This window comes from Solanum lycopersicum, chromosome 2 (genome assembly GCF_036512215.1).
Source record: "Solanum lycopersicum chromosome 2, SLM_r2.1".
Taxonomy (NCBI): Eukaryota; Viridiplantae; Streptophyta; class Magnoliopsida; order Solanales; family Solanaceae; genus Solanum; species Solanum lycopersicum.
The window spans coordinates 47657865-47717681 of NC_090801.1; the positions used below are offsets into that span (position 1 = coordinate 47657865).

Consider the following 59817-nt stretch of genomic DNA (forward strand, 5'->3'; position numbering starts at 1 on the left):
TGAGCTTTCTTTACAACACGTTATCAGCACGAGTCTCTAGCCAATTAAGATTGAGTTTTACTTTTTCTTTAACTCATGTTTTGGTTGATCTCTTTATGAAGATCAAAGTATTATATGCATAAAATCAGGTATGTATTTTCTAGAATATTTTTATGATTTAGAATAAAATAGTATTCAGTCACTAACAATTATCAGGAACCGAAGACATATACTACTATTGGTTGAATATGACATGCTATACAAAATTTCTTAAATAGAAGAAGGTATAAAATTTTAATAGCATGAATTTGAATGTTATTTTGATTGTTTTGAAAGACTCAAAGGATGAGTCATGTTGTACTTCGATTTATTATACCGTTGGTTAAGGGTAAGACGATGAATTCAAGTTTCATCGCACCAAAAGGGTAAGACATCAGGTTAAAGTCTGGATGCACCATAATGAAAAATATTTGAGGATAAGACGATAGATTCAAGTTCTATCGCACCAAAAGGATAAGACAACAATTAGATTTTTGATGCACCGTGATTGGGTTCAAGACCATAGAATTATGGCGTAACACGCCTTATATGGGTAAGACATTGAGTTTGAGCCAATGCACCATAGCGATGATAAAATGATGACTAAGAAAAATAATATATTTTTGACAAAATGTCTTGAAATTGATCATATTGAATTTGCTTCATTCCTTGAAAAGAATGTGGTAGCAACATGTGATAACTCTGAAATCCGCCTGTTAACTTGCTCCATTCAATCATATGAATGTGATAGCAGTGAATGTTAGTCTGAAAGATGACAAATGATTAATGATATGAATAAGGGCGTGGAGGGACATAATTATAATAGTCATCATTGTGGTAATGATAAAAGGAAGAACACTATAAGTTCTTCAAATAGTCCTTCAAAATGTGAAGGCAATTTAAATAAATATGTGAACTTAAAGTTCAAGGGATAATTCAGTTGCATAATGTTGCAAATCAGTTGCCAGAGGAATGCACTGACCCTATGATATAATTCAGCTGCGAATGCTTCAATGTGAAGTCCTTGAAGGACAGAGTCTATGATACGCCGAAAGCGTAATAGACCAATTGATTCCAAATATAAAATTCCTTAAAGAAGGAAGGAGCAAATGATCAATATGGTCATGATAATGAGGCGAGTGCTATAAAAGAGCACATTGACATAACACTTCATAAAATCTTGAAAAAGGTTTAGGTACCTGAAATAATGAAAAATAAAGAGATCTCGATAAGTTATGTCTTGTTGGAATCGATATCAAATAACCGTCGACGGTATCTTTGATATGAGGTGGCGCTTAATGATATAAATTGTGATGAGGATCTTGAATTCAAATCTGTCATATAGTGTGAACAGATAAATGGTTGGCCAAGTAAAATGCACAATTCAAGTATATTTTGTTTCACTTAGAAAAGTGACATTTTGGACTGGTAGTCCATAAATCAAGGTATAATGTCAGTGGGGTACAAATAAATTATTATGCGATAGTATAACCGTAAGATATCAAATACGATTTGTGTCTTGGGGCATAAAGGTTTATCGCAAAAATCCTGACATTAGTGGAGATGTTTTCTCCTTTGGTGGATGAAATGAGGTTTGTTTTGATCTGGCAACATATGAAAACTTGAATGCATGTAAATGAATAATTGTAATGTCTAGCTAGACAATGAAGGTTATATGAAAATCCTTGAAACAATCGAGGTGTCTGAAGCATATAAGAGTTTGAAAGAAACTTATCCAATAAAGCTTCAAGAATTCTTATATGGATTGAAATAGTCAAGGAAGAAAAAGGGTACAAAAGAATGACCCTAATTGTCCTTGTATTTTTATGAAAAGGTCTTGGTAAGACAAAATTTTGTCTTGACCTACAGATTGTTAATTTGACAAATAAAATATTTGTCTAACGGTGCACATACACTGAAAAATTTTGATGCAATTTTATGTGGATATATCACATTCATTGAGTACCCCAATGATTATGAGATCACTTGACATAAATGATGATTCAGTTTGATCTCAAAAGAAGGATAAGAGTTTCTTGGTGATGAAACTCTATCTTGGTGCAATCAGGGCACTAGTGCATCTTACTAACAATATTTGACTAGATATTTGTTTTGCAGTAAATTTACTGGCAAGATTCAGTTTCTCCCCGATAAAGGACATTGAAATGGTGTTGAACACATGATTGAATATCCTCAAAGGACCATAGTTATGGGCTTATTCTATTCCGAGGAATCCAAAACAAAATTGATTGGTTACGCAGATGCAGAATATTTATCTGATCCGCATAAAGTTCTATCTCAATCACGCTATGTGTTTGCATGTGGAGGCACAATAATATCCTGGGGATCAATGAAGCAAATGTTGCTCTGCAGAAATAAAAGTCCTTTATGAAGCAAGTCAAAAGCGCGTCTGGTTGAGATAAATGACACACCATATTCAAGAAATGTGTGGTTTTTCTTTAAAAAAAAGAATATACCAACCACAATATACAAAGATTGGAGACATCATCACAAGAAATCAAGTGATGTTTTAATCAGGGGGAGTACAATACGCGTTGCACTCTTTTTCCCTTGATCGAGGTTTTTTCCCACTGGGTTTTCCTGACAAGGTTTTTAATGAGGCAACAAATGGTGCGTATCAAAAGATATGTGTACTCTTTTTCCTTCACTAGAATTTTTTCCCACGTGGTTTTTCCTAGTAAGGTTTTAACGAGGCACATTATCTATGGACATCCAAGGGGGAGTGTTATAAATACATTGAATTAAGTGGATAGTCCATAAGGTTGGTACATGAACAACCATTCATATTCACTAGGTGACATGAACTTTTTTGGATAAGAATGTATCTATTTATTATGATACTTAATATGGTAACCTTTGGAGTGATTTCTCACTCTATAAATAGGGTTGTTCATTCACTATTGTAATATATACATATGAGATTTATATACACTTGAATAAGAAGAAAATTTTCCTTCTTCTATATATCTCTCTTGTCTTCTTCTCTTTATGATTATATTCTTATGAGCTTGATTTTATAACAATTAAAAAATTAATAATATTTTTTTGAAAAGCTAATTTTCCTCACTAGCTACATCAACTCCTTTCCCATCTTTCATTCTCATCCGTAAACCTTAGCCGCCCCCCAAATCCAAACCCTCCTCACACTCCCTTCCTTTTCCATCCGTCTTTAAGCACAAAATATACACCTGCTGTCATACCTATAGCTTGAAAATTGGGTGTTCTCGTTGAGCAAGTTTCTTAAAAAAATTCTCTTTTTGACCCATTGCTTATAAAGCTTTAAATGAATTTTGCTTTCCCAAAACAATTTGAGATTCAAGAATTCTTAGAAAATCGTTGTGAATTGATAAATCTCCAATGACCAAAACAGTTGCTTGGAGCAACCGTGGAGATTTGAGTAGTGACGATACCTCAAACAAAAAATTTCTTCTTTCTTATTTCGAATTTGTATGTTTGTTGTGGGATGTTTGAAGGATGAGTATTTTCTTCTTTCGAATTTGTATTTTAGCAGTAACAAATAAATCAACCCAAAAAAATCATTGCAAACAAAAAATTTCATCTTTCTTCTTTCCAATTTGTATGTTTGTGGTGATATGTTTGACGAATGAGTGAGATTACAAAAACAATTAATGGTGAAAAATATGTGCAGGACCTAATTCTTTCTCTGCAGAAAATGCGAGAAGAAGAAGGGATAATTTTTTGGTTTCCTATTTTTGAATTTTTTTCTGATTAAAATTGTCTTTTTAATGAAAAGCACTAATTTCACGCTCCTAACTCGTGTGTGGTCACATATTTTTTCAACTCAGCAATTATACTGTCACATAAGTTTGGTCAATGGTCAAAGGTGTTTAAAATGATGTGATTCATTGAGTGTAAGGGTTTACTTGACAAAGTCATAAATAGAAGGGTCCACTTTATAAATCGATACAAGTATAAGTATCTATCAGACTATTCTGTCCAAAATAAACAATGGATCAACTATTGAACTTGTCAATTTTATTATACTAATCTCTTGACACGTGCATTGCATGTTTATTCCATACTGATTTTGAAAATGTCCATTGCACGTTTGTCCCCTATTACTAAATAAAACTTTAGCCAATATAAAATCCTCACTTGTAAATTAAAAGTTAACTATTCATCTACATGTACATAATTTTTTCTGACTACATATGTCTCAAAAACTTGAATTTGTAAACAAAGGATTTTTTTTTTGACGACATATGTCTCAAATTCTTGAATTTGTAAATAAAGGATTCATTACTATTATTGGAAAGCTAGATTATCTAGCTACACAAGAAATAAAAAATTTAAGATTGTCAAGAAAAAAGTTAATAGAAAAAGGTAAAAATTTACGTCAACTTCTAATCTCATTGTATGTGTATAAATAAAAAAAGTGTATTTCATTTAAGAAAGCACACTATTTTTCTTTGATCTGGAGAGGAAAGCAGAGCATCCACTAATATCACCATTCAATCACTATATATTTTCTTGAAAAATTTCAATAGAAGTGAAGACAATGAACCAATTTCCATTTCCTTGCTCATGCTCTTTCGGAGTTTTATTCTTATAAATATTTTTCATCTACTCTACCCAAATTTTCATTATTAAGTTTATGTAATTACCATTAGTCGACTCTCCAAGCTAAAGCCATTGGATTGACAAAAGGAGGCAGCCTGCGTGAAGAAATAAATATCATAACCAAAATTTCCAACACATTATAAAACATGGAGGATTGGGAACGGTGACATCCATATGCAATAAGACATTGAGAAATCATTTCACCATTTTCTAGATCCAAGAATAGCAATACCGACTTGATGCCCCCTTAGTTTGGACAAAAATAATCTGAATAACAGGAAATCAAAAATAAAAAAGCAATAACAATTGATTTTGGTAAAGAAATCTTAATATGGATGTCCTCGAATATACTCTATGATGTATAGTTAATCCTTCACTACATACATCATAATGTTATCTCATATTATTCCTCTTGTCTTATATTTTTCTTGTCTTCATCTTTATATTGTTTTTTGTTCTAAAGTTTTACAACTTCTTATCAGCACGAATGTCAACCATTGCAAGATTGAAGCAAAGTAAAGAAAAGACAATAAAATAATTGTGCTTATTTTTCTCTCGGGAACAAAGTAAATTATTATGGAATCTATTTTATATTTTACTTGTGAACAAGGTAAATGATTAATATTATTGTTACTGTGCATTTTTTCACCTATGACTAAATATATTTTCATTTTTACGTGAAACTTATTTTATACTTTATTAATGATTCTGCTCACTATTTTGGTTATTACATAAATTTTTAATTTATTTTGTTTTTTTGTGTAAAATATTTTGGTTTCACATGAAAATTGAAAAAGGGATGGTGGTAGTGAGCAGTATTATTTTAGTATAATTAGAATTATTAACCCATCGATTTCAAATTGACATCAATTTTCACTGAGACATCTTAACTAAGTTTTGTTCATTTTATGCACCTCATGTCATATTGCATTCTGTCATTTTAGAATTTCTTCACCCACATCGTCGTCTCCACCCGTCTCCCACCCCACCCATAGTGTTTTTGAAAAAATTTCGTTGTCCTTCTTATTTGAAACAACATGAATCGTAGACCTTCTATTGCGATGAATTTATTTTTATGTGAAATCACTTCGTGTTGAAATTCATTTTATTTGTCTGTAGCATCATCAAAACTATTTCTCTATGAAAGGAGTTCAAATTTTAAGAGATGGTGGCTGAAAAATGATGAAGAAAATGAAAAAAAGTAAAAGAACAATGATTAAATGAGTCTTTCACGCGCTAGTATTGAGTGTATTAACTCAATATGCCTGTCAGTAAAAAGTGTCAAAATGACACAATAGGGCATGACATGAGGTGTCTAAAATGAACAAAGCTTAGTAAGTTGTCTAAGTGAAAATTGATGTCAACTTTAGGAGGCCAACGATGGATTATGCTTTATTATTTTAGTGTGCACATGATTCTTTGATTTATAATTGTAATTCACTACTTTAATAATTATGCACCAAACATTATATATTATAATGTTATATGTAACTCTCTGTTTTAACAAGTTTAAGATATTAGGACATACTTTGTTGAGAATATTTTTATTAATTTTTTGTTCTATATTTTATTATGCATGTTAATCACAAAGTGACAATTTTGTTCTATATTTATTTGTACATGTTAATCACAAAGTGACAATATTTTTTTAAAGGCTAAATGTGAATCCTATTATATTTGACATTTATGTCATTGATTGAGGGTAAAACGAAGGATTCAAGTCATATGGCACCAAGAGGGTAATCACGTGAGAGTCCTGATGCATCATGATATTAAAATGTTGGGTTGGGTCACAACAAATAATGAGTTAAAATGAACTTTTATAGGTAAGACGTTGGATTCAAGTACCAACATAATGTAATGATGATGTAATGATGACTGAGCAAATTGATGAGCTCTTGATGAAAGTCATGAAATCCACCCAATTGATTTGCTCCATTCTCTTATCTGAATGTGGTAGCAGTGCATAATGCGTCTGAAAAATGACTAGTGGTTGAATGTATGAATATGAGTGTGATAAAATGTTAATGGTCATCATTGTGGTAATTAAAAGGAATAATATTATGTGTTCTTAAGATTTTCGTTTAAATGTAAGGCGAAACGGTCTAACGGACCCTCGTACCTGTATGCGTTTGTATTATAGATCCTTCTACTTATTCCTTTATCAATTAAACCTTTGACTGAATCCAAATAAAAATTTTAAACCCCTCTTATCATGTGTGTAGTTCACTCTCTCTTATATTAATGTCATGTCAATTTCATATCACCTATATCAATGTCATGTCAATTCCATATTACCTATGTCAATGCCATGTCATTTTTTATTTTTATTTTTTCATCTCAAAATTCTTATGTTCAAATACTTTCATATAAAATGCAAGAAAGTATTTCTTTTTGGCACAATAATGATTATTTGCCTGTCCTCCGACTTTGTCAAACACAATCCCTTATGACATAAATTTCAAGTGGATTTCATAATTCATTCAATGAATTTCCTTCAAAGCTACAGGAAATATATAAAAGAAAGCCAGCAATGACGAATTAGCAAAATGATTATTGAAATATCGATAACTAGTACTTCTGTCTCTTGTCTCAAATAAACTTCATTAGTGAAAATTTATTCATCAACAGGCCGTTTTAACCCCATAATCCACCGTCCGTGCGCTGAGCAAAGCGCCTGCGATGACAAAGGTAACATAGACAGGGGTACGACGCATAACCAACCTGTAAAATCCTTCAAGAACACCACTACCACTTCTTCTAGCAGCTGATTCCATTTCTTGAGCTTAAAATCTCTTCTGGATTTTGCTTAGATCTGCTAATTTGGACACATTGTTTTTTAAGATGGTCTTTCAAATGGGAAGGTAATTGTTAAAGGTAATTATTATCCATCAAAGTGGTATGAGAAGTTATTGGACACATTGTTGTTATTGCAACCCAATTTGAAAATTTTTGTATATCCTCCATCAAAATAAAGGATTACAAAGTGGTAGTACAATTGGTACATTTGAACTCTTATAGTATTGTTGAGGTAAGTTACATAAATAACATGACATGAGTTTCTAATAAAAACTTATAGAGAATAGAAATAGTTATAGTCGATTTCTTGAAGAAAATGTGACTTGTGTTTGTATTGATAAGAATATGTTCGTGTATTATTGGTATGAATGTCACATTTTACCTCTAAAGGAGGTTTGAGAGATTGAAAGAAAATATTTTAACATAAATGGTCATTTTTGGTCATATACTTTGAGTACTACATAAATGTTATGGTATGTTTTATTATGAACTATTGAAGGATAAAAGAAAGAGATAATTTTTTCTATAAAGGTTGTGGACATGGTCAAAATAAACGTTGTTGTGTGGCAACACAAATTTGTCATTGTTTATATAGGAATAAGTCTTGCATGTAATAATTTTAACCATGACAATACTAATAAGTTTCTCCTTGAAGGAGATGGTCACCATAAAAATGGTGTTGTGAAATTTATGGTAGTACAAAAAATTAATTAAGAGTTCTGAAAGAGTTGATTTGTACTACCCGAAATGAAATTGGTCAAAACATTGGGATTGTAATAAGCCTCAAAGAAACTTTTTACGTTTCAGAAAATTGAAAATTATTATATTGAGACTGTAAATTATTGAAATATTAAATATCCTCACATTATTACGATCATAGAGGATTATGAATATTCGTAAAAGATTACCCGCATTTCTTTTGTTTATTGAATAAAAAATGAGCATGATGAAGAAATCACATGCAAAAGTAAACTAAAAGTTTACTAGAATAAATATCAGTTGACACAATTGATTGGCGGTTCTGGTTCAAAGTGTTGCAGAAGAAGTTGAGAAATCATAGCTATATGTTTGAAGAAATAAAAGTTTTTTCAATATTCTCTTTTATTTATTGTTCTCATAACAAAATGATAACCGTATCAATTAAGGTTGGGATTGTATCCCCTTAAATTATTTGGAACATATAGAAAGTGAATATGGGTTCGTTCACCTGTCATGTAGACCGTTCACTATTATGATTTAATAGATGAATCTATGGCCTGGTCATATGTGCATTTGTGTCAACTTACAAATTGGTTTTTGTAAGATTGTTTGCTCGAATTGTTAAATTAAGAGTATAGTTCCAAACTATAAATTTATGTTGATAATGTTGGTTGGTTTAACAGAAATTATATGCCTTCAATTATAGCTAGACAAATGATTATGAGAACAAATCTCTTAAATAAAATTTGGTATGAGATGAGTTTATTTAACATGTATATATCAAGCAAACAAGATTCTTCCATCACAATTGGTTCAGGGTCAGGAACCAAATAATTTTCATCTAAAAATTTGATGTGTGCACATATGATTTTACTACTCCACCACGCACAAAGACGGATCCCCAATGAGGTTGGAGGTGAATGTTTGATTTCCTAAAATTAGGAGGAGATATGTTTAGCAATTGAAATTATGTGTGGGGTGCATTATCTACATCCTATTTAAGAAAAATGTGAACTTAAAATTCAAGAGATAATTCATTTGCAAAATGTTGCAAATAATTTGCCAAATGTATTTGCTGACCCAATATTTTAATTAAGTTGTAAATGCTCCAATAAATAGTCCTTGAAGACAGAGTTTTGGTACACCAGAAGCGTGATAATTAGACCAATCAAATTCAAAAGTAAAATTACTTGAGGAAGGAGAGGAGAAAATTATCAAAATGGTCATGATAATGAGGTAAGTGATTTGAAAGAGCACTATGACATAAAACTTTATAAAACCTTGGCAAAGGTTCTCGGACATGAAAATGATGAAAAATAAAGAGATTTCGATGAGTTATGTCGTAGTGGAATCAAGTAAAATGATCGTCGATTGTATCTTTGATATGAAGTAGCACTCAATGTTAGTAACGGTTACGAGGATCTGAAATTTGAATATATCATATAATATGGACAGATAAATGATTTATCAAATAAAATGCACTATTCAAGTGTATTTTGTTTCACTTAGAAATGTGATATTTTACAACTTGTAGTTCAAAAATAGAAATATATGTAAGTGGGGTACAAATAAATCATTGTGCAAAAGTATAGCGATAATATATAAAGTATTGTTTGTGCTTTGGGGCATAAAGGATTTTCGCAGAAGTCTTGACATTAATAAGTGGAGATATGTTCTCCACTAATTGATACAACGAAACTTAGTTCAGTCTCGCAATATATGAAATACTTGAGTATGTATATAATGACTTATTATCATGTTTAACTAGACGATGAAGGTTATATAAAAATTCTTGAAGGATTTAAAAGGTCTTTAAAAAATTTCATGTAGATTGCTTAACACATAGAAACAATCTTTCAACCTCATGAAAATGATTAAAATTGTCATGTATTAGTGCAATTAGTGCACTTACATATTGTTAATTATGAAAATGTTAGAAGATTATTTAATATATATCTAAAGTTATTCGAGGGGATTGTCATATTATTATTCAAGTTATGCCAAGAAATTAAGAAAGCAATGATCACTCAACGCATAGAAGATGTGTGATTTTCTTTGAGAAGAAACGATGAGCAACGCATAAAACTGTGATCAATCTCAGAGTTAGAAATGATTTGATTATGTAAATGCAAAATATTAATTTATTCTACATAAAGCTTGATCACAAATGAGCTAGCACAACACTATGTTGGCATTCAAAGAATCAAACATTGGTAATCACTTTTTCAAATCATACGAAAATAATATTGATACTCCATCTATTTCAAAAAGAATGGTCTAGTTTGACTTGGAACGGGGTTTAAGAAAAGAAAGAAGACTTTTTAATCTTGTGGTTCAAAATTAAAGTTATGTCAAATATATCAAAATACCCTTTAATCTTGTGGCTTGAAATGTCACGTGGTAAGTTAAAGTTAAAGTGTTGCTAAAAAGGAAATGGATCATTCTTTTTGAAACAAACTAAAAAGGAAATATGGTCATTCTTTTTTAAACGGAGGGAGTATATAAAGTAAGTCGGTGGTGTGTATGATTAGAATTATGATCTATCATATTCAGAAAATATGTGATTTTCCTTTGGCAAAGAATATTCTAACCATCATATACATTAATAATATATAGTTCAATTGAAAGGAGGTTACAATCATGAGGTCGTACAAAACATATTTTACCAAAAGTATTTTTCACACATGATTTACAACAAAATGGTGACATAGATGTTCAAAAACTCATTCAAGTTATAATCTTGTAAACTTATTTACTAAGAATTGCAAACATCAATATTTGAGAAGTTGTGATATAAGATTGAAATGCATCGTCTATGATATATCAAGTAAAATTTTTATCAGGGGGAGAAAAATATGTGTTGTATTCTTTTTCTTAACCATGGTTTTATCTCAATTGGGTTTTCTAGATAAGATTTTTAATGAGGCAGCATTCAAAGCGTATTAAAAATATGTGTACTCTTTTTTCTTCACTAGGATTTTTTCCTATTAAGGCTTTAACGAGGATATTATCTATGGACATTTAGGGGGTGTTATAAAATAATATATTATGGATGTCCACTATATCAAGAAGTTACTCCATTACTTTCCTCCATTATAAAATAACCATAACTTCCATAACCACCCCATTACATTCATGTTTATGACTAACATTTTGTATGCCTCTATGTTGCAATATAATTAGAGACATAAGGGTTCATATTTTATACACTTTAAGATTTGGTGAACACTTGAAAGACAAAAAGTTATCTCGTTCCTCTTGTCTTGTACTTTTCTTGTTTTCATCCTTATATTGGTCTTTGTTCTTAAGTTTTACAACATTTAATAATTAATTAATTAATGTTTTCATTTTTTATTTAGTTGGAGGGTGAAATGGTAACTCAACTTTTGACTTAGATTCTTCACACTTGTAATAATACTAATTTCTGAACACGTGTATTCCATGCTTCGACACACATTTTTAATGTAATATAAGTAACAGTAATATTGATAAATAATAAGTTACACAAAATTCCATGTGAAACATACAAGCTCAGAGTAAGAAAAAACTTTATACTCATCAAAATAATATGTTTTCCAAAATTTTACAAAAATAGTATAAATGTATTTTATAGTAACATTTTAGGATATATTTTATTTTTTAAAAGTTGATGACGTTAGGTTGATATACGTTACTAATAGTATCATTCTACTCCTAAAACATTACTAGTAAAACATTACTTATAATGACTTATATCAACCTAGCGCTGTTAGTTTTATAAAAATGAAATATAGCCTAAAACGCTACTGTGAAATACATTTATACTAGTTTTGTAAAAAAATTAAAAAATGTATTATTTTGATAAATTATTTTATATAAGGGCAACTTTCACATATAGCAAATAAAAAAATCATATTTTTATGTTATAGCAAAGTTTGCATAATTGCGCTCCGTAGCAAACATAGAAACTGTATAATTCGCTATACATATACAGTTGAAGCAAATTGTATAAAACGAAGTGTATAAAACAAGAAAGAGAAAGACACTTGGGAGAGAACTGTATAAAAACGAAGTGTATAAAACGAATTGTATTATTATAAGTGTATAGAACGATTTTATACAATTTGAATTTGTATAAAATGAGAAAGAGAGAAAGACAAAAGAGACTTGACAAGGAATATACAATTGAATCGAATTGTATAAAACGAGAAAGAGAGAAATTAGATACAATTTGAAAATTGTATAAAACGAGAAAGAGAGAAAGGCAGATGAAACTGGACAAGAGAGTACTTTTATTGTATAATTACAAGTGTATAGGACAAAAATATATGTACTTGCATGTGTATATACAATTTTCTCACGCTTTTTACAAACAGAAACACAATTTATACATTTCGCTTCTGTTTGTATAAGTGAGAAAGGCGAGGGTGGCGAGCGAGATTTGGGAGAGTGGCGAGCGAGATGTGAAAGAGGAGAGAGAGGAGAAAAAAATATATGTATTTATACAATTTTCTCTGCTTATACAATTAGAAACAATTTTTATACACTTGTGTTTGTATAAAAAATGAGGAAACGAGCGAGAGAATGGAGGAGAGTGGCGAGCGAGATATTTGGGAGAGAGACGCCTGGCAATTTTTTGCAAACGTTTGCTACGGAGTACAATTAAATCAAACCCTAGCTACTCCATTTATTTTAGGTTATTAGTTTGCTATTATATACAATTTTCCCTTTATATAATGACATAATTTGATAAAAAAAAATCTATTCTTATTAAAATGATACAATTTAATATTTAAATAAAAGTAATTAAATGCTTTTATAACATTTTAATTTAAAGTAGGGATAAAATCGTAATTCAACTTTTAAATTTTTTGTCCCTCTTATAATAATAATAATAATAATATATATATATATATATATATATTATTATTATTATTATTATTATTATTATTATTGTTATTATTATTGTTATTCTTTGCTTCAATAATATTGATGAAGTAAAATATGCATGACCGAGGAATGAAAAATAAAATATATTTATGGTAAACAAGCTCATAATTTGGGTCGAGTCCAACTTATTACCTTCTACTACTTGGATTTAGAGTCCAACTTACCTCTTTCAATTTTTGTTGGAATTTTTACATTATAAAATTGTATAATCTTGGAGGAGTTCTCTCAATTTTGGAAGAGAACATGTTCCTTTTTAGCAGTGACAACATAAGATATAAAGGGGGTTGTGTAGATTTAGTAGAATGTAGATGGGGGTAATTAAATTTCAACCTGATATTATCTCCCTTATTTAGAAGAGGGAGCTGAAAGGACTAACACAGCTTTAAAAAGTTGTTTCCAAAGCTACTCAAATTGTACTTTAAATATATATTTAAATTGTACTTTAAATATGACTAACACAGCTTTAAGGACAAAAAATATTGCTTTAAAAAGCTGTTCCCAAAGCTACTCAAATTGTACTTTAAATATATAATATATATTTTATTTTATTTAACAGGGATAATTATGTAATTTTACCATTAAATTAGGAGATTTGTAGTTTGGCTGTACTTTTTACATCTGTACATTTATTGTCTATCTACTTTCCTTCTTTCCCTATTTACTTCTCCTCCACATTGGCTTCTACATTGATTTCTCCTCCACAATTCCTCTCCATTAATCTCCATTTTTCCTCAAATTTCGCTTCAATGTTGCTGTCTAGATAATACAAATTACAGGTTTTATCGCATAGTGGTCAGAAATTACAGAGAAGAAGAGCTGTAGAATACAACTGACGTAACAATCTTTTTGAGCTTAAATTTCATCAAATTATTGTTTTGTTCTTGCATGCAGCATCAGATTTGATTCTTGTAGCCATGAGACTATTTTGGTGTATTTTGTTTCTGCCCTTGAAATTTGAATACTTCAACAAATATTGGTGGGGCGACAAGTAGTTGTGTTTATATATTTAGGATTGAAGATTTGTTGTTTGAGATTTGAGAAAATCGCTTTGGCTTTCACTTCTTCAGCTGTAATTCATGGTTCTCTTTCTTCTTCATCTTCATATGAACAACAACAACCTAGAGGTTACCCATTACTCTTTTTCTCACCATTTTTTCAGTTTTTGTTTTTAATTCTGTAAATGTGCTAGAGATTTTTCTCATCCGGGTTTCATTTTTTTTCTTCTTTGGTTCTCAAATTTTTAATTTTTTCACTTGAAACTGTTAATATGATAAAGATCAGAGAATTTTAACATCTGGGTTTGCTATTTCTTTGTTTGAGTTCCTAAAGTTTCAATTTTTACACTTAAAAGTGTTAATGTGATGAATATCAGACAATTTTATACTCCCTCTTCTAAATAAGGGAGATATTGTGAATTCATAGAACATTTGTCAGTAGTTTTAATCCTTTCCCATGCATCCACATTGTTGTCACCGAAACTCCACCAACTACATCTTCCCTCTCCGTCGGTAACCATGCAAGCTATCCAATCTTCATCTCTCTGGCCATCTCCGGTCGACCCATTTCTCAAAACCATACCCCAATTCACCAATGTAAAGCCATTGATACCCAAAAGAACCCCTTTTATCTCAGCTTCATCCACTACAGTTTCAGCTCCAACAAGGGAAAAAGACCCTGAAAAGCGTGTTGTTATAACTGGGATGGGTCTTCTTTCTGTGTTTGGGAATGATGTTGATGCTTATTATGATAAGTTATTGGCTGGTGAAAGTGGGGTTACTCTAATTCATCGATTTTGTGATTGTACTGGCCATGTGTGTTTTCATTATATTATTTACTTGGTATGACATTGCTATTGACAAAATATATTTATGTGAACAATTTAAAAGTAGCAGTAACTTCATTTTAGAGTTTTTTTTATACATTAAAAATTGATTTATAGTTTCAGATTTTTTTGTATCAACAACCTCTATACATTTTGCACTGAACCCGAGGAGAGGATAAAGTAATGAAGTCGCACTATGTCTTAACAACAAAGCCTGACATACTGTTCAACCGTGAAGTTACTTCCATGATTCATCATCATCATTGCCAAATGACATTGAATGGGAAAATCTTTTTTATTGTCTTACTATTCCCTCGAATGATAGTTACATTTCATTTGAAATAACATTCGAAGCAAGATAAAAACAAAAGACCATATAGGATATTAAAAAGTATAATGTTCATTCCTTTTTGTACAACTAATTAATAGAGTAGTGTTCAACCCCTTTTTAGTATAATTTTTACTGCTTTTTGTACAATGCACATAGTGGTATTCACTCTCTCATTTCTAGAAGAGAGTAATGTATATTGTTATATGTCTTTATATGTTTTTGATGATTGTGTGACATTTACATCTGTTGAACTGTGACCATGAAGAAAAAGAAAGACTAATATAAGCAAACTTATTTAGTTGAAGAAATATTTTATCAGGTGATAGTATAGCAGTGAAGTAAGAAGTATTACTATGAAAGGGAATTTAATTAATAGTGACTCGACTGATCATTATACGAAACTGTTTTTGGGCTTACAACCCAAATGACGTGCTTCATAGCACGCAAGATAGAGTTGCTACATTCTTTATAATAACATAAATTGTAATTTTGAAACTTCACTGATATATTTTACACAAATTGATTATTGGTCAGAGGATTGTAGTTATGAGATAATGGTTTAAAATGACTACAGGGAAGCTTTTTAATGCTGGAGAAATTCTCAAGTTTTTTTGTTATGCTTTTTGGTGATAAAAAAAGTAAATCAGCCTATGCTTTCAACATATAGTGTAATCCCAATGATACTACTTTGTATTAAATTGCTCAGGTTGTAAGCTTGAATAGTAGCTAATGGTTTCTCTTTATCTTAACAGGCTATATATGTGTTTCTCTATAATTTTATCCTTCTTTTAGTAAGATTTGCTATAGCTCACTTGATATATACTTAAACACATAATAGTAACCAACAAACTCTTAACACTTATTGTGTGATATTTACTGATTGATGAAACCTCCTCATAAAAAAATTAATTTGTCTTCTGCGTTATTTCTGTTGGTGTGTTGATTATTGAAATGGTTGTGTTTTAGGTTTATATTACATGAGGTTAATCAAAGGAGTGGTGAGTCTTACGTATGTATGTATAGATTTGGCCTTATCATTTTTAGTTGCTTCGTTTATTTCTTTCGATTAAGTCATGCTTATAACAGCTAAGAAACGTTGACAATTGTGTTTCAAACAAAACCTATAATACATAGTATTACCATAGATGTCTGCAATATGAATTTAGGTCCAGCTAGAAAGAATGATCTATGTAAAAGGAATTATGAGGCTAGAAAAAAATAGAAGAGATTCTACTTATTAAGTTGCTTACAGTCTGTATGGATAGTATGACTTGAAAACTTTAGTCTTGGTATTGAATTTGGTAAGCTTTCTCTTCAGATCATTGGCTCTTTTCCTCCTCTATTTCGTTATTCGTAACAACAGATTTGCTAACCGTGGAAGCAAATTGTAGCGTGATGCAGTAAATTATCAACTCAACTAAGAGCTAACGGAAAGCCACTGGTATGGACAATAAGTAAGTAATTTTGTTCAGCTTTATAAACACTCTTCTACATGACAATTTCAATCCAATATACAGCTCACTTTCCAGTTTCAAAGTACATTTCTCTCGTGCGTTCTCCTGTATTTGCGCTTTGGTTTATCAGATTAAACTGAATAGGTTGTTGTTATTATAAAGAAAATTACATAAGAAATCCTTGCAGTTGGTTTGGGACATTCTTATACAATCTTAGACGTACATTTAATAAATGAGAGTATTAAAATAGAGGGGATTATAAAGATGCCTTATAATTTATTTTCAACTTTTAACACTTGCTGGATTCAAAAATGAGCAATATTTTATTACCAATGAATATCGTGTCTCCTTCATCTGCTCTATAGAACGTATAGAGGCAGTTTTAACATGCTAAGCTACGTCAAACTGTCCATAATATTTTGCTTGAATACCTTATTTCAAGAGATGTTGTTCTTTCACATTCTAATAATGTTTAATCCACTATTCGTTTGAGATGCTCGACATATACATACCACTAAATGAATTCCTGTTTTCACAAGTCTAGAGAAAAGAAAGTAAAAACCATTCACTAGGTGAAGTTTTTATTATTTGTTTTATTGTGCATATCTTTTCCCAAATCATCCACTTCTATGGTTTTGATGTACCTGGGAAGCACACAATCTTTCGAGTGTATGCAGATGAGTCAGCTACAGGGAGTTGTAGCATAAACTAATCTTCAGTTACTGATGGTTGTATGATTGTGTACATGCCTACTTGGGGTCCTTATAGTGTTAAACTGGTCAGAGGTGGAAATAGATCAATGGTTGTTTATCCCCCACACCTGCTTTAAATCATAGTAATCATCAATGTCATTGATAAATTGTAAAATTAATTTAACAAATCATGAACTACTTGAAACGGGAATAGAAGAAAATAGAGATAATGTGTCTGCCCTGTTGTTATCCCTGTCTTTGATGAGAATTATTGTTGCCTTTGATAAGGTTCACTACTATGGTTTGATACCTCATTTTGAGGTTGAATCATTATTGCGTTTTAATCTTTTTCTGCTCTATTTTTTTGATGTATTTTAAACCATGGGTTGCTGATTTTGTATTGTATTGCTGCTGAATTCTTACACTTTTGATCAAATTTCAGTCTACTATTGCTATGTGTCGAGCTAAATTTTGCTACACTTTTGGATATATTTGAGCCAATGGTTTGCCTATATATTTGGCTAAACTTTGCTGCACTTTTAAGTTAGCTAACTGCTACGCTTTTTTCAAAATATTGCTGCTACAAATCTTGCACTTTGGACAGAAGTTGAGGCCTAAGGATTGCTGCATTTTTGCTAAACTATTGCTGCATTTTTTAGCTGATTGGGTTTCATTATTGCTCTGCTTTTTATGTTGCTATTATCGCGTTGGTTGCTAGAGATGCACTGCATGCATTCCTACGTTATTTCTACAATGAAAAAATTGAATACTATATGCATGGTACTCAAAGGACCCATAAGAATGTATCAACAGACCATCTGAAGAAGATAAATTGCACCATATATAAGACAGTTAATGGCTATCATGCATATCGAAATCCAAAATAGCTTGAATAATCAACATCTAAATCGGCTCTATCCTGATATTTTATATAAAATATGAACGTTTATTAACAACAATATTTTTATTTTTACTAGGAATAAAATTGTGTACTACATATTACACTGTTTAAATTTGATTTATGAAATTACATTGGATATATTGTTATTGTTCAAATTTAATTTATGAAATTATATTGAATATGTTATTATTGTCTTTGATAGGACTCTTGTCTAACATCATTAGAATCATCTTTTCATGAGAAAGACTGACAAAACTGTCCTTAACTCTCTTTTCTTCACCAAATTTCATAAATATAAAGTTGCAATTATTACATGGTTATAGATGAACTATATTATTTAAGCACTCATGAAAAGGGAAATTATGGATGTTTCATTTTCTTCTATCAGTTTCAAGAGTTTACTGTAGTGGGGGTCATGTAATAATGAAGAATATGCAGAAAAGATTAAAAAAAAGAGTCAAATAAAATTTTTATGAGCTTTCAGTTTCTAAATTTCGGCATGTTTTCTGAAGTACACCCAGACAAGCAGTTAGAAGTATATGCATTTTGATTATTTTTGTTTTTAAATATGAATTTGGTTAGCATTTAAAAAGTGTAAGAAGGCTTCTTTTGTCCACTTTTACAAAAAAAAAAACTAACTTTTTTTCCTCTCAATTGCTGGACCACTTCTAGTTGTAACAAATCATGAACTAATTGAAACAGGAATGGAAGAAAATAGAGATAATGTGTCTGCCCAAGAAAGAACTTCTGAGAGAAATTTGCGTCGTCGTACCAGATATGCACAGATGTCACCATAGAGAAAGCAATTATTTTTATCCGAGCTAAGAGAAAAAAGGGCTGAGTCAAAAAGACAAAAACACCTTCATCAATCAAATACTACTGCCGCTCTTACAATCAGTTGTTCTTCATTATCGCCTCAGGAAGGTTAGCTGAGCATATTCTTATCTTCCTTCTATCTTCTCAATATCTACAACTATAGTTAGACTCTACTACTCCTACTATAGCTATTTTCCTTATTTTGTAGTTGAAACTTCTGAAGCCACAAACCTACCAGTTACTTTAACTACAGGACATCATCAATCAAATAGTACTGGCGCCCTTACAATCAACACTTCTTCGTTATCTCCTCAACAAGGTTAGCTAACCATATTTTAGGTAAATCTGTTGTAAAAAAACAGCAAAATTCTGTTAGTAGTTTTCACGTATAGGATCAAACATAATGGACGCGTAGTGCACTTACGAGAAATAATAGCTGAAATTTAATTTATGAAATTATATTGAATATGTTATTATTGTCTTTGATAGGACTCCTGTCTAACATCATTAGAATCATCTTCTCAAGAGAAAGACTGACAAAACTGTCCTTAACTCTCTTTTCTTCACCATATTTCATAAATACAAAGTTGCAATTATTACATGGTTATAGATGAACTATATTATTTGAGCACTCATCAAAAGGGAAATTATGGATGTTTCATTGTCTTCTATCATTTTCAAGTGTTTACTGTAGTGGGGTCATGTAATAATGAAGAATATGTAGAAAAGATTAAAAAAAAGAGTCAAATAAAATTTTTATGAGCTTTCAGTTTCTAAATTTCGGCATGTTTTCTGAAGTACACCCAGACAAGCAGTTAGAAGTATATGCATTTTGATTATTTTTGTTTTTAAATATGAATTTGGTTAGCATTTAAAAAGTGTAAGAAGGCTTCTTTTGTCCACTTTTACAAAAAAAAAATCTTAACTTTTTTTTTCCTCTCAATTGCTGGACCACTTCTTGTTGTAACAAATCATGAACTAATTGAAATAGGAATGGAAGAAAATAGAGATAATGTGTCTTCCCAAGAAAGAACTTCTGAGAGAAATTTGCGTCGTCGTACCAGATATGCACAGATGTCACCATAGAGAAAGCAATTATTTTTCTCCGAGCTGAGAGAAAAAAGGGTTGAGTCAAAAAGACAAAAACACATTCATCAATCAAATACTACTGCCGCTCTTACAATCAGTAGTTCTTCATTATTGCCTCAGGAAGGTTAGCTGAGCATATTCTTATCCTCCTTCTATCTTCTTAATATCTACAACTATAGTTAGATGCTACTACTCTTACTATAGCTATTTTCCTTATTTTGTAGTTGAAGCTTCTGAAGCCACAAACCTACCAGTTACTTTAACTACAGGACATCATCAATCAAATAGTACTGGCGCCCTTACAATAAACACTTCTTCGTTATCTCCTCAACAAGGTTAGCTAACCATATTTTAGGTAAATATGTTGTAAAAAAACAGCAAAATTCTGTTAGTAGTTTTCACGTATAGTATCAAACATAATGGACGCGTAGTGCACTTACGAGAAATAATAGCTGAAATTTTCCTATTGGGTTGGGGGTTATCGAATCTTCACAGTTCACATGAGTTGCTTCTCCTTTGCCTTTTTTTGGTTTGATCTGCTAAGAGTTTGGTTTCCATATTGTGCTTTGTTCTATTTTTTATATGATTATATATGAGTTATTTCTGTATATTGCTGCTAATAGAATGGTTTGTCAATTACAAATGAACACTTCTGAGCCGTAGGATGCCCAACATTTTATTTGTGGGAAAAATATCATATCGTTATAACAACATTTGCTTAGAAATAGGTATAAAAAAATTGTTCAGTTCATTACATGTCAAGTATTTATTCCGGAAGTCATTAAATGTTGTGTTATTCTTCTAAGACATAATATGCTCTTTTACAAAGCTTTGATAATTCTATAGTCATATAAATGATTTTATGTTGCTGCCAGAGACATTTTGTTCTTACCACAGTAGTTGTAAAAATGTTGCTGCCTGTTTAGATTTTGCAAAATCAAAACGAATTACCTCTGGTCACAAGCTAATTCTAACAAAAAAAGGACAACTTGTGAAGTGATTATGAGTCGTTGGGATGAATCATTAGCTGCAACTCTATGTTCTCCTCTAATATAATCAATATTTCCTTAAAATATACCATATAAAATATACATGTAGAGGACACTTCATGTTGTATGCACCAAGATTCAACTATGGAGACAAGCAATCATTTATTTGTTGAATGTGAATATGCTACAAAAGTAAGAGATACAATAAATCAATGGATAAAAGTCAGTCTACCTACAAGAGGTTTGAAGGAAACAGTAGAAATAATCAAGATAAAACATTGGAAGAGTTTGAAGAAGCAAGTGATAGCAGCTATGTGGGGAGGAAAGCAAGAAATTGGAAACACTTCAAAGGAGTACATATGCAATATACAGAGATAGTGAACACAATTAATAGAGAAATGGGTGAAACAATATTAATGTTCAATAATACAAAAAATCCAAGTAGATGTAGTCGTTTTTTGGCAAAATTGTGTAATTACATGTCTTTACTTTTCCTCAATATGTTGAGGTTTGGATGATTATAAGTATCTTTTATGGTTTTTATGTTAATAATATTCACATTGGTTGCCAAAATACTTGAAGTTTTCTTTCAACCATCACATCAAATCGTCTTGGTCCCCATTTTGTAGTTCCAGCTTTGAAATGTGTCTTCTGAATATCTATAGATATAGTTTCACCCTTCATCCCACCTACTCTTACTAGAGCTTTTACCCTCATTTTGTAGTTGAAGCTTTCGAAGTTACAAACCTACCAGTTAATTTAACTACAGGAGAACATCAATTAAATAGTACTGGCTCCCTTACAATCAGCATTTCTTTGTGATTTCCTCAACAAGGTTAGCTAACCATAATGTTACCTTCCTCTCCTTCAATCTGTCTTCTCAATATCTACAACTATAGTTAGCTGCTTCAGCTCAACTACTCTTACTAAAGTTATTTTCCTCATTTTGTAGTTGAAGCTTCTGAAGCTATAATCCTACCAGTTACTTCAACTAGAGGAGAAAGTATAGTTAATTGCTTATCTACCTTTGAAGTAGGTTAGTTCAGAAATATTACTTCAACTATTTTCACTATATTGATTTTTAATAATTCGCTAACTGTGTCTAAATATTTTTATTCCTGATACTAGGATCAACGTCGGGTGCATCTTATGCTGCAAGCAGATCAAGTTCAAGACGTACTTCAAATAGAGGTATGTTTCTCTCTACCATAGTAAAAAAAAAACTCTGTATGCCTTTACCATAGTAAAAAAAAATGTATGCCTTTATGTAACAAATAATTGCTTTTTACCATGCACAGGTAGAAATAAGTTAGAAGTAAATCTACAAAATGATAATTTATTGCTAAAAGATTACTTACTTTTAAAGAAAATTCCAAATTGCAAATTTTGTGCAGCAAAAAGATTTCAATATGAATCACCAGGTTTTTGTTGTAATAATGGATCAATTAGGCTAACTTCTCATAACATGCCTATTGAGTTGCGAAATTTATTATTACGTGACTCCAAAGAATCCCAACATTTTCGAACTTACAGTAGAGCCTACAATAATATGTTTGCATTCACTTCACTTGGAGTACATTATGATAGAGAATTAGCAAGGAGAAATCGTGGCATCTATACATTTAAAGTCCAAGGACAAATGTATCACTTCATTGATGATTTGATACCCTCAGGAGGAAAAGGAAAAAATTTACAGTTATATTTCTATGATAATGAAAATGAGCTAACAAACCGAATGACATTATCAGATAATCTTAATGAGATAATTGTTACAAAGCTCATAGATATACTAAAAGTTAATCCTTATTCTACTTTTTTAAGATCGCTAACAGCTCTTCCAAATTTATCTGAATTTTATATTGCTCTAAACTCAAGTTCCAATTTAGACCAAAGAACACATAACTTACCAACTGCATCCGAAGTTGGGGCAATTTGGATTGAAGATCAAATAAATGATAAAATTTCCACACCTCATATTAGAATTTACACTCATAGTAACAGAAGTCAATTGGTAAATTACTATTATGGATGTTATGATCCATTGCAATATCCACTGTTGTTTTCTTATGGTCAAAATGGCTGGCATTGTGGTATTAAAAAAATAAAGAAATACAATTATTCCAACAGACAAATTTCCTGTGAATATGAGCAGCTACCAAGTATAATGAACATCACTTCTATTGATGGAGTCCTTGACATGGAATCTAAAGTTTTATCAAAAGGATTGAGAAAAAGAGAAACTGTTTCCTGTCGTGAATATTATTGTTATAAAATTCAAATAAGAGATGAAGAACCAAATGAAACTTTACATTCTGGAAGGGTATTTCAACAATACATAGTTGACCAATATATAAAACTAGAGACACAAAGATTAGATTTTATCTTATTTAATCAAGATCTATTTAGAGTTGAAGCCTTCCAAGGAATCATTGATTTATAAAGGCAAGGAGAAAGAGATGCTTCCAATATTGGGAGACAAAAATTTCTTCCTGGTAGTTTCATTGGAGGTCCAAGAGATATGCGTCGAAGATATATGGATACCATTGCTTTGGTACAACATTTTGGAAAACCCGACATATTTTTAACGATGACTTGCAATCCTTCTTGGCCTGAAATACAAGAACATTTACAACCAATGGAAGAAGTTCAAAATAGACCTGATTTAGTTAGTAGAGTATTCAGAGCAAAAGTAGAAGAAATTAAAACTGATATTCAAAAAAGAAACATATTTGGAAAGGTTGCAGCTATTATGTATACAGTTGAGTTTCATAAAAGGGGTCTTCCCCATGCCCATTTTCTCATTATTCTTATGGATGGATATAAATTGTTAACACCAGAAGCATATGATAAAATTGTATGTGCTGAACTACCTGATCCCCATATTGATCATGATCTATACAAACTTGTGACCAAACACAAGATTCATGGTCCCTGTGGATATTTAAATCCTTCAAATTCATGCATGCAAAAACAAGGAAAATGTAAATTCAAATATCCAAAAGAACTTACTGAACAAACAACCAAAGGAAAGAATTCATATCCCCTTTACAAAAGACCAAAAATGATCACACCAATCAAAGTTAAAGGACACAACATTGATAATTCTTGGATTGTTCCGTACAATCCGTATTTACTGAAGAAATTTGGTTGTCATATGAATGTTGAAATATGTTCCGACATTAAGGCTGTCAAATACATTTACAAATATATTTGCAAAGGACATGATAAAATTGCATTTTCTGTAAATAATAATGATACTAACATAGAAATAGATGAAATCAAAGAATACCAATCTGCTAGATGGGTTTCTCCATCGGAGGCTGCATGGCGTCTGCTTGCTTTTGCGATAAGTGAAATGACTCCAAGTGTTTGCCAGTTGCAATTTCATCTTGATGGACAACAATTTGTTTCTTTCAAAAATAACCAAACTGTGGATCAAATAATAAACAATCCAATGATTAAAAAACGATGTTAACATAATTCTTTCTTATGAACAAAATCAATAACGATGCTATAAATCTGAATTTACTGTATAAAGAGTTTCCCCAACACTTTGTATGGTCATCATCATACAAAATGTGGTCGCGTCGAAAACAACGACTTACTATCGGGCGTATTGTCACATGTCATCCAACCGAAGGAGAAAGATATTATCTTAGGTTGCTTCTAATGAATGTAAGAGAACCAACATCATACGAAGATCTTCGTACAATGAATGAAAGATGCTACACTACATTTAGGGAAGCTGCAGAAAAAAAGAGGCTTACTACGTTCTGATAACAACTTAATTGATTGTATGTCTGAAGCAGTCAACTATCAAATGCCTTATAGTTTAAGAAGACTATTTGCAACATTATTAGTTTATTGTAATCCTGGTAACCCAATATATCTTTGGAAAAAATACGAAGACTCTATGTCAGAGGATTTTAAAACAATTCCAAATGTTACAAAAAATGATATTCAACTCTTAGTTTTAAATCATATCAATGAAGTTCTACTTTCAATGGGACATGACATAAATGAATTCAAAGATATATTTGGAAATGTTAGCTCTTCTAGAACAACTAATGAGGCAAAAGAAATTTATTTTGAAAGAAATATAATAGTGTCTGAAGAAGATATACTTCTACAAAGCAAATTAAATATTGAACAAAAAAGAACATATAACATAATTCTTGAAAGAGTATATTCTAATAAATCAGGAGCTTTTTTCATTGATGGTCCTGGGGGAACTGTAAAAACATTTTTATATCGAGCTTTGTTGGCTGCTGTAAGAACAAAAGGATTCATAGCTTTGGCAACTGCACGTTTCAAAATTCCTGTTGACATTGATGACAGTTTCACTTGCAATATTAGTAAACAAAGTTTGTTAGCGATTCTAATTCGAGATTCAGAACTAATTGTTTGGGATGAAGTCTCAATGGCGAAAAAAAACATGATTGAAGCTCTTGATACACTTCTAAAAGATCTTATGAATACAAAAGCACTGTTTCGTGGAAAAGTAGTAGTTTTGGGGGGAGACTTTAGACAAACACTTCCTGTTGTTCGTAGTGGAAAAAAAGAGGACTTTATAAATCAAAGTTTATTATACTCCCGTATTGGGAATCATCTTGAAAAATTGTGCTTATCTGAAAACATGCGTGCGAAAAAAGATCCAGCATTTTGTGCATATTTAATGAGAATTGGAAATGGACAAGAAAAAACTAACAATTGCAACAAAATTGAAATTCCCAATAATTTTATCGTTCCCTTTACAGATGAAATAGAATCTTTAAATATTTTATTTAATGTTACTTATCCTAATTTACGTACATTCTATTGTAATCCATCTTTTATGACTCGCCGTATTATTTTGACAACAAAAAATGATTTTGTTGATGAAATAAATGATATGCTTATACATCGATTTCCCGATGATGCTACAGTATATACGGCTATTGACGAAACTATAGAACCAAATGATCAATGCCAATTTGAAGATTTTTTGCATACCTTACATCCTGCTAACTTACCACCTTAGAGATTAACTTTGAAAAAAAATTGTCCTGTTATATTATTAAGAAATTTAAATCCTACTGAAGGTTTATGCAATGGTACACGATTGATATGTCATGATTTTAAGTCAAATGTTATTAGTGCTACTATTTGCAGTGGTGATTTTAAAGATAAACATGTCTTTATTCCAAAGATACCATTATTAGCATCACAAGATGAGAAACTTCCAGTTCCCTTCAAAAGAATACAATTTCCTATAAGATTATGTTTTGCTATGACTATAAACAAAGCTCAAGGTTAAACATTAGATTTTGTTGGAATATATTTGCGTGAACCAGTTTTTTCACATGACAACTTTATGTGTCTTTATCTCGAGCAAAATGTTCAGACAATGTAAAAATATTAATACATCCACCAACTGCACAGGACACGGATGGTCATTCTACATATAATGTAGTTTATGATGAAATCATTCGAAAAGCATTGTCATGATACTTTTAAAAGTAATAAGTGTAACAAGTAAGCATCCTTATGCTAGATGTTGTGAAATTTTGGATTCTTTTATTTCAATTGTTTTTAAAGATAACTAGAAGTTACATTGCAATCATATCACTTCAACATTTGAAGTTTTAAATTTCATCTTTCAATTCAAATTGTTCCTGTCCAATTACTCAAATTTGAAATTGTTGATTTTCACTAACCTAAATGCTAACATTGCAGCAACAACTTTCCCTATAAGGGTAACTATTTTTATAGTTCTAGCTGAAGGAAATGACAGAGAAGAACTACCTCTTAATGATTCAAATTTTCTTATTTCAGATTATACAAGTGGAAATAAGTGATGATGAGGTAATCAAAATTTCCAGTCATTACGTTAAACCAACTAATGCTCTTAACTTTTTTCATTGTTCAGTGAATTTTCTTGCTTATCTTCTCTGTTTGTTTGTTATTTAACTTCTCGCACCTCATTTTGATGTTGAATATCTATTGTATTTTAGCCTTTCGCTGATTCTTTTTTTGTGTTGTATTTTGACCCGCGGTTTGTTCTGTTTTTTTCACCAGATTTCAGTCAATGGTGTCTATATGTTTCTTCTTCAGTGTTCCAACATTTAACATATATGTTTTGCAGAGTTTATTTGGGCTTTTGTTCTTCGCTCTTTTGGATTATTTTTATTTAATGATGTTGTTAGTGTACTACATAAACTTGAAAAATCTGTGTTGTCAGCTTTTCCTTCTTCTCTTGCTTCTGCTATGATTTTTCCTCATTTTAGTATATGTTTGATGCTATTTTTAAAAAAATTTCAAGTGTTTTAACATCTTTTTATGACGCTCAGAAAGGCAAAAGAAGTATTATACGTTATTTCTTCACTTTTGTGTAGGTCGCTGGATCTATTTTCTTACCAATTTGCGGATTAAATTTTATAGTTTACACTTTAGGTTTACGTTTTACTTCAACATACCCCTCATTTTATCTTACATTTTTAGGCTTATGATTTTCATAGTTGATTCCTTTATATAACTTATAACTAAGATTTAAAACTGTTTAAGTGAAATATTTCTGCAGCCAGTTCATTTGACGTTTTCCATAAGATGATTCAAAATTGGATAAAGCTTAAGTTTGATTAGGATTACAATTATTTATTTACAATGAAAATAAGTTGGTGAATGATTTTTTTTACAAAAATTCATTCCTAATTATCATGACATTCTATAGTATAATGCGAAATTATGTACCTTACTATTGTTATTTCCTGCATTGCATCACTCTGTTATATTTTCCATCTTGGTGAAGTATTAGATTGGGTATAATACTACATTAGTACTTAATTATATAGTATATTCGTCGTCTTTTATCATGACATGTTAAGTGCGCTAATATTGAACCTCTCTACCTTGCAGTTAAAATCTGTCATTAGGATTTTTTCCCCGTTTTCCATTTGTAACACTTTCCATGAAGTTACATGATTCAATAACAACTAACTTAGGTACACATTTCAAAAATCTCATTCTTCATATTTAAAGACTGTTTTTTCGTTATTGCCTCTCTATTTCTTAAAACTTAAAAGGAAGATGCCATATAAATGTATGATTGTGAATTCCTGATTCAAGGTCTCTTTTCTTCAACGGCTTAAAAGAATGTTAATGCTTCATTTCAAATGTTACATTCAATGATGAAGAAATGTTGATTTGTTTTTCTTATTCTTTACTCTCTTTTACATTGAGATTTTTCACCTTCTATGTCTTCTTGCTGCACAGTTACCCTAGTGAATTCCACGCCTGAAGCATTAGATGCACTGAACACTTATGGATGATATATAGGTATCGTACTTGCTGAAGCCTCCCTTCTTATTTTCAATGATTTTTAGTTTCACCAAGCTGGACATCAATTTAAAACAGAATGTTTAGTGAGCTCTTTTCCATTTTATTTTTCTAATTGAAGTAGTAGAAATCACGTACAAGACATCCTTTATTGCGTAATGTATGTTTTCTTTTCCTCTCTGATTCTGTTGTGGATGTGAAAATCATCATTGGTTGTCTATAGTCTTAGAATTTCATGTATTTGATAATTTTGGGAAGGTATCGATTGTACTCGATGTCAAAAAAAATACACTTGTTCTGAGGATCAAAAGAGAGACAAATCACGATAAAATGATGGATAAATTAGAATCTAAGATGGCTACTCTGATTTTCCATTTTGAGAAGAAGAAATCTGAATCCTTTTGTGAATCAAGTATCAACTCATGATTTATCTACTTTTATGTTTTGGAAAGTTACAGGAATTATATGTTAGAGGGGAGACCATTCAGCATTGTTCAGTTTCCTTTGTGTTGCTTCTGTAATTTCTTTATTTTCTTTTCCTTGTGCAATGAACTTGTCATCCTCTATGTAAAGAATGTTTCTTCTACTTTTCATACATCAATCACAGTAAAATTATGACTCAAAGCAATAGTACATTGGCTATTGTTCTTTTACAAACTCCATTGACTTATGTAATTAACTAGGTCAATTGCAATGACATCACAATTATCTTTATTATTATTAACTTATAGTTGTATACTTTCCCATGTAAATTATCATGTGTAACTTAGTGTTGCTTCTTACTTTACTGAAAATATGTAGCTGAGAGCCTGTTATATGCCCAATAGCTTCTTGGCAGGAGTAGCGGTTTTCAAGTGGCTGCAACTCATCGGCATGCACAAAAGGTATTTGGCTGTGGAGTTCACCTTTAAGGAGAACAACTCTTGATGGAACAGAATACAACCTGTTACTGCTGGACACAGAAGGAATTGATGCTTATGATCAAACGGTTAGTTTCCACCCTTTTAACATTATTGGTTTTCTGAAGGAGGATACTAACGTAGAACATGCTATATGTCTTTTATATTACATTGTTATACCTTTGTATAGCTAAAATTTTCACAAACTAAAGGAACTAGCTCTATAACTCCACAACATGACTTGTTTTTTCCTCTGTCCTTTCTATCCTTCCTCTCACTGACTTTTGCCTTTTATAACTTTTTGTTTTATTGTTGTTTCAAAAAAAATTCTGTTTTGTTTTGCTTTTTGACAGGGTACATATAGCACACAGATATTCTCCCTGGCAGTCCCTCTTTCTGTAACGACCTGTTTAGTCGTTTTGAGCAGCAAATTTTATTTCTGGAAAAACAGGCTGAGGCGACGGACCCCACGACGGACCGTCATGGGCATGACGGACCGTCGCAGGGTCTCGTTTCAAAACACTTAGAAAAACTGAAAATTGGGTACTGAAATCGACTCTCTGAACTTCGTAACGGAATGGCAGGAGGGACCGTCACAGATTCTTCAGAGAAATTGAGTCTCTGAACTCTGTGACGGGCAGCAGGACGGACCGTCGCAGGTGCGACGGGCCGTCACAGACTGCGAAATCCCAGTCTGGGTCGGATTTCTTGATACGTTTTAAGGGACGTTTTTGACTATTCTTGCCTTAATTATAAAGTTAGTGGGTTAATGTTAATAAGTCTAATTACTTGGGGGTTAAAAGAGGTAACCTTAAGTTAATTAGTGGGGCATTATTGCCATCTTTTATTCTTAATTATATGTTAATTAGGGTAAAAGAAAGAGGGTTTTGAATAAAGAAAATATAAAGAACAAGAGAAAGAGAGAGAGAGTCGAACAAGAAAGAGGAGAAACGAAGAGAAACAAAGCTTGGAGAAAAATTTGCTTGCTTGATCACTAATCTTCAGTGGAGGTAGGTTATGGTTTTCATGCTTTCATAGTAAACTCTTAATAGAGAATGATATATATTGGTAGTATTGTAAAACCCTGCTTAATTGTATGCATGCATGAACGTGATTATATAATTGTGATTATATTAAGCATGATGAAGTTACTGAGTCCCAAATCTTGATAAAAACCTAATCTCTTTTAATGATGATGCCTTGGTAAGGAAGAAGGCTTGATGAGTTGATAGAATGAGGTTAGGGGATCGGGTGTCACGAACCGACACGTAGAATTAGGGGATTGGGTGTCACGAACCGACACATAGAATTAGGGGATCGGGTGTCACGAACCGACACGTAGATTTAGGGGATCGGGTGTCACGAACCGACACGTAGATTTAGGGGATCGGAGTGTCACGTACCGACACAAGAGGATTAATGGATATGAGGGAGCGGAGTGTCACGTACCGACACAAGAGAAATAAAGATAATGAATCTTGAAAGATGTTAATATAGTCAATCTAATGAACATGATTCCCAAATGAGTATGGTGTTGAGGCTTGAGTCCTCATGTGTGAACTTGACGGTAATTGTTAATGATATAGTGCTTGTTGTTGCTACATGTTGAGTATCATAGGTTATTTTATGATATTCCTTGGTATATATTGTTTTCTATTTTGAGTTGGCCGATGATATCTACTCAGTACCCGTGTTTTGTACTGACCCCTACTTTTATGTTTTCTTCTTGTTTATTTGTGGAGTGCAGCAAATGTGCCATCGTCTTCAACTCAACAGTAATTCAAGCCAGTCTTACTACATCGGAAATTCAGGGTGAGCTAATGCTTCTAGCTTGGACTGGATCTTCTTCTTCAAGTCTTGATGCCTTGAACTTCCGGCATGGACTAGCTTCTTATGTATTTTTAGCTTTTAGAATACTCTTAGTTTAGTCATTTGATCGTAGATGTTCTTGTGGTGATGACTTCCAGATTTTGGGGAATAATAGATGTTGAATTTTAGAAGTTAATGAATTGGTCTTTATTTAATGAGTTTAAGTCTTCCGCATTACTTTCTGTTGATATTATATTGAAATGTTAAGGTTAGATTGGTTGGTTCGCTCACATCAGAGGGAAAGTGTGGGTGCCAGTCGCAACCCGGTTTGGGTCGTGACAAACTTGGTATCAGAGCATTAGGTTCGTTGGTCTCATCACACAAGAACGAGTCTAGTAGAGTCTTAAGGAACGGTAGGGGGACGCCTTTACTTTTCTTTAAGAGGCTATAAGACTTTAGGAAAATTCCATTCTTTCGTTCTTTCTTTCGTGCTATTACTTGAGTCCAATTGGTATCTAAGTGATACAAATTGGTATCTGACCATCTTCACTCTATTTCGCAGATGGTTAGAACTAGAGCAACGACTACGCCAGCACCAACATCAGCACCGACGGGACAGGGTGCGTCTGAGCCAGCCACTGGGGCTGTAGCTCGAGGAAGAGCAGCGGCAAGAGGCCGTGGTAGAGGTCATGGGAGGACGTCCTCTAGGGGAAGAGGACGAGCACCTAGCCCGTCTGATACTAGGGCGGTGACTCCTCCACCGACTGAGGAAGTGGTAAGAGAGGGTGAGGAAGGGGAGAGTGAACAAGTACAAAATGAGGAATCGCCACCCCAACCTACCCCAGAGATGATCAATCAGGTTCTCGCTTATCTTAGTGGGTTGTCTGATCAGGGTCAGGCCCCTCCAGTGTTTTCTGCACCAACACCTCCAGTTTCAGGGGTACAACATGCAGCCACTATGGCTCCTCGTATGGATGCCTCATTGGACATAGGCACGTTTCCACGTCTGACTACTGGGCCTATAATGACAAATGATCAGCATGAACTTTTCAGTAAGGTCTTGAAATTGAAACCTCCAGTCTTCAAGGGTGCTGAATCTGAGGATGCTTACGATTTTCTGGTTGACTGTCATGAGCTACTACACAAGATGGGTATAGTAGAACGGTTTGGTGTTGAGTTCGTGAGTTATTAGTTTCAAGGGAACGCCAAAATGTGGTGGCGGTCACATATTGAGTGTCAACCAACAGAGGCACCACCTATGACTTGGGCCTCATTCTCTAGCTTGTTTATGGAGAAGTATATCCCCCGAACTTTGAGGGATAGGAAAAGGGATGAGTTCTTGAGCCTAGAGCAAGGTAGGATGTCGGTCAATGCATATGAGGCTAAGTTTCGTGCATTATCCCGGAACTATGTTTCAGTCCACAAGAGCGGATTCGCCATTTTGTGAAGGGGTTGAGATCAGAGTTGCGGATTTCAGCCTTACAGGTAGTGGCTACGGCAAAATCCTTCCAAGAGGTGGTAGACTTCGTGATAGAGGTGGAAGGAGTGAAGCCAGATGACTTCACCACGACATCGACATCAAAAAGGTTTCGAAAGGGAGGTGAGTTTAATGGTTCTTACTCTAGAGGACAAGGTTCCGGAGGTTACTCAGTTCGACCCATTCAGTCTTCACTACAGACTGTAGTTGGGGGTCGACCTCAGACTGGTCAACACTTCTCTGAGAGACCTATGCTTGACTCCAGAGAGTGTTATGGATGTGGGGAAACTGGACATATTAGGAGGAATTGTCCAAAATAGAGTTATAGACCCCCAATGGCTAGAGGTAGAGGTGGTCATGGTAGAGGCCGTTATTCTGGTGGACGTGGTGGTCGAGGTAATGGTGGTCACCAAAATGGTCGAGGTGATGGGCAAACTGGAGCCACTACATCACAACATGGTAGGGGCAATGGACAGACAAACGATAGAGCCCATTGTTATGCTTTCCCTGGGCGGTCTGAAGCGGAGGCATCTGATGTTGTCATCACAGGTAATCTTCTGGTTTGTGATTGCATGGCTTCTGTATTGTTTGATCCTGGATCCACGTTTTCTTATGTATCTTCCTCATTTGCTAATGGTCTAAATTTATATTGTGAATTACTTGATATGCCTATTCGTGTTTCTACTCCGGTGGGTGAGTCTGTGGTAGTTGAAAAGGTATATAGGTCTTGTTTGGTGAACTTTGTGGGGAGCAACACTTATGTAGATTTGGTTATCTTAGAAATGGATGATTTTGATGTAGTTCTGGGTATGACTTGGCTTTCTCCGCAATTTGCGATCTTGGATTGTAATGCTAAAACGGTGACGTTAGCCAAGCCTGGGACAGATCCGTTAGTGTGGGAGGGTGACTACACTTCCAATCCGGTGCGTATCATCTCCTTTCTTCGTGCTAAGAAAATGATTAGTAAAGGGTGTTTAGCTTTCTTGGCACATCTCAAGGATGACACTACCCAAGTACCTTCGATTGAGGCGGTTTCAGTGGTCCATGAGTTTCTGGATGTGTTCCCTGCAGATCTCCCTGGTATGCCACCGGATAGGGATATTGACTTCTGCATTGATCTTGATCCGGGTACTCGCCCCATTTCTATACCCCCTTATAGAATGGCTCCCGCGGAGTTAAGAGAGTTAAAGGCACAACTTCAAGAGTTATTGAACAAAGGCTTCATTAGACCAAGTGCATCCCCTTGGGGTGCTCCGGTTTTGTTTGTGAAGAAGAAGGATGGGAGTTTTCGGATGTGCATAGACTACCGGCAGTTGAACAAGGTAACCATAAAGAACAAGTATCCTCTTCCTCGCATTGATGACTTGTTCGATCAGTTACAAGGTGTTTGTGTCTTCTCTAAGATTGACTTGAGATCTGGTTATCATCAATTGAAAATACGGGCAACGGATGTGCCAAAGACTGCTTTTAGAACCAGGTATGGGCATTACGAATTTGTAGTGATGTCTTTTGGTCTTATGAATGCCCCTGCTGCTTTCATGAGCTTGATGAACGAGATTTTTAAGCCATATTTGGATCTCTTTGTGATCGTATTTATTGATGACATACTGATATACTCTAAAAGTAGGGAGGAACATGAGGAGCATTTGAGAATGGTATTGGAAATGTTGAGGGAGAAAAATCTTTATGCCAAGTTCTCTAAGTGTGAGTTTTGGCTAGATGCAGTGTCCTTCTTGGGGCACGTGGTTTCCAAGGATGGAGTGATGGTGGATCCTTCTAAGATTGAGACAGTGAAGAATTGGGTAAGACCTACTAATGTGTCAGAAATAAGGAGCTTTGTTGGGTTAGCTAGCTACTACCGCCGATTTGTCAAGGGATTCTCTTCTATTGCTTCCCAACTGACGAACTTGACTAAGCAAAATGTCCCATTCGTATGGTCGGATGAGTGTGAGGAAAGCTTTCAGAAGCTCAAGACTCTGTTGACTACTGCACCAATTCTCACCTTGCCCGTGGATGGTAAGAACTTCATTGTCTATTGTGATGCATCCTATTCGGGTTTGGGTGCAGTGCTAATGCAAGAGAAGAATGTGATTGCTTATGCTTCAAGACAATTAAAAGTGCATGAACGTAACTATCCAACTCATGATTTGGAATTGGCCGCGGTAGTGTTTGCATTAAAGCAATGGAGACACTATTTATATAGGGTTAAGTGTGAGGTCTACACGGATCATCGTAGCCTTCAGTATGTCTTCACTCAGAAAGATTTGAACTTGAGACAGAGGAGATGGATGGAACTACTGAAAGACTACGACATCAGTATTTTGTATCATCCGGGGAAGGCGAATGTTGTAGCGGATGCTTTAAGTAGGAAGGCGGGAAGCATGGGAAGTCTAGCTCACTTGCAAGCTTCTAGACGCCCATTGGCTAGAGAGGTCCAGATTCTAGCTAATGACTTGATGAGATTAGAAGTAAATGAGAAGGGAGGATTGTTGGCTTCTGTGGAGGCAAGATCTTCCTTTCTTGACAAGATTAAGGGAAGACAGTTTGATGATGAGAAACTGCGCAGAATCCAAGATAAGGTATTGCGAGGAGAGGCTAAAGAAGCACAAATCAATGAGGAAGGTGTTTTGAGGATCAAGGGAAGGGTATGCGTACCCCGCATCGATGATTTGATCAACACTATTCTGATAGAGGCTCATAGTTCAAGGTATTCGATACATCCGGGTGCAACCAAGATGTACCGTGACCTAAAGCAACACTTTTGGTGGAGTAGAATGAAGCGTGATATTGTGAACTTTATCGCCAAATGTCCAAACTGTCAACAAGTAAAGTATGAACACCAGAGACCCGGAGGAACACTTCAGAGAATGCCCATTCCTGAATGGAAATGGGAGAGGATTGCATTGGATTTCGTGGTTGGTCTTCCAAAGACATTGGGAAAATTTGATTCTATTTGGGTAATTGTTGATAGGTTAACTAAGTCTGCTCACTTCATTCCGGTCAAGGTGACTTACAATGCAGAGAAGTTAGCCAAACTTTACATCTCGGAAGTGGTGCGATTGCATGGGGTTCCACTCTCCATTATGTCAGATAGAGGTACGCAGTTTACTTCTATGTTTTGGAAAATATTGCATGCGGAATTAGGTACTAGGTTGGACCTTAGTACTGCGTTCCATCCTCAGACCGATGGTCAGTCTGAGCGAACGATTCAAGTGTTGGAGGATATGCTTCGTGCATGTGTGATAGAATTTGGTGGCCATTGGGATAGCTTCTTACCCTTAGCAGAGTTCTCCTACAACAATAGCTATCACTCAAGCATTGATATGGCCCCATTTGAGGCACTATATGGGAGAAGGTGTAGGTCTCCCATTGGGTGGTTTGATGCATTTGAGGTTAGACCTTGGGGTACTGACCTTCTGAGAGAATCATTAGATAAAGTGAAATCTATTCAAGAAAAGTTGTTAGCGGCTCAAAGTAGACAGAAAGAGTATGCAGATCGAAAGGTTAGAGACTTGGAGTTCATGGAGGGTGAACAAGTCTTGTTGAAGGTTTCGCCAATGAAAGGGGTGATGCGATTTGGTAAGCGAGGTAAACTTAGCCCAAGGTATATTGGTCCATTTGAAGTACTTAAGCGAGTAGGGGAGGTGGCTTATGAGTTAGGCTTGCCTCCAGGGCTGTCCGGAGTGCATTCGGTATTCCATGTGTCGATGTTGAAAAGATACCATGGGGATGGAAACTACATTATCCGTTGGGATTCAGTTTTGCTTGATGAGAATTTGTCTTATGAGGAGGAACCTATTGCCATTCTAGATAGGGAAATTTGCAAGTTGAGATCAAGGGAGATTGCATCCATTAAAGTTCAATGGAAGAATCGACCCGTTGAAGAAGCCACTTGGGAGAAGGAGGCAGATATGCGAGAAAGATACCCACATCTGTTTACATATTCAGGTACTCCTTTTCGCCCTTGTTTTCCTTCTTTTGATCGTTCGGGGACGAACGATGGGTAAATTGGTATCTATTGTAACGACCTGTTTAGTCGTTTTGAGCAGCAGATTTTATTTCGAGAAAACAGGCTGAGGCGACGGACCCCACGACGGACCGTCATGGGCACGACGGACCGTCGCAGGGTCTCGTTTCAAAACACTTAGAAAAACTGAAAATTGGGTATTGAAATCGACTCTCTAAACTTCGTAAGGGAATGGCAGGACGAACCGTCACAGGTGTGACGGACCGTCACAGATTCTTCAGAGAAATTGAGTCTCTGAACTCTGTGACGGGCAGCAGGACGGACCGTCGCAGGCGCGACAGGCCGTTACAGACTGCGAAATCCCAGTCTGGGTCGGATTTCTTGATACGTTTTAAGGGACGTTTTTGACTATTCTTGCCTTAATTATAAAGTTAGTGGGTTAATGTTAATAAGTCTAATTACTTGGGGGTTAAAAGAGGTAACCTTAAGTTAATTAGTGGGGCATTATTACCATCTTTTATTCTTAATTATATGTTAATTAGGGTAAAAGAAAGAGGGTTTTGAATAAATAAAATAGAAAGAACACGTAGAATTAGGGGATCGGGTGTCACGAACCGACACGTAGAATTAGGGGATCGGGTGTCACGAACCGACACGTAGATTTAGGGGATCGGGTGTCACGAACCGACATGTAGATTTAGGGGATCGGAGTGTCACGTACCGACACAAGAGGATTAATGGATATGAGGGAGCGGAGTGTCACGTACCGACACAAGAGAAATAAAGATAATGAATCTTGAAAGATGTTAATATACTCAATCTAATGAACATGATTCCCAAATGAGTATGGTGTTGAGGCTTGAGTCCTCATGTGTGAACTTGACGGTAATTGTTAATGATATAGTGCTTGTGGTTGCTACATGTTGAGTATCATAGTTGATTTTATGATATTCCTTGGTATATATTGTTTTCTATTTTGAGTTGGCCGATGATATCTACTCAGTACCCGTGTTTTGTACTGACCCCTACTTTTATGTTTTCTTCTTGTTTATTTGTGGAGTGCAGCAAACATGCCATCGTCTTCAACTCAACAGTAATTCAAGCCAGTCTTACTGCATCAGAATTTCAGGGTGAGCTAATGCTTCTAGCTTGGACGGGATCTTCTTCTTCAAGTCTTGATGCCTTGAACTTCCGGCATGGACTAGCTTCTTATGTTTTTTTAGCTTTTAGAATACTCTTAGTTTAGTCATTTGATCGTAGATGTTCTTGTGGTGATGACTTCCAGATTTTGGGGAATAATAGATGTTGAATTTTAGAAGTTAATGAATTGGTCTTTATTTAATGAGTTTAAGTCTTCCGCATTACTTTCTGTTGATATTATATTGAAATGTTAAGGTTAGATTGGTTGGTTCGCTCACATAGGAGGGAAAGTGTGGGTGCCAGTCGCAACCCGGTTTGGGTCGTGACACTTTCAATTATGTTTGTATATAACCAGGTTAGGAACACTAAACTTGGATTTCGCTTGCTTCTTTTGATAAGAGATTTTCAACCCTTCTCTCTCAGGATTCAGTGAATTTCCTTGTTGCTACAGTCAGTTTGTTTGTTAGTTGTCTTGATAATCTCTTTAATTCTGTAATTTAGATGGGAGGTATTGATGAAGTTCCGCTTGACTACCTCTCTCTTGTCACTGAAATGACTAGGCATATTCATGTTAGAGCCTCTGGAGGAAAGGTCAGTGCTTCTAAGCTTGGCCAGTTCTCCCAGTCTTCATTTGGTTGCCTAGAGTAATTCACAATTTGTTTATTATCACTATAGATTTTCTTCTGTTCTTGTTTGTGAAACTATTAAAATACATTTTTCTTTTCTGCAAAAGGATTTTTATTTGGATTGGGTCGAGGACAACCGCAAAATAACTCCGCGGGACTACCTTCAACTTGCATTGAGGCCAGTTCAAGGTGGTGAGAAAGATGTTGCTGCTAAAAACGAGGTAACCACTTTACATGAATGTTTTGTTTGCTTTACTATGCTGTAATTATTCAATTTCTATTCTAACTTCCTCTATTTTTGGAACTGGTTTCCTGAACTTGCACATGTTTAACTAAAAATAAAAAGAACTTGTACATGTTTTTATGCGATTTCAAAACCATCCTCCTTTTCCTTCTAATGAGTTAGCACTTAATGGTTGATTAACCATCGAGATTTTGACTGCATAATGATTTTACTTGATTTTTGCAGGAATCTGTCTTTTCTCAATATCAATTCCACATGTTACATTATCTGTTTGCCCATACTCAGAACTTCACACTATTTACGCCCAACAACGATGGAACTTAATCTTGAAATAGTAAGTTCCTTCATAGCCACAATAGTGCTCATCATTTGATAATTCATGTTTTACCAAATGAAACATGTCACATTACATTGATTGAGATGTCATTTGCCTCTACAAATGTCTATGTGCCCCAACTCAAACTTCCAACATCTAACTTCTTAAAATGTTGTGATCTTCACTTTGGGATATGGGTCTACAATGAATATATTCGTTCAGGAATTGTATTCATTATTACTGCTCTATGACAGAGAGTAAATTTTATAGCACATTTATTGATATGTATTTTATATGTTTGATTCATGGTATGATCTTATGCGCTTATTATAATAATAAAAAAATCCTTATAAGGCAACTATTGCACATAGACTATAAATTATTAGTAATTCAACATGAATAAATATTTGGTTATATCATGATCATAGATTGAAATATGATCAATATTATTTGATAGAAGAAATAGCTCATCTCTTTCTCACATGTATATGCAACTGCTCTATTCAGATTACAGAATTCACAGTGAGTTAGCTTGTGAGTTAGTTTCCAGGGAATTTGCATGCTATGTACTTAAATGAATATAAAACTATTTTTACTTTTCTCTTGGTTGCCTTTTGCTTCAACACTTAGACCTCATACTGTTGAAGAATTGTCACGACCCAAATCCGGGTCGCGACTGGCACCCACACTTACCCTCCTATGTGAGCGAACCAACCAATCTAAAGCCTTAACATCTCAATATAATATCAACAGAAAATAATGCGGAAGACTTAAACTCATAAGTAAAATCAATCATCAACTTCTATAACTCAAAAACTTATCATTATCCCCAAAATCTGGAAGTCATCACCACAAGAACATCTATGATCAAATGACTAGACTAAGAGTATTCTAAAAGCTAAAAATACATAAGAAGCTAGTCCATGCCGGAAGTTCAAGGCATCAAGACTTGAGGAAGAAGATCCAGTCCAAGCTAGAAGCATTAGCTCACCCTGAAGATCCGGTGTGACGAAGACTGGCTAGAATTACTGTTGAGTTGAAGACGACGGCACGTTTGCTGCACTCCACAAATAAACAAGAAGAAAACATAAAAGTAGGGGTCAGTACAAAACACGGGTACTGAGTAGATATCATCGGCCAACTCAAAATAGAAAACAATATATACCAAGTAATATCATAAAATCAACTATGATACTCAACATATAGCAACAACAAGCACTATATCATTAACAATTTCCGTCAAGTTCACACATGAGGACTCAAGCCTCAATACCATACTCATTTGGGAATCATGTTCATTAGATTGAGTATATTAACATCTTTCAAGATTCATTATCTTTATTTCTCTTGTGTCGGTACGTGACACTCCGCTCCCTCATATCCATTAATCCTCTTGTGTCGGTACGTGACACTCCGATCCCCTAAATCTACGTGTCGGTTCGTGACACCCGATCCCCTAAATCTACGTGTCGGTTCGTGACACCCGATCCCCTAAATCTACGTGTCGGTTCGTGACACCCGATCCCCTAAATCTACGTGTCGGTTCGTGACACTCGATCCCCTAAATCTACGTGTCAGTTCGTGACACCCGATCCCCTAATTCTACGTGTCGGTTTGTGACACCCGATCCCCTAATCTCATTCTATCAACTCATCAAGCCTTCTCCCTTACCAAGGCATCATCAATCTCATTAAAAAGTTCATCAAGCCTTCTCCCTTACCAAGGCATCATCATTAAAAAGAGATTAGGTTTTTATCAAGATTTGGGATTCAATAACTTCATCATGCTTAATATAATCACAATTATATAATCACGTTCATGCATGCATACAATTAAGCACATAGCAGGGTTTACAATACTATCAATACATATCATTCTCTATTAAGAGTTTAATATGAAAGCATGAAAACCATAACCTACCTCCACCGAAGATTAGTGATCAAGCAAGCAAATTTTCTCCAAAGCTTTGTGTTTCCCTTTCTCGATCGTCTCTCTCTCTATCGATTCCCTTCTCTCTTTTTCTGTTCTATTCTTTTTCTTATTCCAACCCTCTTTCTTTTACCTTAATTAGTATATAATTAAGAATAAAAGATGGCAATAATGCCCCACTAATTAACTTAAGGTTACCTCTTTTAACCCCCAAGTAATTAGACTTATTAACATTAACCTACTAACTTTATAATTAAGGCAAGAATAGTCAAAAACGTCCCTTAAAACGTATCAAGAAATCCGACCCAGACTGGGATTTCGCAGTCTGTGACGGCCTGTCGCGCCTGCGACGGTCCGTCCTGCTGCCCGTCACAGAGTTCAGAGACTCAATTTCTCTGAAGAATCTGTGACGGTCCGTCCTGCCATTCCGTTACGAAGTTCAGAGAGTCGATTTCAGTACCCAATTTTCAGTTTTTCTAAGTGTTTTGAAACGAGACCCTGCGACAGTCCGTCGTGCCCATGACGGTCCATCGTGGGGTCCGTCGTTTCCGCCAGTTTTTCAGAAATAAAATCTGTTGCTCAAAACGACTAAACAGGTCGTTACAAAAATGCAGTCACAACTTCAGTAGAACATTGGACAAATTGAAACATGTCAATCACCAAGTATATCTGACCTAGTTCACTACCAAATTGTGTGGTCCTTTCTAATTTAAAGAATAAGTCTTACTAATTTTGTTATGTCCAGGTAAGAAAATATCTATTATTTCAAGTGGTAATTTATTGATTTTTACAGACATGAAAGTTTTATGTATATATACATACCAACTGTAAAATTTAACTTGGACAGGAGTTAAAACTTGCTACACAACCATTTTCTTACCTCAAAAATAATATACTGGTTTTCAGTTTATTTTATTTAGTTATAATAACTGTTAATTCTCAAACAAATTCTCAAAAAATCCTAAAAGGCAACTTCATAGCAATCACTCAAGATAAATACACAATACATATACTTGAACAAAGATAAGTGATTTCTGCCATTTTTATTTTCTACTCCATATTTATCAATTTCCAAATTTATATATCTTATAATAATAAAATAAAATTATGGAGCTGAAAAACAAACTTGGACCAAAGGCTATTCAAATTATGCTTTCAATGTAATAACTTCTTTTTCTGACATATAATATATCATTAAATTTTACTATCAAATGCAATAACTTTTTCTCTTTTTTGGCACAATCTCATTGGCTGCCAAATCTATCAATTTTAAAGAAGACACATGTACTTTTGTATAGTATAACGTGTCTACTTAGTATTGTATATATTTTTATATATAGATAATATATATATATTATATATATATATACACATTATTACTCATTATTCATCATCATCATTACTCATAAAGCACAAATTTGTCATCCTTTCCATTGAAGAAAAAAAATATTTCTCTCTTTCTAAGGTATTTTCCCCTTTTCATGTTTTCCCTCTTCCATTTTCAATTTTTCTTGCAGATTTTAGTTGTCATCAAAGAAGAAAATCAATATGGGACAAAATTAAACTTGTTATTTTCAATTAAAATTTCAATTTTGGACAATATGTTCTTGCATGTTCTTCCTAATTCAATTGTTCATGTTCATGCAACCACATAAAAGAAAGGACTTTCACTTATTGCTCTCTTTCTAAGGTATTTTTCCCCTTTTCATGTTTTCCCTCTTCCCATTTTCAATTTTTCTTGCAGAATTTAGTTGTCATCAAAGAAGAAAATCAATATGGGACAAAATTAAACTTGTTATTTTCAATTAAAATTTCAATTTTGGACAATATGTTCTTGCATGTTCTTCCTAATTCAATTGTTCATGTTCATGCAACCACATAAAAGAAAGGACTTTCACTCAATAGTGATGCTATCTTGCAGATACTACTGCTTGGTTAAATATTTCTAACAAACATGGTACTAAGATTGAACATCGATCTAATAGCATTAACAACACAAGATTGAATTTGCAAAGTGCAAATTGTGGAAATCGGACGCCCGAGAGAAAGCCCTGACAAGAAATGTAGATTCCAAAATTTGATTTTAGAAGATGAACAAGTGAGCTCATTACATTTAATCTCATCAATATTCTCCTTTTTTAATATTTACCTCATATGAAAATTTTTGTTTTATTTTACTCTTAGTAAACAGTTTAACTTATTCTCAGATCTCTACAACTCTCACTTTCAGGAATGCCAAATAAAGGCAGTACTGTATGCAGATGAAATTGAACAGTATGCAGAAATGCTTAAACTCATGAATACTTATCTCATCTCTACCGCAAGAGTCAAAATCTCCCAAACTTCACACGGAAAGCCGATACACAAATTTTACTGGGTTCTTGACAAAGAAACAGTAATTGAACATATCACACCATCTAATGGAGTTGAGAATCCACTTCCACCACCAACCAAGCTGAATCTCACAACCTTTGACCGCATTCCTCACATGATGCTTGATTCTGCTCTTGAAATTGGTATATCCACCCTATTAACTTTTACAACAGTAAAATATATCTGCTTACTGATACACACACTTACAACATTTCATACTTTATTATATACACAGATATACTGGCAATCGTTCTCCGTTGTAGTCCTCAAAAATACGCAGGTCGCACTAATCATAAGGGTCGAGAAATTATCATTTGTGACAATCAGTAAGCCCATTTTGCCTTATATTTTCCCATTTAATGAAAATATTTTGAATAAGTAAACACTTTTATTGTTTACTTAATCGTACCATCACTTATCATCTGGTCGTTATCATGTTACTTCAGCAAAAACCAATTTCTCCTCACTCTATGGGAGGATTTTGGAGAAATTGAAGGAAATGAAATCGAAGCAAAAATGGAAAAAGAAATGGATCTTATTGTAATCCTTGGCAGGAATATAGGAATCTCTACTTTTCAAGGTACATGCATTGAACTTTTTACCAAAAAAATTTATATAATAACAAAACGTTATGCAAGCTTTCTGTCGTACAGGGTTGTCACTGCAGAGTAGGTACAATTCAACAATACGCGTAGCTCCTACTTACCCACAGGCAGTAGAACTCACCAAATGGTACTAACATGTCATCACTATTCTCTAGCTTTAATTTGCATTTAAAGAACGTATTAAACCAACTATTTGTTGTAACAATAGGGCAAAAGAAAACAAATCAATGTTGTTAGGTCGAGCGTCGAACAAAACCTCAATAAGCTCATCTGCCCCTCTCATGGTATTGACTCCTGCAGGCCAACAAGTTGTCTCTATTGAACAAATTTCATCACCAACTTCTATAAGTCATACTTCAAACTGATAATTTAAAAGTTTGCATATTTATTAAATAATAAAACAAATTTTATTTATTCATCAGTAACTCAACATGTATTATGTATATAATATTTCCCAACAGATGGGACTCTTCTATGTTGAAGCAGAAATGGCCATATCAGATGAATTGTAAGAGTTTTGTGTACTTGAATGCTCAGGATGCAAACAAAAGAAGCGCACAAAAGATAGAAAGGATTTTCATTGTCCAAAATGCAATCGGAAAACAACATTACTTCCTCGGTATTTCTCTTTCTCATTCGTCTTTGTTCAATTGATATATCTACTTAAGAATACATATTATGTTCTATTGATAACCCGTATATATGGCAATGTTTACTGATGTGTATCATTTATAACAGAAAATAGTGACAAGTTTATACCAAATTGACTTTACATTAGTTGATTAGTAGTTGTAAATAGTTTTACTTTAAGATATCTTCATTTAGTACAATTATATGTTTGAAAAAATAATATAATACCTATACATATACAGAAGCATTAAGTTATACTTTAACTATGTAAGTGCCAAAATGGAAAACAGTTTTTGGTAGAAGGCTGTCCTTCAACCTCTAAAATTAATAGATCACACACATAACAACAAATATTATTGATACGTATTAAGAAAGAATCATAAATTGTCCCTATAATAATAAAAGAAAAAAGCACATTAAATCAAATCTCAAATAGTCAGAAAAAGGAAAAGTAACAAACACTCATATTTTTAACTTATCATGATTTCAGGTGTATCTTTCAAATTGATCTTACTGACGGTACTGCTACAGTCACAGCATCTATCTCTGTTGAATTGGGAGAAAAACTACTCTCTATGACAGCGGAAGACATATTTGACATAACCTGTGCTAAGGTGATCTCTTATTCCAGCCAACACATCTATTGTCACAAAGAGTTTCTTCTCACTCTTTACATTTACAGAAGCAATCCTTGTATATTAATCATGTCCATGAGATGTTGTCCAACAAACTATTTCAAATTCAGCTAAGGAAGTCATCTTGGGGTACCTCAAACAACACACAAGCAACTTACTCCATTATTTCCTACATGGAAAAGAAACATACTCCACCAACTACTATTGATAGGAATTCCAAAAAGGTAAGACCTTTGGAGATAAGTGAGATGGAGGTGACAGAAACAACTACTGCAGCTGGTTCTTCAAATGCAACTCTGAAATTTGAACCACCCACACCAACAAAAAAACTGTAAAGGTCAGTCTACATCTGATTATCACATTTATTATTCAAAATTTAATTATAAATCACAATGATTAACAGTTCAAAACATTTACAAGTATTTGAAATTTAATAAAATTTAAGACTGTCATTGATAAATTATAAATTAGTTTAACAAATCATGAACTACTTCAAACAGGAATTGAAAAAAATAGAGATAATGTGTCTGCCCTATCTGTCTTTGATGAGAATTAATTGTTGCCTTTGATGAGGTTGACTGCTATGGTTTGATACCTCATTTTGAGGTTGAATCATTGTTGCATTTTAATCTTTTTTGGCTCCATTTTTTGATGTATTTTAGACCATGGGTTGCTGATTTTGTATCGTATTGCTGCTGAATTTTAGACTAAACTATTTGTTACACTTCTGATCAAATTTCTGTCTATTGTTGCTATGTGTTGAGCTAAATCTTGCTACACTTTTGGCTATATTTGAGCCAATGGTTTGCCTATGTATTTGGCTAAACTTTGCTGCACTTTTAAGTTAGCCAACTGCTGCATTTTTTCCAAAAATCAGGTATACCATGCCTCTGTTTGCATCTTTGTTTTTGATATGCCTTCAGAATTCTAATAATTATAGTTTAATCTTATGAAAAACAAACCACCCAACAATGTAAATCAAGTGATGAACTTCTGCAATAGCATAACATATATCTTCCCAACATTTATTGTGTTAAAAAATTGTACCATTTTCCAGTTTGATTTCTGCGAACTTTACATTATAACTTACATGAGCATCTTGGTATACTTTCACTGAACCTGCTTACCTCACTGGAAAATATGAATTTCTCACCCCTAAATACTGAGGATCTGAAGCAATCCTCTGTTTGTACAATGAGTTTTTCTCAAATTCTGCCAATTATCTCATGTATTATTGCCTATTTAAATACAGGACAATGACAACATCCAACTGATATGAATTTAAATATTGTATTTTCACTTTTTAACATACCTTGATTTCTCTAATTACAGGAACTTCCTCACTTGATTTTGTGACTTTTGCTTAATGAAGTTTTTGGATTCTCAGTCGATTCAAGTTTGCTCAATAGGGAGAATGAAATGAATCAGTTAACTTTTTGTCCAGGAAATGAATCAGTTAACTTTTTGTGAAGCCTTCGTTATTTAGCTTCGCTGGTAATATTATATTCCACATTTTTGTCATATATACTTTTTGAATGGTTTCACTTTTGTCATTAACAACTCAACTTTCTAAATTTACTAACACTAACAATTTTCTCAGCAACCCCTAACAACTCCCTATGCTATGGTTTTGGGAATGATGAAGAAGATCAGCAACTGAAAATGAACAGCAGCATCCACATGTTGATCTCATATGTCAAAAAAATATTTTGATTTTATTACCTTTGTTACTATGGATCATCTTGATGTCCAATATCAGTTGTACATATATTTTGAACATCTCTAATACTATATAACATATCACATTATCTTATCTTCTGTGACAACTATCATCAATGATTCTGATATTTTGACTATTGGGCCCGTGCTTGCCACTGGCCTTGCCCATCTAGTAAATTGAGAGATTACAGTTTTCTAAGTGATTTTAATGTGCATAAACTTTTAAAATTTTCAAAATTATGAATGTTACGAGCTAGATTAAATATATATATATATATATATATATATATAGATTATATGATGATAATTAAATTGAATATATATATAAATTATAAATGATAAATATTATTCAATTAGATATTTTAATTAGGAATTAATCAATGGAAGTGCAAAAGTTATTCACATTTTTATTAAAATGATATAATTTAATATTTAAATTAAAATATTTAAATGCTTTTATAACATTTTAATTTAAAGTAGGGATAAAATCGTAATTCAACTTTTAAATTTTTTGTTCCCTCTTATAATAATAATAATAATAATAATTATATATATATATATATATATATATATAATTATTATTATTATTATTATTATTATTGTTATTATTGTTATTATTGTATGTTGTTCTTTGCTTCAATAATATTGATGAAGTAAAATATGCATGACCGAGGAATGAAAAATAAAATATATTTATGGTAAACAAGCTCATAATTTGGGTCGAGTCCAACTTATTACCTTCTACTACTTGGATTTAGAGTCCAACTTACCTCTTTCAATTTTTGTTGGAATTTTTACATTATAAAATTGTATAATCTTGGAGGAATTCTCTCAATTTTGGAAGAGAACATGTTCCTTTTTAGCAGTGACAACATAAGATATAAAGGGGGTTGTATAGATTTAGTAAAATGTAGATGGGTGTAATTAATTTTCAACCTGATATTATAAATTGAGAGATTACAGTTTTCTAAGTGATTTTAATGTGCATAAACTTTTAAAATTTTCAAAATTATGAATGTTACGAGCTAGATTAAATATATATATAGATTATATGATGATAATTAAATTGAATATATATATAGATTATAAATGATAAATATTATTAAATTAGATATTTTAATTAGAAATTAATCAATGGAAGTGCAAAAGTCATTCACATTTTTATTAAAATGATATAATTTAATATTTAAATTAAAATATTTAAATGCTTTTATAACATTTTAATTTAAAGTAGGAATAAAATGTAATTCAACTTTTTAATTTTTTGTTCCCTTTTATAATAATATACTAGTTTCTGAGCACATGCTTCGCACGTGTGTTTCATGTAAATTTTTATAGATAAGTTAGAATGACTAAAATTTTATGAATTATATATATAATTGTAATGAATAATAAAATACAACAATTAAAAAATAAGAATAAAGACTTATGACGATAAAATATTTATAGAAAACTAAATTAAGAAGTCTAATAGAGCTAAAAAAAAGAAATAGATTTAAGAAAAAAATACAATGTAGACATTATTCTTATAAAATTGATGTATATATAGATGAAAAAATAAGTATAAACTTAGTACATAACTCTCTGACTTCTTATCGACTCCTTTCATATCCTATCAAAATTTCAGAGTCATCTTCATCTACTTCAACTATAGAATAAAAATAATAGCCTAATACTCTTAGTAGGGATTTCATGAGATAAAGAAACTGAATATATGTATTCAGGGGTGTCTCAACCATAAGGCCACTAAAGCAATCGCTTTCATGTATTGATAAACTTGAAGAAAAAAAAGTGTATGGAAAATATAATTAAGAAATTAAATTGAATGTAGTTTAGTTGATTGTAGTATCTTTTTTAGATTCTTATGTGGCTAGCTAATTGTAATATACTTTCTAGTTTCGCGTGTGACTATCTATATTATTGTCTAGTTCATTTATTATGATGATTATCATGAACCAACAGTATTATGTTCTCTTACTTCTCTTCATTATCTTTTATTCTTTCATTATTGAATATTATGAAGTCTCTCAAATGTTCAAACATTCTATATTATGTAAAATCTATTGTTGTATGTTTATAAAAAGATCAAATTTGTTTTAGGTGTCTTATTCAAATTTAAAGCACTAAACTAATCACACTATTTAATATTATTTATTAACTTTCCAAATTCATCGCAATAATATTTTATTATCATCGTATTTTTAAAAATCTTGAATCATGTTTTATTATTTTAATTTTATATTACATAATTTTCATTGACAAATTACATTATTTACATTCTTACTTCATAATGTCTATATATATCCTGTTTTTGAAGACCTTGTTTATAAGAATATCATGAATAAAAGATTATCCGGCATACATGATCTTATTACTGAATATCATAATCTGAGGCTTTTGTTCCTCTTGTATTAAGCACCGCAACAAACGACAAAAAATTAAGTCTCGAAAGCAAACAAAATATATACAATAATAAATACATAATAGAATCTATAAGCAAAACATAATATGTGTGCATATTTAAATTTTCTTTCATTCTAACATCTTTTCAATCTTGAAAAAATGGGAACATATATCAAATTAAACAAAAATCGAAACTAATATCGTAAATTAAACAATCAAGATACATTAATGAAATGTCATTAATTTTTTTTAAAAAAAATCTCTTTCATTATCTCTTCCACCTTAATAATGAACCTGATGAAAATTCTTTCATATCATCAGCATTTCCATTATTCATTTATCTCAACAAAACAAGCAAAATAAAAAAAATAACTAAGATTACTTCGTGAAAAAGTTTACATAAAACTACCTTCGCTTGAAGCACACAAGTGTATTTATAGTAGTAAATATATAATGTCATATAGAAACTCAAAAGTCATGCCAAATCAAAAAGTCATACAAATAACTCTTGGGTTCTTCACCATACATGCACTTGCAATTAATCTGTGATTAGATTCTTCACCAAACATGAACTTGCATTTAATTTGTAATTATTTATTTTGGGTAATTCATTATACAGTATAATTAATAATTATTTGATTTTCATTTTGACAAATAACTCATAATCTAAAAAATAATTAAAATATTATTGCTTAATATTTAATTAATTAGGTTTGTAAAATATTTTAATTAACAATAAGGGCAAAACTGTAATTTAACTTTGAAGATAAAACCTATTTTATTATGATAGATATGATTATATGTTGTTCTTTGCTTCAATAATATTGATGAAGTAAAATATGCATGACCGAGGAATGAAAAATAAAATATATTTATGGTAAACAAGCTCATAATTTGGGCAAAGTCCAACTTATTACCTTCTACTACTTGGATTTAGAGTTAGAGTTGAATAAGGCTTACATTGTATTATAAAGCAATCGTAATTAAAAAAAAACTATAAGCAAGATGGACGGACGCGCAAATATTCCTTATTTGCCTAGAGATATTGTCAACTCGATCCTTTTAAAGCTTCCTATGAAATCTCTTTCACGATTCAAAAGTTGCTGTAAATCATGGCATTGTTGTGTTGATGACGCCGACTTCATCAAGTCATATCTACATAACTCATCTATGGATATTAGTCGTAAAAAAATTGTCTTGGTTAGTTTCATTCCAGCTGTACATACAACAAACCCCAAGTATAAAATTGTATCAACGGAAGCATCAATTAATGCTGATTCAAAAGTTGTATATTTGAATATCCCAGAATTCTGTTTTAAATATTTTTTACAAGTGTTTTCATGTAGTGGCTTGGTCCTACTGACGTCATAGGATCCTGGCTATAGCATGACACTATTCAATCCTGCAATTGGAAAATACAAACTCATTCCAAATTCTCTGAATAAAAATCTTTGTTCGATAACATCTCCAATATTTGGTTTTGCCTATGATTTTGTGGCTGAAGATTACAAGGTTATATGTGCACATTACTTGATAAACAAATACTTCAACGTTGTTGAAGTATACTCTATTAAAGATCAACATTGGAGAACAATTCACAGTGCTTTTCCAATTTGCCCGGATGATTCTTCTCACACGTACCTAGACGATAATCAAGTTTCATTAAACGGTGTGATTTACCGGATGTCATATGACAAGGAAATTATATCTTTCCATCTAGTAGATGAAAAATTTATGGTAACACCAGTGCCAAGAACATGTGGGGAAAGGCCGAAATTACATGCATTGGGTGATGGCGTGTGTGTTTTTACAACGATTGGCGAGGAAAATTTGATTTGGTCGCTGGAGAAAGATAGGTGGAACTGTATTCACAAGTTTCCTACTTTTGACTCACTCACTCGAATGTCAGATCTTGAACCACAAGGTATCTTCCTATGTGTTAAGGAGAATGGGAACATACTATGGACAAAGTATAATGGTTCTTTCATTGAGTATAACCTGCGAAAAAATAAATATACTGAATTTAAATTGACACAAAGTCATTATATTATTGGGACAAGTAAGACTTTGTATGTCGAAAGTTTAGTTCCCTTGAAGATTTCATGGGATTGAAATTACCAGAAGCTGAAATATACACCTTTTTTTTTCTTGATTGGAATTTTTGTTTATGTCCTTTAACCAGTTCACACGTACGTAATACATAGTTACACTCAAATAATTGTATATTTTTATTGTTTTAAAGTATGGTAAGTAAAATTTAATTATTTATTTTGATGCTTCAAATAGCAATAGTTTAATAATTTGACTACTTTTACTTGTCATGATGCGTTTTTCAAACGTTTATCTAATTATTTTTAAAATTAAAATTAGATTACATTAAATCAATATTTTAAATTAAAATATTAGATATAAAAATTATACGAAAATTACTTAAATTACAATTTTTTTGCATATCAATCAATATGATGAAAAAATACATAACAAATATTAGTCAATATCCTTATCGTTTGACTCGAAACTATCACAACTAACAAGGGACGGGAGGAGTAATGAACAAATTAGTTCTTCTGATTTTCTATCCTTTCTTCATTATGATTGTGGCTTGGTAAGCTGTTGAAAGTAAAAAATCCCTTTTTCACTTATGAACTGTTGTATCATATTTAGGATCTTTGACAACACAAAGTTCTCAATTGTTGCTAATTACCACCTCATATATTTATGATTTGTTTATTAAAGTGTTGAATGCCTTGAATCGGACCCGCTACAAACAGAAAGGACGGGGGTCTCGCTTGTTGTATTGGGCCCTTAATTTTCTGTTGATTCGGTATATTGGGCCCAAGCCTGTTAGGGCGTAGTTTAGCACTATATATAGATGCTATGGCAAACCCTATTCTGTAATTCTGTTTTTGCCTCTCCATAATAAAACTGCTCCCTCTCTTCCCGTGGACGTAGCCAATTTATTGGTGAACCACGTAAATCTGTTGTCTTGTTTTTCGCGTTTTATATTTTCTCGTATTATCTCAAATTCCGCACAACAAATTGGTATCAGAGCCTCTCGGTTAATCGGTGTTCTTGGAGAATTCGAGATGTCTGCTTTGAACGTGAAAATCGACAAATTCACAGGGAGGAACAGTTTCAGTTTATGGCAGATCAAGATGTGGGCTTTGTTGAAACAGCAAGGTTTCTGGGCGCCGTTGTCGAAAGACAAGAACGCCGTCGTTACTCCTGAGATGGCGATTCTGGAGGAAAAGGCGCACTCGACGATCATGCTGTGTCTCGCGGATGACGTCATCACGGAGGTCTCGGATGAAGAGACTGCTGCTGGTCTGTGGTTGAAGCTGGAGAGTTTGTACATGACAAAATCTCTAACCAACAAGCTGCTTCTGAAACAACGTCTATTCGGTTTACGAATGGCTGAAGGTACACAACTCAGGGAACACTTAGAGCAATTGAATACTTTGCTATTAGAATTGCGTAATATCGATGTGAAGATCGAGGATGAAGATGCTGCCCTGATTCTGTTAGTATCTCTCCCAATGTCGTTTGAGAATTTTGTTCAATTGTTCATTGTTGGGAAAGAAACTGTGTCACTGGAAGAAGTCAGATCGGCCCTTCATAGCAGGGAATTACGGCATAAGGCTAACGGCACAAGTACGGACATACAGCCTTCCGGTCTGTTCACCAGTAGCGGAAAGGGAAGAAAAAACGGCAGAAAGAAAAATAAGCCGATGTCGAAGGGTGCAAAGCCGGATGATGTTTGTAATTACTGCAAGGAGAAGGGACATTGGAAATTTGATTGTCCGAAGAAGAAGAAGCAATCGGAAAAACAATCAGTGTCTGCTGCTGTTGCTGAAGAAGACACCAATTCTGAAGAAGATATTGCCCTAGTTGCGGATGAGCACACTCATTATTCAGATGTGTGGGTTCTTGATTCTGGGGCATCCTATCACATCTGTCCTAGGAGAGAGTGGTTCACGACTTATGAGCAGGTAGACGGAGGCAGCATCTCGATGGCCAACAGTTCTGTATGCAAGGTGGTTGGGATAGGCTCGATCAAGATAAGGACACATGACGGTAGCTTCTGCACATTGAACGAGGTCAGGCACGTTCCATTGATGACGAAAAATCTGATATCTCTCAGTATTTTGGACAGCAAGGGATTCAGCTGGTCGGGAAAAGATGGAGTCTTGCGGGTCTGGAAGGGTTCAAATTTGATTCTGAAAGGTGTCATGCGTGGTACTTTGTATTTTCTACAAGGTTCCACGGTTACAGGTTCAGCCCATGCATCGTCAGAATTTCACCAGAAGGATATGACTAAGTTATGGCACATGAGACTTGGTCATATGGGTGAAAGAGGGATGCAAATTCTGTCAAAGGAGGATTTACTTGCTGGTCATAAGGTTAAGAGCCTAGAGTTTTGTGAACATTGTGTTTTTGGAAAACTACATCGCAACAAGTTTCCAAAGGCCATTCATAGAACAAAAGGCACACTTGATTATATCCATTCTGATTGCTGGGGTCCATGCCGTGTTGAGTCTTTGGGAGGCTGCAGATTTTTTGTGTCCATTATTGATGACTACTCAAGGATGACTTGGGTGTACATGATGAAGCATAAAAGTGAAGCCTTCCAGAAGTTCAAGGAGTGGAAAATTTTGATGGAAAATCAAACAGGGAAGAAGATCAAGAGGTTGCGAACTGATAATGGGCTGGAATTCTGTTGGTCTGAATTTGATCAATTCTGTAAGGATGAAGGGATTGCTCGACATCGTACAGTCAGAAATACACCACAGCAGAACGGTGTAGCTGAGCGGATGAATCAAACACTTCTGGAGAGAGCAAGGTGCATGCTCTCTAATGCTGGGCTAGATAGAAGATTCTGGGCAGAAGCGGTTAGTACAGCTTGCTACTTGATTAACCGCGGACCACATACAGACATACAGTGCAAGACACCTATGGAGATGTGGTCAGGAAAAGCTGCTGATTATTCAAATCTGAAAGCTTTTGGTTGTACGGCTTACTATCACGTCAGTGAAGGTAAGTTAGAACCAAGAGCTAAAAAGGGAGTATTTGTGGGCTACGGAGATGGAGTGAAAGGTTTCAGAATCTGGTCTCCAGCAGAAAAGAGGGTTATTATGAGCAGGAACGTTGTCTTTGATGAAAGTTCTCTTCTTAGAACCATTGTGAAGCCTACAACTACGTCAGAAACTGGGAGTCTTGACAAACAGGTGGAGTTTCAAGTCATTCAGAACGAGAGTGATTTAAAAGAACCTGAAGAGGAGGATCAAGAGCCACAGACTAAAACTGATATTCCAGAATCTATGCCATCAGATATCCATCAGAGTATAGCTCAAGATCGGCCAAGGAGGGTTGGAGTTCGGCCACCTACGAGGTATGGTTTTGAGGACATGGTGGGTTATGCACTGCAGGTTGCTGAAGAGGTAGATACATCTGAGCCGTCTACTTACAAAGAAGCCATTTTAAGTTCTGATTCTGAAAAATAGTTTGCCGCTATGGGAGATGAGATGGAGTCCCTACACAAGAATCAGACATGGGATCTGGTCATACAGCCTTCGGGGAGAAAGATTATTACTTGCAAATGGGTTTTCAAGAAGAAGGAAGGGATATCACCAGCAGAAGGAGTCAAGTATAAAGCCAGGGTTGTTGCCAGAGGTTTCAACCAAAGAGAGGGAGTGGACTACAATGAGATCTTCTCACCAGTGGTCAGACATACTTCCATCCGAGTGTTACTAGCGATAGTTGCACATCAGAATCTGGAGCTTGAACAACTTGATGTGAAGACAACGTTTCTACATGGAGAGTTGGAGGAAGAGATATACATGACTCAGCCGGATGGTTTCCAAGTTCCAGGGAAGGAAAATCACGTCTGCAAGTTGAAGAAGTCCTTATATGGACTTAAGCAGTCTCCAAGGCAGTGGTATAAAAGGTTTGACAGCTATATGGTGAAGTTGGGCTATAGTCGGAGCTCATATGATTGTTGTGTCTACTACAATAGGCTCAATGATGATTCATTCATCTATCTGGTGCTTTATGTAGATGATATGTTGATAGCTGCAAAGAAGAAGTATGACATTCAGAAGCTGAAGGGTTTACTTAGTGCTGAGTTTGAGATGAAGGATCTGGGAGCCGCTCGGAAGATTTTAGGGATGGAGATCATTAGAGACAGAGAGAGAAGGAAACTTTTCTTGTCACAGAGAAGCTACATTCAGAAGGTCTTGGCGAGGTTTGGCATGTCTTCATCTAAGCCCATTGATACCCCCAGTGCTGCCAATATCCATCTCACTGCCATGTTCGCTCCACAGTCAGAAGAAGAGAAGGAGTATATGTCACGAGTCCCTTATGCCAGTGCCGTAGGAAGTTTAATGTATGCTATGGTCTGTACAAGGCCAGATTTAGCACATGCAGTCAGTGTAGTGAGCAGATTCATGGGACAACCAGGGAGAGAACATTGGCAGGCTGTGAAGAGAATTTTCTGGTACCTTAGAGGTACATCTGACGTTGGTCTCATTTATGGAGGTGATACTTAGTGCTTGGTTACTGGCTATTCTGATTCAGACTATGCTGGAGATGTTGACACAAGAAGATCGATGACTGGCTATGTGTTTACCCTTGGAGGATCTGTCGTCAGTTGGAAGGCAACTTTGCAACCTACAGTGACTTTGTCTACTACGGAAGCGGAGTACATGGCCTTGACAGAGGCTGCAAAAGAAGGGATTTGGTTGAAAGGGCTTGTTAGTGATCTTGGTCTGCATCATGATCAGGCTACGGTGTATTGTGACAGTTTGAGCGCAATTTGTCTAGCCAAGGATCAAGTCCATCATGAGAGAACCAAGCATATCGACGTAAGGTATCATTTTCTGAGAAGTGAGAAGAGAATCAAGGTGAAGAAAGTAGGAACTGCTGATAATCCTGCTGATATGTTCACAAAGCCGGTTCCACAGAGCAAGTTTCAACACTGTTTGGACTTGCTCAACATCAGAAGCTGTTAATTGCCCTGCGGGGCAACTCTGAGGAAGAGGGGGAGGCCTGGCACTATCATAGTGCGTCTGAAGAATCTGTTCGGAGAATTCAAGTCAAGGTGGAGATTTGTTGAATGCCTTGAATCGGACCCGCTACAAACAGAAAGGACGGGGGTCTCGCTTGTTGTATTGGGCCCTTAATTTTCTGTTGATTCTGTATGTTGGGCCCAAGCCTGTTAGGGCGTAGTTTAGCACTATATATAGACGCTATGGCAAACCCTATTCTGTAATTCTGTTTTTGCCTCTCCATAATAAAACTGCTCCCTCTCTTCCCGTGGACGTAGCCAATTTATTGGTGAACCACGTAAATCTGTTGTCTTGTTTTTCGCGTTTTATATTTTCTCGTATTATCTCAAATTCCGCACAACATAAAGAACAAGAGTTAGAAAAACTAAAGAAACAAAGAGAAAAGACTAGTTTCCAAATGTATTAATTAAGGTGGATACGGTTTTAAGTATTGGAATAATAATAGTAATCACATTTGCTTTGCTCGTGATTATTATTTATAATAATCTGCCAGCCAAATTTTGTCACTCCTCACTAATGATTGTTATTTTTACTGCAGCACTATGAATTCAAGTCTGTGCGAGTTAACCTTATGGACCAAGTCCTTGTAATTGGAAATGCTCTGTCTCCTGATTTTGCTAGTCGTGACTCACGTTCCCCCTTTTACCCCCTATTACCGGAATTACTTAAGTTGGTCCCGACTCAAAGCAAAAATCAAATTTGGAACCGAAGGTATTTAAGTTGGTCATAATCTTTCATAAAAGTCACAATTTCTCATAAAAATCGCAACTCTTCATATAAATCACAACCTTTCACGAAAGAGGAATGCTAGCTTTAAAAATAAATAAATTAAAATAAAAAACTAACTTGTGATGGTACCATGTAGAAGGCTCTAAGATTCTTGTATATATATATACTAGTTTTCGGGCACGCGCTTTGCGCGTGTAACCCATAAGTGTATTATTTCTTAAAAGATAATACTACTTAATAATAAAATATGTCTAATTGAGATTTCTTACTTTGTTTTACTACTAATTGTGATACTCCAATTTTCTGACCTCCAAGTAAATGTATCGAGATAATAATATGAAAATTAATAAAATAAACTTTGTTTGTAATTCAAAAAATAAGTTTGCAAAGCTAAAAGAAAAAATAACAACTATCTAAATTAAATTTCTTGATAGTTCCGTTTTATTGGTAGAATAATGTTAGATAGTGTAAGATTAACTTTGAGTGAAGGAAAACAAAACCTTTCAACTTTTTTAATAAATGTCTTTTAAGTATTGTATTAAATTTTTATCCACAAACACTTTAAACTAATTAGTTAACTATAAATATTTAAAAGTAAGATGTAAAAAGTTTTTATCATTTATATTTTAAAAATCGAGATATTTATAAATAACTACTTATTTTTATATAAAATTTAATTCTGTCATACATAACTTATCCACCATTAATCTAATATTATATGTTTCACCTTTTTTTCCATAAAAAGAAAAGAAAAGAGTAAACATCCTATTTTATCACATTCATTCTTAAAGATGAAAATTAATGTATATGTAAAAAATTATAAGTACGGAGAAAAGAAAAAAAAAGGTACACATGAGCAAGATAATTAGGCATTTCATTTTGTTTGTCTCTATAGTGAAACTGAACATTTGAGCATACCAACTACAAATATGAATTTAGAGCAACTTGCTAATAAAACAAGAATTCAACTATATGGAGAGAGACAAAAAAGTCTTATTATAATTCTTACTACAAATAAGTATAAAACTAACACATCAAGCTCCGATGCTTCAGTAATTGAATTCTTATCTATTCTCGTAACTGCATAAGGGAATCTCACAACTTTCACCTCAAATTGTGACATTATTTCACATGTTTAGAGTTCCTACATACAAGAATTGTAGGAGTGGTAAATAAAAGTTCTTCTTGAAAAAGTTAAATTTATAGAACAAAATTATGAAAACATGAAAAATCACATGAATTATTGTTAAAATAAATATAAAAAAGATAGAGATGAAATTTAATTTTAAAGATACATGAATCTACTTTAATTTCTTAATAATTACTCATTTTTATTTTTATTTACATTTATGTTAGAAATTTGAAAGGTCAAGATTATGAAATGAGAATAAGAAGATTATATATATATATAAATTATATAAGTTTTAATTTATTATAGGGGCAAAATGATAATTCAACTTTTAAGTTTTGAGCTTCATGCTTATAATAATATATGATATAACAAGAAAAGAAAAGTAGTGGAACTTTTCAAATTTCTGAACCATTTCGTTGGTCATGATGAAAGGGATTCAGCGCAAGACCTGCGGAACGTGTAAGATGAAAGGGCATATGGAGAAACTAAACACTATTGAATTTGGCGGAGTGACATGTAGAATTAGCAACTATAGACAATAACTTCAAGCTATACAAGAATATAGTCAATAAAAAGAACAAACTCAATATTAATCATCATATCATATCATCATATATATTACTTCCTCTGTTTCAAAAAAAAATTGACTTAGCACATGATTTAAAAAAGGGAAGAGGCTCAAATATTCCATTAAACTTTCAGAGAAGGTTCATTTATGCCATCAGTTAGTAGTTTGGTTCATTTATGTCATTACCGTTAAAAGAAAATGTTCATTCATGTCATTATTCTTTAACGGTGATTTTACAAAGCCATTTTTGACACGTGACCCATTATAATTCGACCACATCATCAATTTTTTTAAAATCATAATTCTGAAAAAAAAAATTAAAAAATTTTTTTTGATTAAAATATTGATGACATGACCAATTATAATTCGATCACGTCATCAATTTATTTGATAAAAGAAATTAATTCAATTTTTTTCAGAATTATGATTTTCTTTATTTAAAAAATTGATGACATGGTCGAATTATAATCGGGCACGTGTAAAAATGGTTTCAAAACCACCGTTAAAAAATAATAGCATGAATGAGCCTTTTCTTTAACGGTAATGGCATAAATAAACAAAACTTTTAACTGATGTCATAAATGAGTCTTTTGTGAAAATTTGATGGCATATTTGAGTATTTTTCATTTTTTAAAAAAAGAAAAAATTCTTTGTAATCTTATTATTCTAAATTGGAGTTATATCAAATATACCAAAATTTCTTTTAATTTTGTGGCCTTAAACGTGTCACGTGAGAAATTGAAGTTAAAGTGTTATAAAAAAAAAAGAGAAAGGATTCATTCTTTTTTAAGCGGATGGAGTACTTAAACTGAGAACAAAAAAAGACTAAAAGTTCAAATACCAAAATAACCCTACAAAGTAGAGTTACTACAATAATACCATTAAAACAAGAAATAAGTTTTTCTAATAAAATCTAAAATCTAAATTATTCAGCATTAAAACATGAAATAAGTTATTTTTAAAAATAAAATCTAAATTATTCATTTATGACAACATACAAAACTGGCTAATACAATATAACCTCTCTAAATTAATATAGATAAGACCATGAAATATTATTATTTTGTTGAGGTATTATTTAATAGATAAATTAATAT

At 33.4% G+C, this 59817-nt stretch overlaps 3 protein-coding genes across 12 annotated transcripts; all 3 read left to right on the forward strand.

Annotated features, from left to right (window-relative positions):
• The first annotated feature begins 13694 nt into the window (after positions 1–13694).
• Positions 13695–46496, forward strand: LOC104645578 (replication protein A 70 kDa DNA-binding subunit B-like). Of its 10 annotated transcripts, none has more exons than XM_069293332.1 (28): positions 13696–16654; positions 18950–19171; positions 19272–19382; positions 20055–20276; positions 20357–20487; positions 21866–21976; positions 22094–22177; positions 22270–22332; positions 26857–26985; positions 28036–28121; positions 28393–28455; positions 29283–29443; positions 31102–31166; positions 31726–33189; positions 37673–37737; positions 38249–38338; positions 38481–38594; positions 38843–38951; positions 42784–42960; positions 43093–43378; positions 43471–43561; positions 43682–43815; positions 43889–43967; positions 44049–44124; positions 44378–44459; positions 44961–45084; positions 45153–45442; positions 46438–46496. In XM_069293332.1, exons 20-26 carry the CDS (start codon positions 43147–43149, stop codon positions 45047–45049), a joined length of 783 nt encoding a protein of 260 aa, XP_069149433.1. In that variant the 5' UTR covers positions 13696–16654; positions 18950–19171; positions 19272–19382; positions 20055–20276; positions 20357–20487; positions 21866–21976; positions 22094–22177; positions 22270–22332; positions 26857–26985; positions 28036–28121; positions 28393–28455; positions 29283–29443; positions 31102–31166; positions 31726–33189; positions 37673–37737; positions 38249–38338; positions 38481–38594; positions 38843–38951; positions 42784–42960; positions 43093–43146; the 3' UTR covers positions 45050–45084; positions 45153–45442; positions 46438–46496. The 10 variants fall into 10 exon arrangements, with proteins under 10 accessions (XP_069149437.1, XP_069149433.1, XP_069149428.1 ...); XM_069293327.1 differs by having other exon boundaries at positions 20377–20487; XM_069293328.1 differs by having other exon boundaries at positions 20377–20487; positions 26956–26985.
• On the forward strand, positions 23729–24616 carry LOC138342108 (uncharacterized). Its single transcript, XM_069294295.1, has one exon. It carries the CDS (start codon positions 23729–23731, stop codon positions 24614–24616), a length of 888 nt encoding a protein of 295 aa, XP_069150396.1.
• LOC138342109 (uncharacterized) lies at positions 25145–26161 on the forward strand. The gene has a single exon (XM_069294296.1). It carries the CDS (start codon positions 25145–25147, stop codon positions 26159–26161), a length of 1017 nt encoding a protein of 338 aa, XP_069150397.1.
• Positions 46497–59817: the final 13321 nt, after the last annotated feature.

What these genes read in the sequence shown, in the direction of transcription:
- LOC104645578 (XM_069293332.1), top strand. Translation starts at nt 43,147, where the DNA reads ATGCTTAAACTCATGAATACTTATCTCATCTCTACCGCAAGAGTCAAA. An exon ending in ATTATCATTTGTGACAATCA is followed by an intron (nt 43,562 to 43,681) that starts GTAAGCCCATTT and finishes ATGTTACTTCAG; the next exon opens with CAAAAACCAATTTCTCCTCA. An exon ending in GCTCATCTGCCCCTCTCATG is followed by an intron (nt 44,125 to 44,377) that starts GTATTGACTCCT and finishes TTGAATGCTCAG; the next exon opens with GATGCAAACAAAAGAAGCGC.
- LOC138342108 (XM_069294295.1), top strand. Translation starts at nt 23,729, where the DNA reads ATGACTTGCAATCCTTCTTGGCCTGAAATACAAGAACATTTACAACCA.
- LOC138342109 (XM_069294296.1), top strand. Translation starts at nt 25,145, where the DNA reads ATGGGACATGACATAAATGAATTCAAAGATATATTTGGAAATGTTAGC.